Raw genomic sequence first — 72,089 nt, forward strand, 5'->3', positions numbered from 1 at the left:
ACCGAAATCAAAACACTCAAGAACCCCTAAAGCTCAGGATAAGATCGTGTTAGCAACCTCATTGTTAAAAATTTTCCCATCAACATTTTACTCTCATTACACAAATTTTCAATTTATGATTTAATTTTGGTTATTTCCCTGACTCATGGAAAAATGCCATAATAGTATCCATCTTAAAACCGCAAACTCTAGCCTAAATTTCCCTCAGAATTATAGACAAATAAGTCTGTAGAATTCTTTCTCAATAATATTTGAAAAAAAAAAGGAAAAACATCCTTTCTAGAATCAACTCACACTTAAATACCTATGATCCGATCCCAAATTATCAATTTGGCTTTAGAAACAAACACTCAACAAAACATCAATTACTAAAAGTTATTAATGATATCACTGACGGCCTACATAGAGATCGACGCTCTATTGGTCAATTACTACATTCTAAACACTGTTAAAACTACAGGATGCATTCGGCACCTTTCAGGGGATAAATGCTTGTTCACCTGCGGCACCCAATACGGAGCCGAAATGACACCTCTAAATAGGGTGAAAAACAGGCACCATTTAAAAAATAGACAGCCAGAGTGAAAAAAAGGAACCTTCGGAGAGAGAAATGGCATCCTTACTACAGATCCCCCCCTTCCCCGTATTGTAAGCGTTTTTGAATACAGTTGTGTATTTTTCTTATTTATTTAATTTTTTTTTTCAGTTTTGTTTTGATTTATGATATTCTACGTTTTGAACATTTTTCACATTGAACTCGGTACTGGAAATGATTAAAACATGTAATTACAGCATTTGATCATATAGAGTTTTCAACATAGTTAAGAAGTGCTAATTGCTTAAATTCGTCTGATCGTGCTCTAACTCAGTGTTTCTCAACCTCTTTTGACCCAAGGGTGCGGTAAAAGCAAATGAAAAACTTTGCGGACCGGTGAAATCTTTATAGTTTTCTTAAAAATTCATAAAATAAATAATATTAGTAATAATAACTCTGGGGCCGTTAAAAACATGTAATGTTAAAAATTAATAAAACAATAAATATCTACCCTTTTACTTGGTATCAAAGATTTGTCACAAATACGTTATAATTTAAAGACGAGTACGATTTAAATAATGTGAGAAATTATACATTTACTAAAACATGACGCATTCCGGAAATGAAGCATAGCTGTACTTACGAATTCTTTACATTGAAAAGCCAAAAATATTCAGGGATATTACAGTTACGGAAAAACAAAATCGTTTCATAAACGTTAATCAAGATTAACAAAATAAAATGCACATGAAGTTTTTCGACACTTAAAAAACGAAAAGAAATTTCTAACGCTATCGAGACATTAACCGCTAACAGGAAATGATTCTAACACTTGAATGAAAAAGCAAAAAAAAAAAAAAAAGAGCTAGACTGAGAGAGATTTTTTTTTCACTAGCTTTCTGTTATAATCTACGAAGCACAAGAATCATTTTTATTAAGGTTCTCACTTGTTGATTATTGACAACCATACTGCCGTTGGTTTTTTTTTTTTTTTTTTGGTGAATAATAAAAGCTGCTTATCGAGTTCTCAAGAAAATAAAGAGAGATATTTTTAGTAGCGTTTTGAATGATGGAAATTTCACGATAGTAACGATAAACTGAAACTAAGACAGTAACGGTAACTGAAAAGCAATAAATGCACTTTTAAAAACTTTTAACTATGTTTGAAAGCCCTAAAAGCTACAAAGTGATCAAAAGCTGTACTTACTTGTAATTAATCCTAGAAAAGTTGTGTTTTAATACAATAGTGTACTTCATTCAATGGGAAAGACACATAAACGCAATCATCATTTGTCCGCCATATTGAAGTGATTGAATGTATGTCTAAGACAAAAGCGCATGCGCAGCTAGTCTTTTTGCGATTGTATGCTGTTTTGGCTCCTCTTCTCTATTTCCTGGCTTGCGTTGCACCTTCAGCCACCATGCTTTCACCTTAGAGGGAATATATTCACTCATTTGGAACCCCTGGTTATAACAGTGAAGCCTTTGATAAGGTTTGACACAATGGACAGTTTTAAAATGATAAAAATGAATATTCCCAGATACCTAATCAACATCACAAATTCACATTTAAACAATAGAACCTTTTAAGTAAGAATCAGAAAAGCTCTATCCGGCAAATATAAAATTCTCGCCGGTTTCCCTCACTGGAGATACCTTGTAACTTCAACTATATAACATATTCAGCCATGGAAAGATTATAAGGACACGTTGAAAAATGAGGGTTTTGTATGAAAGTAATTATCAAATGCAAACAAAATCAAACATAATTTACTACTTGTAAATAGGAAGCATTAGAAACCTGTTAGTGTGAAATTAAATTACAATATAATTGTTAAACCATAAATTAACACAAATGTATTAGTTGAAACATGGAAAAATTATAACAACATTAAACAAACCTGTCTCGAAAAAAAAACTAATCTTCTACTAAATCACTTTTTTTTTTTTTTTCAATTATCCACATCATTAATCGTCCAGTCGTTGACTCAGAAAGTTCAGTTAAAGTTAATTCAGAAATGTTTTTACGCACCAATTCAATGGATGACGTCCGTTCGTCTAAATTTGCAAATTGTCTCCCATCCTTAGACACTTTTCTAGTTTAAAAGCCCCACAGATTCTTTATGGGGTTTAAATAAAGACTTCTTGTGGACCAGTCCAGAATTATCACTGAATTGGCCGCAAACCATGAATGCGATCCACAAAACACATGGCAACTTGCATTGCCTTGTTGAAACAAATAATCACCACCTGTGATAAGGAGTACTTCACAGGCAATAAATTTTCAGCTAATATATCAACATATGATTCTGAATTCAAGGGAGATCCTTGAGGAGATATAAGGGGCGGTGCTCCATTAGCTGCAAAACCTGCCCACATTCATCACAAAACCGCCTCCGAATTTTCGTTAAAAAAAAATGGTTTCGTTTTGAAAATCATGCCAGTAATGGTGAAAATCATCTGGTCTGTGCAAATAAAAGATTTTCATCAGAAAATACGACCTATTTCCATCGAACCCCAAAAGAAACATGTTTCTCAGCGAATTACAATCAAAGCTTCTTTTGAAGCTTTGTAAATGTTGAATGTGACCGTAATTTAGCAATACGCAACAATGGAATTCTTCTGTAAAACATTCGGCTAGTGCAAGGTACATTCATTTCATTTTTTTTTTTTTAAATTTGAGTAGAACTCTTTTTTTAGGCAAGTTCCATAAACAATAGCTCGTTTCTAGCGCTTAGTAAAAGTGGGGAGCTTGCCTGTACGTTTCATCCTGCCATATTCTTTTTGAATTCTTCAAAAAATTATAAATTACTCTTTTAGATCTGTTTACCTTCCTTGCAATTTCACGTCCACTCATTCTACATTTTTTTTGTAAGCAACAATTTGTTTTTTTCACATTCAGAGAGTAGTGTGCTGTTCAACCTGATAAAGAACGAGATAACGTGAACTATCTTCTTGCGTAACAGTTATGGGTTATTGTAAATAATCATATGATACGACTAAATATGCAAATGTTTGCTCCCAGTCTCAAAATAAATGTGCGTCCTTATATTTTTTTCCAAGTGGCAAACTATTAAAACCTTAAATATTCATGTATTTTAATAATTTTCAAAAGAAAATTTAAGCAAAGCTTGCTTGAAAATATTTCGTTTCATGTGTTTTTATCATGAAAATTTTTGCTTACTTTTTCAACCAAGTGGGGCCTAGAATTGGCGACTTTTTGCTTGTCCTTATATTTTTTTCCATGGCCGTAGGCTCACGGCATTCCTTCTAATAGTAACACCTTTATTTCTAGATTTTCGGATGATGCCACTCTAACTGCAATTTATCCCGAGCCCGAAATCGCCACCTTACTTCAAAGTTATGGTTTACAAGGTGGAGATTTGACGTCAAAACCGACAAAACAAAATTAACCTATATCAATAATGATTAAAGTCAAATACTACCATAACCCTATAAAATTATTCAATGATGAAATATTCTATTCAAATTCAGTAAAATATCTAGGGGAAAATCGAGATTCAAATTTTAATTTTTAACTTCGTGCTAGTACCAAACTTCCCGAATGCAAGAGGAAAATTGTTACTAATTACACCCTTCTTGTAAGTCCAAGACTGAGCATCGCTAATAAAAAAATTACTTCCTCTCACAAACAACAGACAAATGTCATGTCAAAGCATTGCGAACTTTCAAAACGAAATACTCAGATTTATTACTGAAGATCCCAGACATGTTAAAAGCATTACTCTACATTGGGATCTTGCAATTGACTCTGTCACAAAATTTATCAAATACCAGGCTACAAATTCTTCACAAATCTCAACCCTCACCAACGCTCCAATACTGCTAAACAAATTTATTTTGTCTCCAACAATACTGAATGCAAAAGCCATCAAATACGATTATTTTTAACTATGGCACAGTTAAAATTTTCCAACTTACGACTGCAGGGCGAACTGGAGGGCCCCACCCCTTCCAACCTCTTTGACTAATCAGAGAACAGTCTCCTAATCTGGATTAATTGATGTTCAAGGGACAGTCTTATAGTTCGATTTTTTTTTTTATTGTTTAAAATCAGCACCATTTATTATTGATAATGTTATTTTTTGTTCATTTTCAACGGCTAGTTTTTTGCACTAGCGATTGAATTACATATAAATTAATTAAAAAGAGTTTTCCCTAATGAATTAATTTATTAATATACTCTCTCTTACATGATGATACAAAAGAAAGGAACCCAAAATCCTGTAATCTGGTTCCCATTCGATGATGAGTGATGCTTCCTCTTTCAAAAAAAATCCGGCTGCCTATTCATTTAGCGGCATGCAAACTGACTCACACCACTGTCATTTTCACCTGAACAGCTCTTTTGGTAGGCCAGAAATGAGTTTCATTTTTGTAATGAAAACATTCGTTAGCCGTATGGCATAAAAGTTCTACTGTGAGATATCAAGAAAAAAGCACAAAATAAGAAGCATTTTATACCTAATGCATTAATATGAGAAAACAAACATGGGCTACTCTACGGGTGCAGTTATCAACGCTTACTGTATTATTCCAACAAAATATTTTTGAGTTTCGTTTTTGCATCGAAAAGAATCGCTCAAAGATTGCTCAAAAAGAAGCGTTCTTCAATGCAAATACGAGCAAAACTTTAATAATCAACCAACAATCCGTGCAGTTAAACGAATTTGAATGATATAAATAGCGGATGGATCATCCTGTTTCAGGCAGTTCCACTTTTAGTCCATATGGATGGTTTGAAAAACCCCTTTATTAGAAATACTTGCTCTTACACAAACAAAAAAGACTATTGTGACACTTTACTTTTTTCTGTAGTTCTAGTTCAGCAGCAAACGACACTCACACAAAGCGTAACTTCCGTGATGGGAAAGTCACGTGCGTTACGATCAAAACATGAAACACGACCGGATTGGCCAACACAGACTTTGTGGCGTTTGTGATCTCGCTAACCGCTTCCACACAGCCCTGCGACAAGTTGCTACAAAGTCGACCGTAGAAAACGATCGCAGTGTTTCCGAACGCTTGCGGTGGCACCGAGGTGGCCGATCCTTGTTTCCGAATGTACCCCTTATAACCAAGACGCCGGTTATCACTAGCATTCCATAGAAGTAAAAAAAAAAAAAAACATTACACATTTTAGGACAAGAACAAAGTTCATTTTTTAGCCTTGAATGGTGACTTTGAAATTAAATTCATTTCAGTTATCCATTTCAGTTACCTTATTGAATTGGCTAAAATTTAGAAATCACATGAGATCAAAAACAACAACTCAATGAGTAAAATCTCTTATGGTATCGTGAATGTAACTTTCTTTCTTTGCAATAAAGTTGAAGCGAAATGTTTTTTCTTATTTCACAAAGCCAGCATAGATGTCTTTAAAGTTTAAAAGAGTGTTTATCTACCTTTTCAGCATTTTGACGCCATACAAGATCTAGGAAACCTAAAATCTATTTGCTAATATTTTTTTTATAATCAATATTTTATTTTGTAATGATGAAAATCAAAAACGGAATTCAATGCATAAAATTAAAGCAAATAGTAGTTATTTTTAGTCCTTTAATTTAAAATAACTATCATTATTGCAATCGTGACCAAGTTGAAAAAGTTTTTTAAAGGTCCGCTTGTAACTTGATGAGTGGATACATACTACAAGTTATATAATTGCTTCGTGAAAAGTAAAATGCATTTTTTTTCCACCAGATATATACTGGACTTGATAATATACACTGATTTGAATTTATTTCCTTTGGGGATTATATACCGTAAGCAGGGTACATACTATGACGGTTTGAGGGTTTTTTTTTTTTTTTTTTTGAACCGGATAAAAATAATTGTTGTTGTTGTCGTGTGCCAGCTAGGCTGGCAATTTGGGGTGCGCTGCTTCATTTTTCCAACTGTACCGTAATTTGGTGTGAAGTCCGACTTCTACAGTACACACATGCCATAAGGACCCGTTTTAGGCAACCATTCACATCATAGCAACACATTCACACAAAGAAAGGACAAGGACAGGAGAGAGAAAGTACGTCCATGCCCGAGCCGGGATTCGAACCCGGACCTTCCTGTCACAGTCAGACTTCTCTGACCACTAGACAAGGCACACACACACACAAGCGGCGGATAAAAATAATTCACTCTGAGATATATTTAATGTTACATGTAACTACTTTTCGGATATGTAATAACGTATAAGCGCAAATTAACTATCAATTTACGATCTAGTTATAATAGTATTTGTCAGAAAGTTACCTCGCCAGGTGGGGTGACTTTTTGACAGGGTGAGTTGTCTATTTAATATAATGCAGAAAGAACACTAACAATGTAACACTGCAAAACTATTTCACCATCAGGAACAAGTAAAAAATTATATATGAATGTGCAACTTTTTTAAATTGCACTCTTATAATTTAAAATTTAAAAAATATATAAAATTCAATTTAAAACCAGGCTTTGGCAAGAACGATACCCATTGTTTCAAGCTTCGCATTTAATAACTTAGCATTTAACCTAACCTTTTTGAATTAACTGTGAGATAGATCTAGGGAAAAGCTCTGCAGCTGATTTGCTTAGGTGGGTTTATGCTGTACAAAACTTCAACCTCATAAAGTATGGCATCGGATTTAAAACGATATTTCCAACTTTTTTTCGGTTCAGAAAAATTAAATTACCGAGCACTTTTACGCTAAGAGTTAACACCAACTAACAATAAATTATGTTGATAACTAAAGACAGCATATTATAAAACTGAAAAATATGTTGTCAGATTCTTTAGTTATCTGACATTCCATTCTTAAGTTGCAAATGTTTCATTTGTATTGATTGTCCCTCAAAAAAAAAGTCATCTTTACCTGACAACTGATTGCATAAAAATTGTAAATCATCGAATCTATGACGATTCTTACCTGTCACAAAGTCACAACATCAAACTTTAAAATCTTGTTTCTGTCCGTATAACGTTAAAATGAAGTAATATATTTCATTTTTTTAAACTTCAAATAATCGAAGATAAACATAGCTATTAATATAATTCCGTATAGAAACCCCAGCAAGCAATTCGAACTTTGTACATTACAAAGTTTGTAGGTTTTCTCTTCAAATAAAAAATAGATTGCTTTTACTAAAACACTTTATCACACATGACAATTTGCAAAGAAATACAAACAATGACCGAATGCATAGCAGCACTTACCTGGGTCCAGACTCATTCTTTCCTAACCCCGTAGCAAGCAAAAATGTTTGCACAACTTGTAAACAAGTCAAAAAGCTCAAGTGTCACAAAGTAACTAACGGTATTACTATTTCTCGATCTTGATCTATGTTTCGCGGAAACGTAGGGATCTTGGAAGTCCTGGTAGAGAAACAAAGTTTTCCACTTTTTTCACAAATATAAAAATGAGTTACTATGTTACGGGTATATAAATTGGGGCAAGACAGTCATTGCATAACAATAACAAATTTAAAAACGGCATTTCCAAAAACTAATTCTATTCTATTCCAGAGTCACAACTGACTTCAACTGTATTTATGTCGAGGACTGCATACTAAGTGCCTTGCCTCCATTATTTTATATACCGATAGATGGCAGCACCATCACCGGATCGAACAGTTAATGAGAATTTTGAACTAGTCCAGGAGCTAATAGCTACCTAGTACTAGCACCCCCAGAGGTATCGTTTCGCTTGGAGGACATTGAGACCACGAGCATATTTAACGTCGCCCAGTCCCCTTTAATGACGACGGTGGGTCTTCGACCAGCGAGGATCGAACCCGAGGCCCTCCGGTCCCGAGTCCAATGCCTTACCGATCAGGCTACCACGGCCCCCAACAACTAAACTTTTTTTTTTTTTTGGAAGCATATACTTTTCTTCTTCTTTCTTTTCATTCGGTGCTTAATTGCACAGGTGGGGGCCGTGGTAGCCTGATCGGTAGGGCATTGGACTCGGGGCCGGAGGGGCTCGGGTTCGATCCCCGCTGGTCGAAGACCCACCGTCGTCATTAAAGGGGACTGGGCGACGTTAAATATGCTCGTGGTCTCAATGTCCTCCAAGTGAAACGATACCTCTGGGGGTGCTAGTACCAGGTAGCTATTAGCTCTTGGACTAGTTCTAAATTCTCATTAACTGTTCGATCCGGTGATGGTGCTGCCATCTATCGGTATATAAAATAATGGAGGCAAGGCACTAGTATGCAGACCTCGACATAAATACAGTTGTAGTCAGTTGTGACTCTTGAATAGAATAGAATAGAATAGAATTGCACAGGTTTGTTTTGATGAGGACTACAATCCGAGAGCTTTGCCTCCTTTACGCAAGATATATTTTATTACACATAGAAACAACGCATGAAGGAATTTACATCACAAAGAAGGGAAAGTACAACCGGAGCGAGGGTGGGAGTCGAACCCACCGCCTCAAGTGTGCCAATGTCAAGCAGTCACTCAGACCGCTCGGGAAGCATATTCTATTCTATTCTATTCTAGAGTCACAACTGACTACAACTGTATTTATGTCGAGGACTGCATACTAAGTGCCTTGCCTCCTCGGGAAGCATATACAGCATCGGGGCAATTTCAATGTTTGATTTTTAATTGATTGATTGATTGATTGAGGTAATTAAGTGGTTTCTGCCTATCCTACAAGAGGAGGCTTGTACCACGGCAGGAAAAAAGGGAAGAACTCGGGGGTGATGCACGGGAGAAAGGAAAGGCAAAAAAAAAAAAAAAAAAAAAAATTAAATTAAAGAACATTAATTCGAACTTTGACATCTTGAATTCAAATTATGTTTTTTGCAATCACGAGTGTGTGTGTGTATGTAGGCGTGTGTGTTTGTGTGTGGGGGGGTATGTTTGTTTGTGTGTGGGCGGTTTGTGTATGTGCGTGTAGGCATGTGTGTGTGTGTGTGGGTAGTTGTGTGTACGTGTGTTTGTGTGGGGGTTATGTGTATGTGTAGGTGTGTGTATGTGTTTGTGTGTCTGTATGTATGCGTGTGCGTAAGTGTACTTGTATGTGTGTGTGTAGGTGTAGGTGTAAGTGTAGGAAAGTAAGTGACGCAACCTGGAGACGGTTTCCGCTAGAGGAGCAGCATCGTGAGGCGATCGGCCGGTCGACGGTGGTGCTGCAGAGGGTGCTGGCGGGAAAATAAATCATAGCACATCAAAACAGTCAAGTGAGAACAATAAGCAATCGTTATTGCTCAATAAAAGAATAAATAAAAAATAAATTAAAAAAAAATTAATTTGAATTTTGACATTTGGAATTCAAATTATGTTTTTCGCAATCACGAGTGTGTGTGTATGTAGGCGTTAGGGCTCGACCGATGGCATTTTTTGGCCGATGGGCCGATGCCGATTGTTGGCCGATTGTTCAAGGATGGCCGATGGCCGATTGTTTTCCTCCAAATGGCCGATTGCCGATGGCCGATGGCCGATGCCGTTGGCCGATGGCAAAAAAAAAAATCAAACTGAAATAAATTGATAAGAGTGTCAGGGATTTAAAGGATCATTGATTCATTTCACTTTACTTCCTTTCTACAAATAAAGAATTGTAATCACAAAAAAAAAAAAAAAAATCAGATTTCGACCTAAATTTCTATTTTACGATTACCCAATCTATACTTCACAAGTTTTTTCGCCACATCTGTACATGCATATGTACCTAAGAACATATAGATGACTGAAATATCCATTTCGAAAGCTTCCTCAGCTAATTATCGCAAATTCTCTTGTGATGTCGTCATGCGCGTAAAATTGCGTCACTCAAAAACTTTATGAAATAGTAAATTGAAAACTCATACGTAAGTGTAGTATGTTTTAAAAGTTCTAGGACAAGTTTTATAAATCCTTACCCTGAATAGTTCACATTACCGAAGCACATCTATCTACAAAATAGTCAGCTTGAACGACTATGCACTTCTGCCAACGTTCATGTAACTTTTTTAAGTACTTCTGGAAGACATTTTTCGCAACCTCCTGTAAGGCCTCTTGCGCTGTTGCTTTAACTTCATCGTGGGAAAGAAGAGGATTTTCATGTTGAGGATGCACGGTTTGATTGGTCAATGCTTTGATATGACAAACCAATAAAATAACGTTTCGTCGGAGTTAGCTCCATGTGACTTTTAACTGTTCCCAGCAAAAAACATTTGCATGGACGCCGCTTTCATCCGCCAGGAGAAGATAAAGCTGCATCATAGAACGCAGCAAAAAATGGCTTCTAGGCGTGTTCCCAAAAGTTATATGAACACTGGCAGAAGTACATAATCTTTCAAGGTGACCTTTTGAATGTGGATGTGCTTCGGTAATGTAAACTATTCTGGGTAAGGTTTTATACAGCTTGTCCCCGAACTTTTGGATCGTACCACGTACAATCTGCATAGAGTGTAGTTATGCTTCTCCTTTTTTTTTGACTGCTGTATGATTAAAGAGAAAGAACAACAGCCAAAAAAGAAAAAAAAAAGAAAGAAAGAAAGAAAAAAAAGGAAGAAAAACAAAGAGACTGTTTAATAACCAATTGATTTTTTTTTTTTTTTTTTTTTTTGAATTGAACATTTAACTAAGATTTCAGTAAGATTGTAATAATGTATGGATTTAGGTACATTAAACATAGTTAAAAAACGTTAAATTATGTTGTTTAATCATTAAAAAAATATAAGAATAAAACCATGAAACCGTCAACAAATTACGCAATTAAAGTGGAAAAATTGCACGTAGACATTTTATGGTCATCAAATTAACCAAAAAAAAAAAAAAAGTTACACATAAATTATAATATCAAATCAAAATAGGAATATTTTTATACTTATTTAAAATTTATGAATAGAAAAGTTTGCATTTTTCATGAAAGCTATAACAGTGACATAAATTTTGCTGAAAAACTAAATAGCCATGAAAAGAGCGAGGTTCTTTAAACGCCGCTACAATAAACAAACTCAATAATTACACCAAGTTAATAACTGAATACATATACTACTTGATCTTATGTTTGCACACGTAATATTGAACAATTTGATTGTTTAATCTTTTATGAAGCTTTTCAAACAAGTTTAAATTAAGTTTTTCAATTTAACAATTTTCTGAAATTTAAAAAATTGCATAATAGAAAATCTTTGAAACTTTTCTATAAAAAACGAAAATATCTTATTCATTGATTTTATATAAATACATAAAAATAACTACTTACAACAGAAAAAAAAATCGATCGCTATTTTAATGATGCAAAAAAGATGGCGCATTACGAAATATAGGTGAAACAAGTATGAGAAATACGCAAAATGACATTTATTGACTAAAATAAATAATCGCTAAATATTTAAGAAATGCTTGAAACGACGAGGGAGGGTTAGAGGGGGTGTCACCCACTGATTTTGGAGTAACTCACACTTCGGCCTCATTTTTACTTCCTTTTACAAAAAAAAGGAAGTATTGTATTCGCGAAAAAAATTTCACTAAAAAATCAGCCTTAATTTCCATTTTGCTCACCCCTAAATGAATGTTTTTTTTTTTTTTTTTTTTTTTTTTTTTTTTTTTTTAACCCGACCACACGCGGATAAGTGCCTAAGAACGTATAGAACCCGAAATATTCATTTTGACAATCTCCGAGTTAATTACAGCGAATTTTCTCGTGACGTCCGTATATATATATGTATGTGCGTATGTATGTCGCATAACTCAAGAACGGTATGTCCTAGAAAGTTGAAATGTGGTACGTAGACTCCTGGTGGGGTATAGTTGTGCACCTCCCCTTTTGGTTGCAATCGGGTGTTTTTAAAGGGGGCTTTTGCCCCTTTTGGGGGGGGGGAATCATTGTTAATTTCGATGCAAACTCAAGTGGTGTTATAATTTGGCGGACACTTGGCGACCAAAAGACTGGCAAATTATCGTCAAGTTTTGTTACCAACTTGGCGACAAATTTGGCGATTTAAAAAATATATTTATTATTTTTTTAATCTGGTTTCAATTTGGCCACTGTTAGTGATATTTAGAGAGTTAACTATTGAATCACATTAAAATTGCCAATAATGGGGAAATAACATTAAGTTGGGGTAAAAAGAAGTCATGTGATGCACACTTTAGCTCGTTTTAGTACAGAACCGCTACCACCAACGCCTCGGAAGAGTTTCTGAATCTACTTCAGCACTTCTGAAAAAAAAATTCAAGTCCCTTTGATTTCCGAATTATGTCACTATTCAAAACGTCTTTAATCAATTTCTTACATTAATGCTTTAATGTCTTCCTAAACAATAGATAAAGTTTGAAAAAAAAAACTCTAATTTTATGAATGGTATTAGTTTTAAACAACTCAGAAATACAACTAGAGTTTAATTTCAGAAATTGAGGGAGTGGGAGGAGGGGCACGCAAGTGTTCTCGGAAATTAAAAAAATAGTCATAAAAAATAAAGTTCAAAATAATCATAAACTTTAAGCAAAAAAACCCTTTCAAAACTTGCATCCGAGTTTGTTTTGACGTGCAGTGGCGGATATAAAATATAGCAAATGTTGCAATTGCGCGAAAGGCCTCATAACCGCAGGGACACCGTAGGAGTTACAAAAATGCTTCTAATAAATGTTTTACAACTTCTATGATGGAGAAATAGGGCCCCAAAATGTATTTTGACGGGTCTCAAACTTTTAACTCCGCCGAAGCGATACAGAAAAGACTGCATTACTGTGATTCATATTACAAATATCGAAAAATTAAAAATTACCGTCGGTTCAACGGGAATCTAATAAAATGACACAAAAACCGGTTTCGCCATCTCATATTTGTTTCCATGGTCTCTAAATCGGTAATATATCACCAAATGATCGTCAGTCTGAGACGCTATATTAGTTTTGCATTGAAATAAGTAATTAATAGCCACAAAAAATGAGTAAACAGGCTTTTCAGAACACGCGATCGAAAACAAAAAGGGAAGTGCACAACTGGAACGTACATCCCACATGCGAAAATTTATCCTTCTACAGCTTACCATTTTTGAGTTATAACTTATGAGAGATACATACGTACATCCAGCTGCAAGAAACAAAGCAACAATTAACTTGTTTGGTACCTAAGAATGCATTATTAAAAACTCTTTCAGGGGTGACTGATAGGGGTGTCATACAGAAATTTAAGTAAACAATTGTGTATGAAAACTATAACTTCCTTTACTTTGTATTAAAAAGTAAAACAGCAAAGGTCCTTTTTTTTTTTTTTTTTTTTCAAAAACATCGGCCAATTCCATCGGCTTTTCGATGTTTTTTAAGGCCGATGGGCCGATGTTTCCTGCAAGTTAGCATCGGCTGTCGATGCCGATGCCGATGGCTAAATTGTTGAACCATCGGCGCCGATGCATCGGCCATGCCGATGCATCGGTCGAGTCCTAGTAGGCGTATGTGTTTGTGTCTGTGTGAAGGTATGAGTGTGTGGGTAGTTGTGTGTATGAGTGTTTGTGTGTGGGGGGGGAGGAATGTGTTTGTGTCTGTAGGCATATGTGTTTGTGTCTGTGTGCAGGCATGAGTGTGTGTATAGTTGTGTGTAGGTGTGTGTGTATGTGTAGGTGTCTGTATGTATGCGTGTGTGTATGTGTTTGTGTATGTGTGTAGGTGTATGTATGTGTGTAGGTGTATGTATGTGTGTATGTGTTTGTTTGTACGTGCGTGTATGTATGTGTGTAAGTGTAGGATATTGACGCAACCTGGAGATGGATTTCGCTAGAGGAGCAGCATCGTGTGGCGGCCGGTCGACGGTGATGCTGCAAAGGGTGCTGGCGAGAAAATAAAATCATAGCACATCAAAACAGTCAAATGAAAGCAATAAGCAATCGTGATTGCTCAAAAAAACCATCAAAAGTGATTAGAACAAGCGATAAGAGTGCAGAACGCACGAGTGGGAAATGTTTAATTTGATTTATGATAACACACATTGGGGTATATAGCTATTCTCAGCGGAGAAGCTTTTACTTCTAATAATACACAATCTTTGGTTTGGTTTATTGACAACATTTCGAGTTCGTGTACTTAGTCACACAGGACCCGTTTATGAACTCACATCCAATATGACAGATAGCACAATACAGGGACATAGTGTAGGACAGAACTAATAGCACAGAGAAGGAAATTACAACCAGGGCAACGGGCGGGAATCGAACCCACCACCTCGGGATTACTACAATGACGCGCCAACCTATGCGCTACCGAGGCCCCACATTCTTTTTTTCATATTTTATTTCCGGGATAATACACATGAAAGATGTACATTACGTCGGAATGAAAGAACACCCGTGCCTACAGACGGGTATCGTACCCGCGCCTCTCTGCATACAAAGCAGTTGGCGAAACCACACGGCCACCGAGGCCCCAAAATTCAATGCTTTTTGTCTAAATGATTTCTTGCAAACACAAGGCACAAGAACTTATTAAACTTACGAGTTTCCAGAAAAAAAAATCAAAACAAATATTAATTAAATAAAGCTCACATGATGTTAAGGCTAAAATAGAACAGTTGTAAAATAAACGCAACATACATTCCATCATCATTAAATTATTAATTTTCAATTTCCTAAGGTTAAAAAAAATTAAAAATTTCCAACTAAATTGGCTTTTATTTCTTAACACTCTATTATTTCTACGAGGCATTTATCGCAATAGCAATTTAATTGATGAAATAAATAAGCTGACAGCATTGTAAGGATAGGGTCTTTATTCTAAAATGTTTAAGATTTTCAAAATTACTCTAAATTCCAATATAGTTAATTTTCCATTTTCTTTGAGCTACATTTGGGAAGAAAGGAATTGCTAAGAATCATTTTGAGTAACTTTGAACCTTGTGGGTTAACATCATACCAGTTCATATTTTTATTAAGCAAAGGAAACTATACGACCCTATGCTGCATTCCACTGAGAATGTTATTATATCAGTTTTATATATTTTATTTTTCGAAATGAGTTGGTAATTCTTAACACAGCTGATTGTATCTTTATATTAATGACACACGAACTCCAAATTCGTATATTCGAGGCGAAATCGGAAACTACCGGGCCGATTTCGTTGGAATTTTTACAGTCTGTCTAGGTTAGGTACTGGGAAGCCGTTGCGAAAAAAAAAAAGAAGAAAAGAAAAAAGAATTGAGTAGTTCTTTTTCTTTCTTTTTTTTTCGAAATTTATTTTTTGAACCAAAAGGGATCTTTCTACATGAAATAATTATCACATCGTCTCAATTTTTATTTTCTTGTAAAGAGCGCAGTAAAAAATAAATTGTTAAAACATTTTCTACCTGCAGCGGTAGAAAAAAACGGAGATCCTCAATTTAAGTGGAAAAAGATATAAGTATTTAGAAGAAAGGAAAATCTATTTTTGATCCGACATTTGAAGTTGCCATTTTTTCTCAAACGTGAACAAATAAAACTCTCCAACTGTTTTTAGGTTTTTACGATGATGGAGGACTTTAAATTTTCACCTCTTGATATTTTTTTGCTACTTTACGTCTATTCATTTGTTTGTGCAGATTAGAGACGTTTGCTAAAAAGTTTATTTTGAATTTATGATTGAAATAAATGAACCAGGAAAAGAAGTTATTTGCAGTCTTAGTAAGGGAAAATCAATTTTAAATTCGACAGTTTAAATCATCTGGGCCAAATGTTGATTTTTTTTTTTTTTTTTTTTTTTTTTTGAGCAACCAAGAAAATTGCTTATTGTGTTTCACTTGACCGTTGAATGAAGTCTACATCCTTTAATTTTATTTTTCCATGCTTATAATTCAGGCGTCCATGTGCCTCGGAATCGAATTATTGATAAACGACCTTTTTCATGTTTATAATGCGGGCGTACATGAGCCTCTAGATCGAATTATTTATAAACGACCTTCTCGACTTTGCACGACTATTTTTACGCGAAAACAGTATCTGCACGCAACATCTAGCATCCAGCATCCAGCAACTAACTTAACTGGAAAACCACACGATCAAGGAAATTTGAAAAAAAAAAAAAATCCAAACTGGTTGCATTAGAAAGAGCATAATAAAACATGCTTATGAACATAATATTATGTGCCCTCGTGACCCCGTTATCGAAATATGAAGTCATGAAGTCTGCCGAAATTTTAAGTAAAATCACAAAGTTTGGACACTTTCGTTGAGGAATTGAAGGTGCGACGCGAATTTAACATCCGTATCTGAGAACACATCTCATTGCCTTTTCCGGTCATCGCCAAAGCTGAACGAAAGATGGTTAACGTTAGTTCTTTACTCAGGGGTGACTACCAAGAGGGAGGGAAGAGTCGGGGCACAGACTGCGCTATTGAAATGTTTAGTCTGTTGTTTTCAAGGGTGCTTTTCTCTCTTCTGGGGTGGGAGCTTTTGTTTTTGTGGGGTCTTATAATTGGGGAGGGGGGTAGCGCTATCGCTCTTGCGGGAAATAGGCCCTCATGCTTGTGTGTATTAAAGTTAAGAACCACTATCAAGCTTATGAAGTGAAAAGTACACTTTTTCCAAAGTAACGACAACTTTAAAACCAGATTCAACTTAAGTTTTACCTTTTTTTTTTGGTGATAAAAGCAGGTTTACCACTTAAAGGGGTCAGAAGGTGGCAATTTATACTTCTGGTATTAGAAAAAAGTATTTACATGGGCGCGTAGTGGTGTAGAATGGTTGGGCAGGGAACGCGGAAGAACGCCGTCAACCGAAATATTCGCTTTTTTATTCTAATTTCAATGCAGAAATAATGTGAATTGATTTTGAACCACCTTTTTTTTTTTTTTGGCAAGTCCCCTAAACCCTAGTGTGTGTGTATGAGTTCCCCCAAAACTTTTTCCAACTCTAGCAATGTGTATGTCGGTGTGTTTTGTTGCTTTTCGGTATAATACGCATTCAGTATAATTCTGCTGTGGAAAGGTAAAGCGCAGTATCTGCAAATTTTTCAGTTTTTTGCTTTTTTGTTATCTTCTGTACTTTAACTTTAGTGTACAAGCTTGATTATTTGGTTTCCACTGAAAATTAAGCTCGAAAAGAACGTCATATTCCAACGTTTCCTTTCATGGAACTCAAAACGCGTTTCTAAAATACCTCAAAAATTCATTTCTGCAGATACTGCGCTTTAACTTCCCATGGCAGAATTGACCCTTTCCCCTATAAAATTTTGAAGGAACAGACAGAATAAAAGTATATTTTAGCATTTTAGTCTGAAAAGCTAATTGTTTACTTTAGGCAATATAAATTTTTAAACAAACCTCTAATTTAGAAATTTTATTTTTAACAGATTATAATATTAAATGCAGACAAGAGCAATGGCAAAATAACAATGAAAGAAGCCTGTCGAAGGGAAAAAAATATGCTAATAAGTCTGACAAATATGATACGGATTAAAATAAAGTTTAAAATATAGAAAATTATGACACCAGGAACATTTCATGAACTTAAATCCTGTACAAAACGATCAACCTCCCGCGAATAACAAAATTACAAAAGTGTTTGAAATGGAAGTGGCTGAGTTTGTAATAACCCAGACTTGTACCGGGTAGAGTTTCCAATCCCGAAATCCCGATCCTGAATCCTGCGGGATCCCGTAGGATATTTAGCGGGATTGATCCCGCAACTTTTTTTCGATTTAAGCATTTTCCATCTTTTGCCGTTCATAAAACGACAGTTTTCACAAGCATCATCTGACGTTTGAATTTTCTTCCTCGTATATCTAAAAAGAGCAAAAAAAAACTTTTTTATGACTAACGATGGATTTAAGAACACAATAAAAATAAATTTTCTGAGAATGAATTGGTATTCTTATTTGAGTTTTCAGTTTTCATACGTTCAGCAATTGGGAAAAAGCGTAAAACTTAAGCATTTTCGAAAATCATCACTAAAATTTAAAATCCAGTAAATTACGCTTTTGAAAACAATAAAAAAGTGTATTACATATTCCAAATCCCACTGGAGTAGCCTGAATGCAATGTTGAAGCACTTCAGTAAGCTTTAGTAGTGCACTCAAAACCTTTAAACTACAAAAAATGCACTCCGAAGAAGAAAGCAATAAAAAATCTGACATTATTTATATATTCGGCACGACTTTTAAAGGGGCGACACCAGTGGCGGATCATGTGATTATGAGGCCCCAGGCGCAGCCTGATCCTAAGGCCCTCACAACAAAAACGATAGAGTCTTACTAATATTAACAATGCTGGAAATCATAACTTTTTAATTTTTTTGAATAAACGAACAAGCATTGGGGGGGGGGGGGGACAGTTACATTATTCTTTAAAAGGGAAAAAACGACATTTCTGACCAAAAAAAAACATTACAGTGAAAAATTTTGCCTCCTATATTTGTTCGTAATTTAGTCAGTACAGGGGGAGAGATCCTCCGAGCCCCGCTTTCTGGCATTTACAGGGGTCGGAGTGATGATTTCAAAAATTTTAGGACAACAGATAACAAGTTCTTTTTTTGAACTTAAACGTAATGTATAAGCTTGATTTTCGCATGGATGGCAAAACGTTTGAAATTCAATCTTGAAAATTACAATACAAGGCATTCAATCTTTTATTCTTTAACACAGTGATCAGTATGAAGTAAAAATAAATGTACATATTTCCAATTGCGTCTGTCAACTTGCTTTGTTGTTGTTGAAAAAATGTCCTTAAGAAGGAGGGATTAAAAGCAGAGTGCAAGGTGCAAGTCCAAAATTTATTGCATTTTTCTTTTTATCAGATAATCTGATACTTTTTGGTATTTCAGAATCATCAAAAATATCCCTGTAAATTCCAGATAAATCATTTAAAGATGCAAATGAATAATTGTTTTTTATGGCACAACTAAAACTATAAGAAAACCTCCGCTTACGAAATTTTATCTTGGAGTGAATTTGAAACAAAAGCTTTGGATTGCTTCATTATAACCAATATGTTTCCAGTAGAAGATAAAGAACATGGAATTTAAAATACAGCTTGATTTTTCAAGATACTTTTCAACCTCGTTGTCTCGCCGCATCAGCATGAGACAATACCTGTGAAAATAAAATGCTTTAAATTCATCCCTGATGGCACCATGTGCTAATTTTGCATCTATTTCTCTCTACTTTTTCAACCACAAGGAAAAGAATTTCGTTTCCCATGGCATTTAAATAAAACAAACTATTATTCACATTTTTAAAACAAAAAGTTAGTGACAAAATTTAAAAATTATATGTGCAAGAAATAATCCAACTTCCCTGAACAGAAGCACAAATAAAAGCAAATTGAGTCTTTGTATTGGAAGAGCAAGTAATGCTCAGACAACAACGCAAGATAAGTATTATAAAAATAAATATTACTTCCCACCTGGGAACAAACCATTTAACCTTTGTTCTAAATATGCTTTTTGAACCAAGTTCTTACATTTGGGTTCTTATTTTGTTGTATAGCTTTTTGTAGAAGAGGAATGACTGCAAGATTTAGAAAGTATAGATAAAACCTCCCTTCTCTAGAAAAAAAAGTAGCAGCAGCATAGGTTTTTCTCTTCCTTTAAAAAAAAAAAAATCTTAAGGTCTACGAAGTTTATCTTGTCTTTAAATACAGGCATATCAGCATGAAAAGTTTCATTTTTCTGCACAAGTATGGAATATAATGTGAACATTATAGAAATTTTAGGAATTTTAGGACAATTCCTAACCCTGGACATTTAGCAAAATCCCAGCTTTCCTCAGTTTACCAATGGAAGTATAATTCAGTAGTGCAATCAGAAAAAAGTCCAAGGAGGGCGAAGCACTTAGCAAAAAGAAGAGAGAGAAAACTTGTGATCAGATAAGGAAAGGGGGGGGGTCCGGGGGTTCTCCCCCTGAAAATTTTTGAAACTTGAAGGTTTAAAAACGCCATTTAAGACTTTCTTTGCTGATGTTTATGTACAAAAAGGTGCAGTTGTCTCAGCGGAAAGTGGTAGAAATTGAAGCCTTAAAAACGCGATTATAGGCTATTTTATTAACGTTAGGATGAAGTTAGGGTAAGGGATAGAGCCCAGGTAGTGCCCCCCCCCCTTTTTTTTAATAGCTCGAAATCAATTCTCTGCCTCTCTTCCCTTCCCAATTTCGAAACTGAACTTTCAAAAACAATATTGCAGACAAAATTTACATGATAAACAATTTTACGGGAAAGAGGTGCTGGGGCTCTTCCATGAAATTTTTTTTCAAAATTATGGACCTAAAAGCTTCAGCAACATTTTATATTCAGGGGCTATACCATTTAAATTTTCTCTAAGTGTAGTTTAAAAAACTTAATTTTTTTATGATATTAAAGAAAGCCTGTTCGGGGACCTTTGCTTGAGTATTTTCTGAGATTCAAAGAGTTCATCGGTTTTCGGAGTCCTGGGTGGTAATCCTAAGGCGTACGCTAAGAAGTGGAGTGATGAAGAGAAAAGTATAATAAGTTCGCGCGCGAGCATAGTTGCGAGCGCGCGCATCTATGACGAATCCAAGTGAAATTCTTACCCTCATATTTTTACTTTTCCTGAAATTATTTATACACTTCTGAAATTCAAAATTCGTAATTTAATTTCCTTTCATGTTTGAAAATCCAGATTCTTCAGAAGTTTTCAAGCAAATCTTAAAGCCTATGTTTTTTTGTTTTTTTATTATCATTAACATCATTTTTTTTTTTTTTTGAAGCAGTAAAACATACTTTTTAGTACATGGCAAATGTTGATATACACTCCTGAAAATAAAACTGAAACGCTTCAATAGTTGGGGAGAAACTAACCTGACAGCATTAAGAAAGCTACGCAGATCTTAATTATAGCATTACGACGCTGTTAGGTAAGGTTTGCCGCAACTACAGTTTTTATATAAAACGTTTGTCTTTAATAAGTAAATCAATCTTAATGAAGTTGAAATTGTAAAATATATTGCAAACAAATGGCACCAGTGAAAGAAAGAGAACACTCAAAATCAACTACTTTCGCAGCAGAGGTATTTAAAATTTTATAGTAATTTTATAAAGCGTTTTTGCAATGAATTGACAAATGGTTCTTTTCTCTGTAATGGAAATATAATTTGAAGAAGAATTAGCAGTATATATTTTTTTTAAAAGCACTTTGTACCTCTTTAATTGTAGTCTATTATATTTCAAAATTTATCATTTAACACCAAGATTGCAGCATAATTCTAAAAATTAAATAGTTATTAAAACATATTTAACTTATCTCGAAAGGAATGGTCTTGTCGTTGATTGAAGACCCAGAGCAAAAGCACGAGCACGAGTGAATCCGAACAGCGAATGACATAACTTCTTCGTTCTTCCTCCAAAAAAAAAAGAAAAAGAAAAAATTCCCGCCTTTTCCAAACTGCTTATTTAGTTAAATACGTCATAAAACTATCTTGTTACGGGTTGGTAGGTCACTGGTGGGAAAGTGGGAAATTTAGCAAAAAGTAAAGAAAGAGAACACAGGAAAACACAGCTGTGCGCTGTGCCCGGCGTGTGAAAACAACTTCGATCTGGACCCCCCACAGATCTGTCTCTTCTCCCTTCAGCATTCTAGATAAGGAAAGGCAATATAATTGTTAGTCAAGAAGAGTGACCATTCCAAGAGGTCGAGTTTTACAACCCATGTTGTAAATCCTGCTGCCTGCTCCCCTTATTTAGAAAAACACCGATTCGGGCATAATCGCACAAATGACGATTGGTATATTTTGAGGACTGATATAATACTGACACAAAAATGACGACTGGTTATCATTTGTTTGGGAAGAGGGGGGTCTCACCTCTCTCTACCCCCTTTCGACACTTCCTAGCTATATGGCTATTTAAAGCAAATATCTTCATGTGTATATCAATAGTGCTTTTTTAAAACAAGATGCATACTCCTTACTCAGACGAAGGCGACTTGTAAGTGGTCAAAGAACTCCTTGGAACGGGAAAAGTTTTCTGGCAAGTAGGCCCGGATGTATAAATTTTGGGACCCCCTGCAAAAACTCTGTATAGGGCCACTCCCCAGAGGCCAGCAGTGTGTACATTCGTACCGTTAATAAGAATTTAGTGTTATTTTTTTTATTTCATTTTTTTTTCAATTTCTTGGGACGTTGGGCCCTTTCAGGTCGTGTCCCCCCCCCCCCCTGCGCTGCGTAGTTTGCGGATCCTAGCCTGCTGGCAATACTAACTGTGCATTTTATCAGAATAATTTTGTCGATTGAACACAATTTTATGCAGAAATTGTGGGAAGAAAAAGGAAAATCCAAACTCCTTGGAAAATCCAAACAAAGGCACCTGAAGCCAGGGCCCCCTAAGACTCAGGGTGCCCTATTTGAAGCAATCATCCCGCGCCTAAACTTCATGATTAAATATCAATTTTCATGAGTTTTGAACATTTTCCACACAAAATTATGGCTTTCCACGACAAATTCTCAAAACAAAAAATGTTGGTTTTGAGGATAGGCCAGTTCGCAGCTCCGAGGCCCCCTGCTTTTCTGGAGGCCCCAGCTAGCGCCTCATGCGAATATGCGGTGATCCGCCACTGGGCGACACAAAGTTGTATGAAACACAATCTGACTCGCATGACAGTGTGGTAAGAAGTTAAGCTGATCAATTTTTTTTGAATTCCTCTTTAAAGTGAGAGGTAAAATTAGCGAAATTATCCGAACACTTTTACTGAGACTACGACTTGGTGAAATGGTGAAATTAAGCAGTATGCACCCCTTGCTTCAATAAATGAAATTCACTGATACAATGACCAATGTCAATGAAGCAACAAGGGAAATTATCAATGCAAGTTAAATTGGATACAGCAAAACACACATCCAAGGGGAATCGTTTTTGTCCGGAATTGGCAGTTTTTGAGCCAACATGAGGGGAAAAAAATCTATTTCAAAAGGTGGGTGATGAAGATAATGCGGATCTTTTTCTAAATGTCCACAATTATTTTAATTTTAGTAAAACCAATTGCAGTGGAGCCACAGCACGTGTTTCCATCAAGCGCATTATTTTTAGAGCAAAAATCCTTTACCATCCCATACGAGCGGTTACTAAACGATAATTGTCAATTAGGATCTGACTTTGTAATGCTTTACAATTGCTGTACGGATTTAAGAATACTATTAATAAAAGCCGTGGTGCACTAACCTGGAAATGCGTAAGACTTTGTAGTTTGGATAAAGCATAACTTGCAAAAGTTTTCCAGTATTTTTTAAAATGAATAAATATTACTAAATTAAAACTTATTTACTTATTAAAAATTATATAATTATCTATCTATATATATAAAAATCTCGTGTCACGATGTTTGTTCGGGGTAAACTCCGAAACTACTCAACCGATTTTTCTCAAATTTCATATCTATGTGTCATTTGGTCCAACTTAAAAGATAGGATAGTTTTTATAATTTTTTACTGCAAATTTCATATTAATTATGCAATAATAGTGTGAATTAATTGTTTAGTTCTAAAAATTCTTAATAGATGGCGGTGTAAGTTAAGTTAATCGATATAACTCTAACATCGTATGACTTACTGCTAAAAACACCATGATAAAAAAAACTCAGAGATGTTGCTTAGATTTTCCATATAACGTTTCGGGATATTACAGGTTATTATTTACTTCCTGAGAAAATCAACTATATTTTTCAAAACGTTTCCTTGAATTACTGCAAATTGCAGATTTCACACCGTTGTGGAAAGTATTTTTCTCCACCAGTATCAAGATTAACTAAACGTATTTAATAGGTGTATCGGTTTCGGAGTGATTGCGGTTTGTCCAGATTGACTCAACACCCAATGAGTGCGAAAAGTTATCTGGATCACGAAGCTTGGCAAGAGTTGCAGAGGGAACTTACATTCGAGCTACTTGCTTGAGAGTCTGTCTTCGCGTTGGCAATGCGTGTATTAATGCTTTGAGAGCTTTCTTAGAAAAGCAGGAAGGTTCCGGGCTATTATATTAATCCTGCGTTAGGCTTCTCTGCAGGTGCCAGAATCATAACTGCCTTTTTAACCAAGAAGACTACTGAATTCTTCAAAAATATTCCAGGTTTATTTCAGGAAAGTTAATGAATTTAAGCGGAAAACAATTATTTTCTTTATTTTGTTCCCCAGGAAATTTTTAATATCATTAATTCTTGCAAAGATACATTCGCAACAGAAAATTGCAGTGACAATTGCATCGTCAGGCATTGCTGCTACTTTTTTTAGATGACACACGAACAGCACATTCAGCTTTAAAGTTGCCTATTAGATATTCATAACAAACAAAACGCAATGTGTACAATAAAGAAAAAAAAGACGTGGTACGGCTGTAGTGTTGCAAGAGAGTGAAATTATAATTTGGAATAAGTGTACTATGGCTCATGAGTAAAAGCATTCCTTCGAAGCACATCATAGGATTATGCAAGATTTGAATGGCAACGATAAACTTTTAGGCGAAATTGTCTGAATACTGTCTGGGGACTTCCGGCAGACATTACCAGTTATTCCGATGAAATCAACGCATGTTTAAAAAAAACGTTTTTTATAGCGTAATGACGAGATAATGCGATTGGCCATGAACATGCGAGTATAAACGCAAAATAATCGAATCGCATAAGTATTTTCTAAGCAATTGCTGAGTATTGGAAACGGTGAAATTGAACTGTATCAAAATACGCAGTACAACAAATAGCCAGACAATTTCTACTCTGTCGTTGAGACGAAAAGTGAATTTATTGAGAGTTTATTTCAGGATAAATTTATTTTTTTAAATCATAATTGCCTCTGTAATCGCGTTATTTTGGCAGCAAAAAAAAAACGTTGATGCAAACGCAATTAACTTTTAGATACAACAGTTTTTGCCCGGTAATTCGAAGTCATTTCAATCATTTTATAGAATTGTGGAGGAGAACGAATCCGTAAAGTTTCCAACTGAATTTTAAATTATCTGGATGTACCAGGAATAACACCTTAGAATCTCCAATTAAAAACAATGGTCTCCAATTGGTTTAACAATTACTCTTCTCCATAATTCAAACCCATTTAGATTTTGCAAATTTACGCGTATAGTTATCAAAAAGGTCACCTGAAATTTTCTTTAAACAACAATTTTGACTGGAAAGTTTAAATGAGAAATCATCCTGCTGCCATGCACTCCATTAATATCGTCAGAATCTCCAATACAGTTTAGAAGGCTTCATTTTTCGCTTCGCTTAGCTTTCGCGATAACCATAAATAGAGCTCATGGCCAAACAATGTCGGTTTGAACTTGGAAAATAAGGGTTTCTCCCATGGGCAACTAAATGTCACCTGCTCCTTGTGGAAAAACCGTCAAATCTATTCGTGTTAGCAAAATACAGATTAACCAAAAATATTGTGAATTAATTATTACAAAGGTAATTTTCAATTTTATTAATTTAAAATAATCGAATCAATAGTTCGAAATAAATGTTATCTAACTTATTTATAAAATTCCATTTTTATAGCTTATCAATTTATTTAGTATATTTTGTGAGAAATCATTGATTAAAAACTAAAGTCAATGCTTAGATAAATAAAATGTACATACAAAATTGTATGTTGGTTAATGCTTAATTTTCACATTCTGGTACTTCAACATTCCGATATTCAAGTTAATTGCACGTTTGGCCGAAGTAAGTACTTACTAAATTTACTAAACATAAGTATAGTAAGTAATGCTTTTACCACAGAAAATTTAGTTAGTACTTACTAAATTTAATAAGTTCCTACTTCGGCCAAACACGACCATTCTCAATTCCCTTTGATTTAAAATCGACTAAACTATTTCCAGCTTTGTTAAAATCATTAATTTGATCGTACAAAAATAATAAGTAAAAAATTATTTCCATTCTCAGCCACAGCAACGCGCGCGCGGCTGGGTCAGTTAGTATATCTATATATATAAAAATCTCGTGTCACGATGTTTGTTCGGGGTAAACTCCGAAACTACTCAACCGATTTTTCTCAAATTTCATATCTATGTGTCATTTGGTCCAACTTAAAAGATAGGATAGTTTTTATAATTTTTTACTGCAAATTTCATATTAATTATGCAATAATAGTGTGAATTAATTGTTTAGTTCTAAAAATTCTTAATAGATGGCGGTGTAAGTTAATTAATCGATATAACTCTAACATCGTATGACTTACTGCTAAAAACACCATGATAAAAAAAACTCAGAGATGTTGCTTAGATTTTCCATATAACGTTTCGGGATATTACAGGTTATTATTTACTTCCTGAGAAAATCAACTATATTTTTCAAAACGTTTCCTTGAATTACTGCAAATTGCAGATTTCACACCGTTGTGGAAAGTATTTTTCTCCACCAGTATCAAGATTAACTAAACGTATTTAATAGGTGTATCGGTTTCGGAGTGATTGCGGTTTGTCCAGATTGACTCAACACCCAATGAGTGCGAAAAGTTATCTGGATCACGAAGCTTGGCAAGAGTTGCAGAGGAACTACATTCGAGCTACTTGCTTGAGAGTCTGTCTTCGCGTTGGCAATGCGTGTATTAATGCTTTGAGAGCTTTCTTAGAAAAGCAGGAAGGTTCCGGGCTATTATATTAATCCTGCGTTAGGCTTCTCTGCAGGTGCCAGAATCATAACTGCCTTTTTAACCAAGAAGACTACTGAATTCTTCAAAAATATTCCAGGTTTATTTCAGGAAAGTTAATGAATTTAAGCGGAAAACAATTATTTTCTTTATTTTGTTCCCCAGGAAATTTTTAATATCATTAATTCTTGCAAAGATACATTCGCAACAGAAAATTGCAGTGACAATTGCATCGTCAGGCATTGCTGCTACTTTTTTTAGATGGTACACGAACAGCACATTCAGCTTTAAAGTTGCCTATTAGATATTCATAACAAACAAAACGCAATGTGTACAATAAAGAAAAAAAAGACGTGGTACGGCTGTAGTGTTGCAAGAGAGTGAAATTATAATTTGGAATAAGTGTACTATGGCTCATGAGTAAAAGCATTCCTTCGAAGCACATCATAGGATTATGCAAGATTTGAATGGCAACGATAAACTTTTAGGCGAAATTGTCTGAATACTGTCTGGGGACTTCCGGCAGACATTACCAGTTATTCCGATGAAATCAACGCATGTTTAAAAAAAAAACGTTTTTTATAGCGTAATGACGAGATAATGCGATTGGCCATGAACATGCGAGTATAAACGCAAAATAATCGAATCGCACAAGTATTTTCTAAGCAATTTCTGAGTATTGGAAACGGTGAAATTGAACTGTATCAAAATATACAGTACAACAAATAGCCAGACAATTTCTACACTGCCGTTGAGACGAAAAGTGAACTAATTGAGAGTCTATTTCCAGATAAATTTAATTTTTAAAAAATCATAATTGCCTCTGTAATCGCGCTGGTTTTGTAGCAGTTTCGTTTTCGGTAAACATTCCCGAACAGACAGGAATATTTGTGGATCGTCAATTGTCGACTGTCAAATACATATCCTGATGCATGTCGCAAATTGTATTTATTGGTAGCACAAAGTCATTGGGAGTTGACACTTTCTAATGCAGGTTTACATAAGGAGAAACAGTATTCGTCAACTGTTTAAAACAATTTTGACGACATGCTATCCAACACAATCATTATTTTTTAAGGAGAAACTATATTACTTTCACGTTTGAAGACGTATTTCATAAAGTTTAACAAACACACAAATGTCCAAATCCAGATGTTACACCAGAGATGAATATGAAGCTTTAGTTTTAACTGAAGGTTTTAGCGTTTCAATTTCAAATTTGCCACTTAGTTATTATGATATGCCGTCACTTGATAGTTGGGCCACCGACTTAGCTAACACTGATTTGCAACGTATAAAAACAGAGCAATGACTCTGTCTTAGCTACAATTATTGCGAATAATGAGCCATTACTGACGGCTTTAAAAAAAAGCTCCCCATTGATGCTGAACAAGCCTATACAGTTGTCGATGAAAACAAAGCAGTAAACACTCCAAATGAATTTTTAAATTCAATGGATACACCAGGAATGCGTCTACACGATTTCCGGTTGAAAATTGGCTCAACAATTTATTCTTTTTCGCGATTTAAACCCACCTAAATTACGCAACGGTACACGTTTCTACATTAAAAGTCAACAATATTTGTCGGAAAAGTTTAAATGAGAAATGTTTGAGTTGCCACGTAATCCATTATTAGCGTCATAATTTTCAAACACATTTGCAAGGCTTCAATTTTTGATTCGTTTAGCTTTTGCAAAGACCATAAATAGATTTAAAGAACAAAAAATGTCTTCTTTCGGTTTGTACTTGAAACATAAATATTTCTCTTGTGGGCAACGAAATATTGCTTACTCACACGTGGAAAGTTATCATACTTTTCGTTTTAGCAAAAGACTGGTTGATCAAGAACATTGTGCACAACTTAGTGCTTAGACAGTTTTCAATTTTCAAATAATAGAAACAATAGTTCGAAGTCAATGTTATCTACTTCATTGAAAAAATCTAATTTTTATACGTTTTTAATTTAGTTAGTGTATTTTGTAAAGAAGTTATTGATTACAAACTATAGAGAAAGCTAATGTGAATAAAATGTAGTGTAGAATCTAAAAGTGTATGGTGGTTTACCCTTAGTTTCTACATTCGGTTATTTTACAATCAGTTTCGATATTTACTATCACTTTCAAGTTACTTTTTTTTTTTTTTTTTGCGGAAGTTATACTTACAAAATTTACTAAGCGTAAGTATAGTGCTTTTTCCATAGAAAATTTAGTTAGTACTTATTGAATTCAATAAGTACTAACTTTAGCCTGCACGGTAAAAAAAAAAAAAAAAAACAAAAAAAAACAAAAAAAAAAACAAATCTGAAACGTTACTGAGTAAAAATTTTCGATAATTGCTTGCAGTTGTGGCTAAGCTTTGGCTATGTTCGCATTACTGCTTATAGAAGTTCCTTAATAAATCATAAAGGTGCTAAGCTTTTTTTTGTATCCCTTCCTAAGTTTACACTAAAGTTCCAGAAACTCGACTAACTTCAAACGGGAAGATCTTCGAATTTTTCAAGAGGCTTCCGAGATGATTTCAGGAAGGTTATTAACTTTTATCGGAAAACTTTCCGGGTTTTGGCTTGACATGATACTGGCAGAAATTTATCACATCAGCTGCCCATAATTTTCCAGGAACATTTAGGAATCGTTTTTACATTGAATAACGCCCATTATCAATCTCATATTTTATAAAATCGGCTATACTATTTTAAGCTGTATTAAAAATATTTATTTGATTCTATCAAAATAATGAGTTCAAGTTTATTTTAATCTAACTTCTTTGCTACAGCAACGCGTGGCTGGGTCAGCTAGTAGTATTATATATAGACACACCAAACGCATAAAAAGGTTAACATAGAAGAATTTTGTCTCGATTTTTAACGATTCCACTGTTTGGACTGTTGTTATTTTATTTTAATTTCTTATTATTTTTTTTATTCACCTTGTAGTGGTAAGGATAACACGAGGGTGTCCCTTTAAGTCGGAGGTAGAACATCCATAATTTCAGGGGGTCCGGGGGTTTCTCCCCCCGAGAAATTTTTGAAAAAAAAAATCTGTATTTTGAGGCCTTATATTAGGTAATTGAAACAACGAAAATATGAAAAAAAATAGGCAAACAAAGTTTTTTAAAAGTTATACATTCTTTTTCCAATCAAGATCAAACAAAATAAAAATTGATTGCTCGACAAATCATGGAAATTAATGGACAGAGAGGAAAAACGAGAGAGGAGAAAAGAGAAGCACCCCGTCATTTGCTCATATCGACTTTTAGTGAAGTTTGTTTTTGATCACTCCACCAACCCCCCCCCCCCTTTTTTTTCATTAACTGCCCTACAGTATGAAAATTGTACAAAATAGTTTAAAAGAAATAGTGTAGACATGCAGAAAATAAGAACGGAAGGGTAATATTCTGGTCATTTGGACAATTCATACTTTATTTTCATGATGAGATACAAAATTGAAGAACTTTTCAAGTAATTTCAAAAACTTAAATAATTTTCAAAGACTCTCGAACAGTTGAAATTATTTGAAGCTCTTATAACTTTGTAAGACACACCCGTTTTAAGTTAATAAATGGAACGAAATATTTCTCAAAACAAACTTTTTTTTTCAATCACAAGTAGTGCAGAAAATGAAAAAGAGTATAGAGTAAGTGTTATTTTTTTTTCTCATATTTAAGGTATTAACAGTATGCCGTAGAAGTAAGAAAAAAAATTAAGAAAAAACAAGCAATAACAAAAGAACTTCCATGATACTGAATTCGGCATTAAATAAATGCAAGACATGAAACATATCAGTCACAAAAATGATCTTGAAAATTATGCTACAAAAACGCGAGAATCGTGATTTTTGCATTTTTTACGCAGGACGTATCAAGGAGCTGAATTTGGCACATCTTGGTAACAAGATACTCGCCTAATTGGAAACTAGGGGTCCAGCCTTTGGGGAGTCCCCGGCTCGAAATCAGTACAGTGTAAGTTTTATAAGAGTTTTAGGGGGGGAGGGCAGGGTCGTGTACAGAGGGGAGAAGGGACACCTGTTAGTCCGGGCCCGAGCTTAAATGGGGCCCAATATCTTTAAACCTAGGGTTCAAAATATAGGTAAACAATATGGAGGGGGCCCAAAAAAGGTTTTTGTAACAGCCCCAAAATTTCTGTGCACGCCCCTGGAGGAGGAAGTGCACAGAAGTCAGTTCGGCAGACTTGAAAAGTCTGCCGAACCAGACTTTACCAAAACTGACAAAGGGCCTGCCTTGACCCTGGACTGCCCTGAATTGAATTGGGAAAGAGAGCAGGAAGTCCTAATTAAAGGTCTAAATTTCAAGTGTGCCTTGCGGCTAATGAGAAATAGAATTGCTTTTTCTGTATTTCTTCAAAATGTTATAAATCTTGAATAGCAGCAAAATTAAGAATAAAAAAACCTTCATTATTCTCCTTTTCTGACATTAGGAATTAAAAAAAAAACCTTCTTCTGTTTTACGGTACAAAACATTTCGGGTTTCGGGGAGGGGGCCGGGCCCGTCAGGCCCCCCCTCTGGATACGGCCCTGGTAATCATTATTAGATGACAAGAAAAAATTGTAACTGTGAAAAATGAAAAAATGTTAATATTTTACTTTTAAGAATAAAATAAGAATTTAAAGAAATGTGTGGTTAAAGCAAAATTTGCCGCCAAGAAAATTTTGACTGTCTATCTTTCAGAAAAACTGATTCCCATAGTTGCATTACAAAAATCTCTCAGAAGCTAAGTTTTGACAATTTGCTCCTCAACTACATCCTGAGAAATATTCAGAGAGCAAACCGGTCTTCGTCTTTGCATTTGCCTGAAGGGAGAGGGGTTCGGTTCTCGTGACAGCTATCAACGCCTAATTACTCCCCTCTGTGTGAAGCTGTTTAGAGAGGGACCTTTATTCCTCCCCCCCTTTAAACCGAGTGAAATTCTGCGCCATCTACATTTGAAAGTTGGCAAATGAAGGTAGGAAAAACGGGCCTTAAAATAGTCCACTTACATCCAGGCCCGTCATAGGGGGGGGGGGAGGCAAAAAGTATGAAATCAATGCAAGTTCTAATAAAAATTATCAAAATCACCCTTACTTGTGTGCAACTACATTACTCTCTCTACGTGTGGTGATGGGAGGGGGGCAATTGCCCCCCTCCTGACCTCCTTAAATGACAGGTCTGCTTATATGCCGTTACTTCTCTGTCCGTCCATTTCTGATAGACACCTGGTTACAACTTATTGAATAAGTTATTGCAAAAAAAAAAAAAAAGGATAGGCGAAAAGAGGGCACATGTGAGCACGGGGCACATATGATTAATGGTATTGTAACGGATTCGGTGCGACTTCCACTTTCTTGAAATGAAGACACAGTTCTTGATAAAAACACAGGAGCTTTATTTACACTATGTACAGGAGAAATCGTTAACAACTGCTAAAATAATCATCAGCATTTAAGCAAATATCACTCAACACCGTAAACTCAACGGTTACACTCGTATTTACTTCCAAATACGAAAACAACACAGCGAAATGCCTCGCAATAAACAGAGCTAATACACACTCTCAGTACAAATTCTCAATCGAAACTAACTCTTTATCACGCAGGACGCTTTTATAAACATCGAAGAATTTTCCACAACATTCTTACCTCTTCTCGAAATGCGTAGATCGTTATCAAATTTTATCAATTAAAAGAAAAGAAAATAGGGGTTCGTATACTTTAGCCGAATGAAAAGGGGTTGTATATTCATTACGGGAAACTATTTACAGGTTTTGTAACATTGCCCCCTTCCTATGGACTGCACGTCCCGGGCAGTACAATCCCCAGAAAGGATGCCAAACTTCTATCACATGTTCACAAATATACACATTAAATAATAACCAATAATGCATAGGAAACACAATAATAACAAGAAATATTACTAAACATTCAAAGCAAAAAAATTATCTACAACTTTTATGTTATCAACCATGGTTGTTTACGTAATACTCATGAACTATGGCCATAGTATGGGGCTAACCGATCATTATGTACAACCCTAGGTTTTGAATTAGGTGATTTTTGGATCCTCACTATGACGTCATTTAGTCGGTTAAGGACTTTGTAGGGTCCATCCCAATGCGACTGCAATTTGGGTGACAGACCTTTCCGTCGGATGGGATTCCATAACCAAACCTTGTCGCCTTCGTTGAATTCATGTCCAGTAGACCTTGTGTCGTATCGGGTCGTCATCTTCTCCGCCGCGATGTTGATTCGCTCTCGTGCGAAGTTATGAACGTCTTCCAACCGGGCCTGGAGATCCTGGATGTACTCCTCAGGCGATGCAGGCGCATCCGGAGGACGACCGAAGACGAGATCACAAGGTAGCCGAAGCTCTCGTCCGAAGAGCATCTGAGATGGGGCATATCCGGTAGTCTCGTGGACAGCACTGCGGTAGGCCAGCAGGAACAAAGGTAGCTTCTTGTCCCAATCCTGTTGATTTCTGGATACCATAAGCGAGAGATTATTCAGGATTGTGCGGTTAAATCTCTCCACCATGCCGTCCGATTGTGGGTGTAGTGGTGTTGTCCTAGTTTTCTCAATTCCGAGAACTTGACAAAGGCCCTTAAACACAGCAGAGATGAAATTCCTCCCTTGATCGGAATGAATCTGCAAAGGTGTTCCGTATCTCGAGATCCAATGTTGGACTAGAGTCTCTGCTACGGTGGTAGCCTCTTGATCTGGAATGGGATATGCTTCCGGCCATTTGGTGAAGTAGTCGATGGAAACTAGAATGTATTTGTTCCCATCAGCAGTTCTTGGTAGAGGACCCAGGATGTCGATCCCAATTCGTTCGAAAGGAGCTCCAACGTTGTACAGATGTAGCTTCCCTCTGCTTCTCTTCTTCGGTCCTTTACGAGCAGCACAGGCGTCACAAGAATGGCACCACTTCTCCACGTCATCCTTCGCCTTGCTCCAGAAGAAGCGCTCCTGAACTTTATGGAGGGTTTTCAAGACACCAAAATGTCCTCCAGTCGCACTACTATGTATTTCTTTCAGAACATCTGAAATCCTTGATCGGGGAAGTAGTAACTGCCACCTAGATGTTTTGCCGTCATCAGATTCCCATTTTCGGTACAGTACGCCGTTCCGTAGATGGAGTGAATTCCATAAAGCCCAGAATCTTTTTGTTGCAGGACTAAAGATGGAAACGTCCTGCCAGCTAGGGCGCCGACTGTCACTTTCCATGAACTCCAAAATTGGTTTTATGTCGGGGTCTTCAAGTTGATCTTTTCGAACTTGGTCGTCACTCCATGGATCAGGTTCTGATGATATTGGAGTCACTGTCACCTGATAGGCGGTAGGGCTAGTCGTTCCATACTGTTTCTCGATTCGGGAACAATAGTGGCAGTTCTCAGGACAGGGTCTCCTTGATAAAGCGTCAGCATTACCGTGAGATAACCCTTTTCGGTGCTTGATCTCCATGTCATATTCCTGGAGCCGCTGTATCCACCTGGCTATCTCGCCTTCTGGATTCTTGAAGTTCAAAAGCCAAGTTAACGAGGCATGATCTGTCCGAAGCAAAAATTTTCGGCCGTAGAGGTAATGATGGAAGTGTTCTATAGCTTTCACTATGGCCAGTAACTCCTTTCTGGTGACGCAGTAATTTCGCTCCGACTTTGATAAGCATTTGCTCCAGTAAGCGATGACATGTTCATTTCCGTCAATTTCTTGGGATAAAACAGCTCCGATGCCCTCGTTGCTCGCATCAGTGTCCAGGATGAAGGATTTTTCAGGCTGAGGATAGGCGAGGATAGGCATTGATGTTAAAGCCTCCTTCAGTCGTAGAAATGCATCTTCGCATTCCTTGGACCATTCAAACTTTTGCTTGCTCTCCGTCAGCTTATGCAAAGGTCGTGCAATGTTGGAAAAACCCTTCACAAACTTCCTGTAGTACGTGCAGAGCCCCAGGAAACTTCGCAGCTGATGGATGTTTTCGGGACGACTCCAACTCTTGACCGCGGATACCTTTTCTGGATCGGTTTGTACTCCCTCAGAAGAGATGATGTGACCAAGGTAGTTCACTTCCCGGCTGAACAAATTACATTTGGACGGGCTTAACTTCAGATCGGCTTCCTTAAGCTTTTGCAGCACCTTCCTAAGATTTGACAGATGTTCTTCGAAACTGCGTCCCACGATGATGATATCGTCTAAGTAGACCAGACAGGATTCGTAGGAAAGTCCTCTTAAAACTGTCTCCATAAGACGCTCGAACGTAGCTGGTGCATTGCAGAGGCCGAAGGGCATCACTTTAAACTGCCATAAGCCTTGTCCAGTTGTAAACGCTGTCTTCTCTCGGTCATCAGGGTGTATCTCAACCTGCCAGTAGCCGCTCTTCATGTCCAAAGTCGAAAACCACTTTTGTCCGGAAAGAGTGTCCAAGGTGTCGTCTATCCGTGGAAGAGGGTAACTGTCTTTCTTGGTGATTTCATTCAGCCGTCGGTAATCGACACAAAATCTAGTGGAGCCATCTTTCTTTCGGACCAAGACGATGGGAGAGGCCCAAGGACTGGACGAGGGTTCGATGACATCATTCTCCTGCATTTCTTTCAGGAGGGTCTCAACTTCTTCCTTCTTGGCAAACGGTAGTCGTCTTGGATGCTGTTTAATAGGGGGGTTTTCTCCAGTGTAGATCCTATGCTGCGTTAAATTCGTCCGGCCCACATCCTCCGATGTAGATGAAAACAGATGCTTGAAGTCGTCCACCAATTGTTCCGCAGCAGTTCTTTGATCATTCGATAACGGCGCACTCCCAATTAACTTCGATGTCAAGGACTCAGAAGACACAGTCGCAGGGGAATTGTTTCTTCTAATGATGCAGTTCACTGGAGTACAAGTTGCCAACACTTCACCTTTTCGGACATTACTTGGCCTTTCACTCACGTTGGCGACTCTCACAGGAATTACATCCATAGAAAGGTCCACAAGCGTAGATGCTACCAGCACTCCTTTTAGGTTATTGTTTAGGTTGGGGTATTCAATGAGTCCAAATCGAAAACTATTGCTTTCTTCAATGGAGCCAGGTATTAATGATTCTGACCTTGAGGGAATCGATAAATCTGTTTGGGCTATTATTTGATGAGCGGATTTTACATCACTTTCTGCGGGGGAAAACGGCTATGTCTTCTCTTATCGAGTGCAGCTCATTAGTTTTGAAGTCGAGGTTGAAGTCATACTTCTTTAAAAAGTCCAATCCGAGAATGAAGGGGTCTGTGATAGCAGCAACTAATGCCGTATGATGGTAAGTGGCATTTCCAAATACAATTTCTAAGTTTACTTTACCTTCAATCTCGATCTTGTCACCTGTCACAGTTTGGAGGGAAACGCAGGGCGGCGTCCATAGAATGTTGAGTCGAAATTGACGAGCCACATCTGTTCTAATGATTGTAGCATTGGCTCCAGTGTCCATAATCAGTTCGCAGGGAAACCCGTTTACATATGCGTAAACAAACAGTCCATTACTGCCGCCACTCGTCGATGAAATCTGGAAAACTTTAAGATGGGGCTCATTCCAATTTGGCGACCTCCGCCCCGCGAGATTGCCATGGCTTAGTTTTCCTGGACCTGAGAGGGAGAGGTGCTCTTCCCTCTGGTTTCTTGGCGAGCTTCACAATTTCTTCGTAAGTGACCCTTGCCGCCGCATTTCCAGCACTTAAATGATTGTCCATTTTGGTCCTTGAGAGCCGAAATCCTTCTGAGGGTTCCTGCAATTTCTTTTATTTGCTTTTCCAGTTCAGCAAAGCGTGACGAAACCGAATCAGGCTCATCAGTTTTCACGCCGCGGATTGAATGGCGATCCTTGCGGGTTGCTTGCTGGGCGGCCTCCAACTTCATCGCATACACAACAGCAGAATTCTGGTCTTTGACATCCGCCATCCGTAGAGCTTTCTGGATTTCCGGATCTCGAACCCCGTCGATGTAGTAGTTGAGTGCCAGGTTGTCTCGAACATCTGCAGGACAGTCGCAAAAAGCAAGATGAGACAGTCTCTCGATATCCGCCGCAAGCTCTTCCAGGGTTTCCCCGGTTTTCTGGAAACGGGACTTCAACTGAAGTCGGCTGAAATCTTTCTGGCACTTCTCACCGAAGCGAAGCTCCAACGCAGCTGTGAGGGCGGCGAAATCCAGGCGCTGACTGTCCGGAAGGGTCTGAAGAATGTCCGCTGCGTCACCTCTCAGGGATGCTGCAAGATGGCAGGCCTTGGTAGCAGAGTCCCATCCGTTCGCTTCCGCCACTATCATGAACTGAGTTTTGTAAACCTGCCACGAAGTTTTCCCATCAAATGTGGCAAGTTTAATGGACGGTCGAGCAACCGATGTGGGAGCGCCAAACTGTACAGAGCTGCTTTCCGCGGTCGCCAATCTCCTTTCCATGTTTTTAATTTTCTCATCCACATGATTCTCAACTGTTGCGATACGGTTTTCTACTGTTTCAAATTTTTCATCAAAAGCATCAACTCGATGCTCTATCTCATTAAATTTATTTTCCATCACAGTCTTTACCGAAGTAAGGTCGTTTTTAATTTCCTCTTGGTTAGAAGCTAAATCATTTTTCAGCACCATTAAATCACTTTTCCATTTTTCTTGATTAGCCGCCAATTCATTTTTCAATTGTTCTTGATTAGCCGCCATATCATTTTTTAATTGTTCTTTATTAGCCGCCATATCATTTTTTAATTGTTCTTGATTAGCCGCCATATCACTCTTCAGAGAGTTGATTGCATCAAGCAGTTGTTTTAATTGTTCATCCATTGCGCGAGTAATCACCATAAAAATAAAGTCCAAATTTAAAAAGTCTTTATGAAAAAATGTCTAAAGTCACACTTACTGCAAGAAAGTCCTGAAGTAGCCCCACGTTGGGCGCCAAATTGTAACGGATTCGGTGCGACTTCCACTTTCTTGAAATGAAGACACAGTTCTTGATAAAAACACAGGAGCTTTATTTACACTATGTACAGGAGAAATCGTTAACAACTGCTAAAATAATCATCAGCAATTAAGCAAATATCACTCAACACCGTAAACTCAACGGTTACACTCGTATTTACTTCCAAATACGAAAACAACACAGCGAAATGCCTCGCTATAAACAGAGCTAATACACACTCTCAGTACAAATTCTCAATCGAAACTAACTCTTTATCACGCAGGACGCTTTTATAAACATCGAAGAATTTTCCACAACATTCTTACCTCTTCTCGAAATGCGTAGACCGTTATCAAATTTTTATCAATGAAAAGAAAAGAAAATAGGGGGTCGTATACTTTAGCCGAATGAAAAGGGGTTGTATATTCATTACGGGAAACTATTTACAGGTTTTGTAACAGTATGTTTTACTAAGATAAAGTCAAGCAAAATATCTAGAAAAATTCTCAAGCACCAGTCTTACTTCTAGGCCAAACTTTTCCAGCAATGAGCTTGTTTATGTTTCTGTAGTGACAACTTCTTTGTTTCAGCAGACTAATTTTATGGCTGTCTTCTTCAAGTAAAAAAAATAAATAAACTAATAAGCTAAACGTACATTATACGGACATTCAAGTAAATTTATGACAATGGTTTAATTTTTTAATTAAATTTGGAATCCTTAATTTTAAAAAAATATTTCTAAGGTAGATAACGGGCACTCGTGAACACAACATGTAGGGGCACATGTGAACAGTTTCAATATTCTCTACGTAATATAAATATTAGTGTAGGGTTGAAGTGTTAAACACGGTGTAAAGGTTTATAATTTATATTTTGCTACAATCAATTTGTAACGTTATTGTGAATTATTACTACATTATTATAAACATTTTTTTTAATGTTTTAAATTCTTTTGTTGCTAAATACTTGGGCAACAGATTTATATGATTTGGAAAAATGTGTGTGTGTTTTTTTTTTTTTTTTTTTTTATATATATATATATTGACAGTTACTGTACAATTTAAACTGACACAAACAACTGATACTTGGTTAAAAACCCTTCAAAATAATTGGTATATACGTATACGTTTTATATCAAAGAGTTTTTCGTTGAAATATGATGCCTGTCCTGTATTTTTCTATCGTGTTCATGTGTGCCCCAGACTTGTTCACATGTGGGGGAGGGTAGCCCAAAGCGGGTAGGTTGCCCATCGCCCAAAGCGGGTAGGCTTTCGTATGTCTCCTTATGGTGTGTAAGTGGCGATTCATACTTATGTCGTGTTTACATGAACACCCCGAGTTTTAATCAGTACCAGCGAAGCAGCAGTAAAGCGGCATGGCGCAATCAGGCTTAAAATAATACATTTCTAAATCACACATTCATAATGACACATTTCTTTTTTTAAAAAAATGAAGCTTTGTAACTTGTGATTAGTCGAAGACCAGCTTATTTTTTGATTGTCAATAACATTACGTTATTCTGACACAATCCACCAACAAACTACGACAGTCATTTCAATTGTTTCTTTTGTAAATTTAAGGTTATAATTAATGAAATAAAAAACGTACCGTCGGGCAAAGCGGATATAGGATTTAATCATATATTTACTTATAATTTCTTGACTCGTGTGCTGACTTAGATTTTCTATTTCAACAGGATAAGTACAACTTTAAAAATTTATTTTTTAGGATGGCTATTGATTAGGCTATTAATTTAATCAGTTATTTCTTTATATTTTTAAACAAATATGCTGACTTTAAATTGGATAAGTACAACTGTATTATATTTTTAGCACGCTTTTATTAGCTTCACCTGCATGTATGTATGAATGTATGTATCTTGTAACGGAATCTTGCAGCTCAAATTTCGCCCACTTCCTGCGATCGGATTCTTTTGAAATTTGGCACGCGACCTCAGACCCGATGACAATACAATATTCTATAATCAAATTAATTAATTAACTCTTTTAGTTGTAAGTTTCCTCCAATTTTAATCAATATTTTGGCATAAATCCAACAATGTGAAAAAGGAAAAATTTTAAAAAATATATTAAAAAATGCTCGCAAAAATTATTTAAAAATATCTACAAAAACCTTTAATTTTTCTGCATCATACAAAATTTGTTCCAATGTTCCAAGGTAATTAGAACATGAAATATAATTGTTTTTAACTAATTTAATGCCAAAATTTAGGTGAGCCTTCAATTGGAAATTCATTGCTGCTTGTTGAACAAAACTTTTATTCAAATGCATCTCAAATTTTCAAAGTAATATAAATATGATTTCCGCAAACATACATCGATGACTCACAGTAGCTTCCCATCGGGACTCGTTTTATGAATAATTTCGTCGCCTGATAATTCTCTAACATATGACTAAAAAACTGAAAAATAAAATAACAGTTTAAAAAACTAAAAAAACACGCTTTCGTAGCAAAATGAACTAAAAAGGGAAAAATAATCTTTGGATGATAGTAGTTGACCAATCACTTAATTTTAATGCAATATAAAAAAGCGTGGGGGGGGGGGGGTTCTTATCAGTTGTCTTGAATTTCTTCCATTTACTGTCCAAGCAAAAATGTAAATAGACAGCACCCCACGCTTTTTTGTATTACATTAAAATTAAGTGATTGGTCAATTACGATCATCCAAAGATTATTTTTCACTTTTTAGTTCATTTTGCTACGAAAGCGTGTTTTTCTTTTAGTTTTTTAAACTATTATTTTATATTATGGCATGTAGCTATCAACTATTTTAATCATTTATAACTTCATATTTTATAGGCAAATGTAGCAAACCACAATTAGCTAAGCTTACCCGTTTTGGGCTCCTTGGTAGGGCAAAGCGGGTTTTTCGAGTGTTAGTAATAATTGTTAGTAAATAAATATTGGGTTTGAAATAATACAAAAATCACTTTTTACTTTGAAGATCAAGAACCCTGCTAGGAAATAAAATCGAAATAGTTGCGATAAAAATCCAAAAACTACAATTTTCGAGCGTTCTTCGAAAACTTACCCGCTTTGGGCCACCCTCTCCTACCCGCCCCTCTATAGGAGCACATAAAAACAATTGAATATATACTTTTTTTTTAATTCCATAAAGTAAAGAAATATTTTTTTTAATTCAGAAAAAAATCCAAGGCACAAAGAAAAGACTATTCAATCATGGGGACACTTTTGTTCTGAAAAACTTATAATATTTTTTGAAATATTGAGAAATGAAAAAAAGTGTTCACACGTGTCCCCTTTCCCCTATATTGAAGTTGAAACCAGAATTGAAAGGGGGGATTAATTATCATTCACGCAATTTTAAATTACACTAGAAAGTTAAAATATATCTAAACAAACATGAATACTGCTATTAAACTTGTGTTTTGTTCATAAACTTTGCTCAGCGCAAATTTATGAGCGAAGAACAACTACCCTTTCCTTAATACACTATTATGTTGCCAATGTGAATATTATTTACTTGAAGAAGGCGTTGTTTTTCAAACTCTTAATCTATCTATAGTAACGTTGGTAATTTTTTAGTGATAACTTATGATTGTATGAATAAGTTTTGCTCTAACTAGTAAGCACTAAAAATATATTTAAAAGCAGTAGTGATGATGTTTGGAGGACAAACTCATTTTTCACTATACAGCACAATTTACAAGTACTTATGAATACACTTTGACTCACACGTATAGTGTAAAGCTTTGCTATCTAAAAAAATTCCCCAAAAAATCGAAACATATAAGGCTATTCTACGAAAAAGCCGTCATTTCCTCCCCCACGTGACCGCACATGTATTTCATTTAAAAAGTAATAATTTTAAAAGGTAATGATAAAATAAAATTTTGCTTATTTCCCTTTTAAATTACTATTCTGAACGAAACATATGAGCTGTTAGGTGCTGGACAAAGTATTTGTGCTTCCGTGGAATGACCCTATATTTTTTTCTGTCATAAAATAATTTCCTGATTTCTGGAATATCCTCAGTTCTGAGAGGAGGTTAAATAGAAAATTAAAGTTCCCTGTTAAACTAGAGTGTTTGCTAAAAGAAGTTGCACCGTACTGTAAAGTGGATGTGTCTCGAAGTACTTTCTAACAATAGAAAAAAAAAAAGAAACAAATATATACAAATTAGACAATGAATGTAAACGTATGAATGGAGAAAGGACGCAAACAAAAAAACATACCGAAGTTGATCGCAGAGGCAGATCTAGAGGGGGGCCAAGGGGGCCATGGCCCCTCCCAAAGCCTTGTGATTGAAGGAATTTTTTTAAGGAAAAAAAAAGAAAAAGAAATTAAGAGAAGATAACAAAATTTAACACATGTATTTTACTAAAAAAGAAGTATAGGCCGTAATTGAGAGATAACTTATATCTCTATCCTCAAAACAAAACTTTTATTTCCGAAATTTTTCTCCATCTTTTACATTATTTCTTGATTCCAACTACAGACACTTGGACGATCTCTAAATGCTGCGATTCTTAGAGTATACCTATTGTTCACAAGGCCAAAGAGAGCCTGAATTTTCGTTTTTATGGCTTTAATTTCGAAACTAGGGGGGAGAAACCCCTTTTCCCATGTCCTTTTACAAATGCCTTGAAATGTAGCAAAAAATTGCATTATAAGTCTTTTATTTGGAAAAAATGTCAATGGAAACTAGCTTATCCAGCCCTTATGAGTTAACTTGCTTAAAAGCAACTTAAATGAATTTTTTTGGGGCTTCAATTGCAAACAAGTTTTGATTGGACCCCCTCCCTCTCTAGTTTATATCGTGATGATAGCTTTGAAAAAAAGGTTTTTTGAAGGAGTTCACGAATCTTCCATCCCTTTCTAAAATATGTATAAATATAGTTAAAACTCGAATTTTTAGAGCCTCAAAGGCAAAATATTTCCTGGAAGGAAGGATTCTAATCACCTTCACACTTCCTTAAATATAAGCAAACATTACCTAAAGGTGCATTTTTAGGCTGGACAGCTGAAAAGCTAGAAGAGCACCCCTCCTCTTCTAACTTCTCAATGTATAATGACAGAATATTTTGTTTTCTAAGCTTTATTTTCAAAAAGTATTTTGGGGCCAGCGCCCGAAACCTGACCTTTCTCCGTACATCATCAAAAATAGACAAAATGCGTATTTAGTTTCCTAATTTTCAAAAATTACTCAGGAATTTAAATTTTGAAACATTTTCGAGGGAGATTCCTAAATCCACCCCCTCACCTAATGTCTCAATACCCTAAAAATTCAGTTTTTAAAACTTCATTTTAATAAAATTTCTTGGGAGTTATCAGGGCCCAATTTCCCAATAGGCAGAGCAGGCAGCTGCCTAGGGCGGCAAGCTTTTCAGGGGTGGCAAATTTGCTATTATAATACACATCTTTTGAATTAAATTGTTATTCTTGAAAGTAAAATATTAGCATTCTTTCATTTTCCACAGAGACAATTTTTTCTTGTAATTTTTTCTTGTAATAATGATTACTTTCACACATCTTATGAAAGTCAAATGTTTTTCAATCACGGTATTTGCCGAATCGTCAGCAAAATTTGCCGAATAAAAAAATTTTTTGTGAGATCACTGCGATCATTTCATCGGGGCGCCTCAGAATGTGAAAGGCCATCATTTCTTCATAAATTGGACAGTTTGAATCTGGGGATCACTTTTTTATGTTTTTTTGAGTCAAAGATATTTTGCTTCTTTTAGAAGGGAGGAGGTGGCAGATTTCAAATTTGCCTAGGAGCGGCATGGAGCTAAATTCGGTCTTGGGGAGTTTGTTCAAAAATTTCGATGGCCCCTCCCAAAACAATCGGCTGGATCCGCCACTGGTTGATCGACACATCTTTCTTCATACCTAAATAGCTGTCTTCAACATGTAGCTCCATTTCAAATTAGAAAAATAGGGAAGTTTTCGATTTTTCAATTTTATTTTTATATGATAGAGTAACATGTATGAACATCATAGGTGAAAAAAATTTTGCGATACGATAAGTAGTTTTTTTTAAAGTAATTTTTAAAGTTCAAGCGCTTGTGACGTCAAATGGCATAGGAAGTGACGTCATGCGCTCTTCCGATAGGGGAAAAGCCGAAGGACATGCATTCGACTTCGAAGACGAAACGTAAAAGGCTTATCTCCTCGCATTTAACTCCTCGCGTTTCTGGAACATTAAACCTCTCATCCTCTAGGAAATATTCGAATATCATCATTGATGTTACTTGAGGAAGATTATTTAGATTGTGCTTTAACGAATCCGGCCTCCATAGTGTGTTCAAAAGGATTATTGAATTTCTAAAAAATAAAAATATGAGCGCGCTCAAAATGTCCCTAGCGAAAACAAGAGATCTTCGGCGGAAGGCTGCCCATTAGTGCCCTGTGACGTAAGCTCGTGACGTTTCAGAACAGCGCACTTTTGCGCGTGGATTTTTAAAAATTCATTAAAAATCAATCACGCTGTTTTAAAATTCAGCGATGGTGAATTTTTTAGTTTTGAGGGTCAATTAACAATATCCAATAGCCAAAATATGAACATTTAATAGGTTGCAACTTCCCTATTGAGCTGATGACTAACTTCCTCTACAAAGCAGGCATATTCAAATTAGCACAGCATTTTGCGCTATATCGCATCGTTTCTCTCCATAACCAAAAACCACATAGTAAGCGATTATTCTTCACCTTTCGATGCCGAGCTTAACTTCAAGCAAGTACGGGAGCCCCTTTCAGATGCTATTTTTAAACTGAAATAGCCTTAATTATTTGTAAGAGCTTCACATAAACTTGAAAAGAAGCACAGAGCCCCCCCCCCCCCCCAGTCATTCAGAAATGAGGCAGCCAATTTCCTTTTTAAGTATAGAAAAAAAGAAAACGAAAACTTTCGCGGTCTTAAAATATTGAAATAGTAATAATAAATGAACAAATGGAATAAAGTGACAAAACATTTTTTTCAGCAGACTTTTAAAAGATAAAGCAATTTTTGAATATTATTCAGATTCGTCCACGACTCTGCATTATATGTTACCAAACTGAAGGTCGCCAAAATGTACGTTTCAAGCCTTTTTTGTCGAAAAAACAAGATTCATTGCATGAACAACATAAATTTACCTTTAATGTATCAAAGTCAGTCTCTAGCTTCTTCACGACTAATCGACGTTTATACAATTATCCATCCAAAATTATTTTGGAAGGCAAATCACTTCCCAATGAAAAGCACCCAAGATATTTGGGCTACATTTTGGATCCTGAGATACTTAGCAACAAGCATATAGACTATGTGATAAATAAAAGTAGAAAGAGACTTGACTTGCTGAAATACATCTCTGGAAGGGACTGGGGTGCAGATGCTGGTACTCTAAGTCTGACATACACCTCTTTGATCAAGCCTGTCTTAGAGTATGGCTCTCAAATTTATTTCAGTGCATCTCCTTACTAATTTGGCGAAACTGGACCGTGTACAGTCAAGCGCTGCTAGGATTATCACTGGCTATAGACATAGCTGCCCCACAGAAGTAGTTCTTTTCGAAAGTGATATCAAACCATTGAGTCTGAGAAGAAACCTAATACTTACAAAGTACTTTTGTAAACTTTACAGCTACGGAGTAAATAACCGCACATCTGCATATCTTATAAACTGGACAAACAGAGAGAGACTTAAAAGAGATAGTCCTTTCTCTCGAATGCAAACGATGAATCATTTGGATCAGGACGTAAAAGAACATGTTTTAAAGAAAGTCTTTAACCCTCTAGAGGGCTTACCTAAAGTCCATTTTAGATCAGAAATGGGGACTTATATTTTCAAAACTTAAGATCCGCCTGATTACCTACGTCAACTCGCATTGGCTCGCACCAGCTGCTGCAACTCAAATTTATACTGACGGCAGCAAAAATGACCGGAACTCATGTGGTAGTGGCATCTTTATAAAGGCTCTTAATTGACCTTATAAATTCAAAATTAGAAATCCAGACTTTTGTTCCGTTTTTAGATCCGAGTTAATTGCCATTGATGAAGCTCTCAGAATCATCAAGACGGTAACATCTTCTGCAGAAATATAGATTTTATCTGATTGCCGCAGTGCTATATCGAACATCTTAGCAACTGGACAAACGTTGGAGAAGAAGCATCTGTCTCAATCCTTAGAAGTGTTAAAGAACTCACCCAGCAACATGAGATATACCTCCAATGGATTCCATCCCACATTGGTCTCTTTGGCAATGACACAGCGGACCTCCTGGCCAAGGAAGGTTGTCTCGGAAAATTTAATGTCGAGAAGAACTTTGACCTCCTCAGAAATTAGCTTTAAAATGAAAACTTTGAACCAAGAACTATGGAAGACTCCTCCGACTCTCCCCTGGTACAATAGGCAGTCCCCAGGTGGTGCCCTTTCCATCAAGGCCGATAGAGTTGTCCAAACAACAATCAGTAGGCTTGCAAGTGGGCACATCAAGTGCTTTTCATTTCATTTAGGTGAGAAAATTTTTGCGACCTGTACTAAATGTAGATTAGTGCAGTCATCTCCAGATCATCTTTTGCATTGTGCGGGATTGAACAGAGAGGACATTTACTCCAGTCCTCTACTGGTGTATGACTTTTTGGGGACTCTTGGGCTCATGGAACTGCTCTAGCCTGCGGCTAGACCGGAGGAATAAGTCATCATCATCATCCATCATCATCATTGCATAGTATAAACCCATGCCAAGCCTCAGTTTAATAAAAAGAAATGAACAGATAAATAAGCTTGGTAGATGCATAGGGACCACCGAGATATTTATATTTCGTCTTCTTTGGTAAAAATATTATCTCATAACTCTGTATAGAAAAAATATATGAAATTTATTTTAAACAGAAAAAGGTCAAAATACAGTGAGCGAAATTTATAATGTTATAATAAGTAGTCACGCCAGTAGTTCTACGCGTTTAAATATGAGTTATGATGTTTACGGTCTAGGAAGATTGGGCGTCGCCAATTGGGCGCCGGGAATATTGGGCGTCGAGCATATTGGACGCCGGGCAGCTACAAGTTATCTCAGAAGAGAGCATATACGATTTAAGAACAAAGTATCCTTCAGTTTCCTTTCTTGGAACATTCTCGTAAAAATTAAGCGGTTACATACATCATTTGCGTTACTGAACTCATGCCCATTTGCCCATATGTTTAAGGGATGTTGGCTCAGTACTAACCTAATATTTAATTAATTGTTTGTTTTTCCGTGTAGTCAGTCATCTATTTATTTATTTTCTGGAATACATTCAAGTTCCTTGTTCAGGCGAAATAAAAAAAAACAAAAACATGTTCATAAAATGTTCTGCTTTAGGTTTTAAAATGAAATTTAAAAAAAAGAGAGAGAGAGAGAGAAGAAAAAGTGCCCTCTACTCATAGTTACCGGCGTTTATCCTTCGGTGAGCCTTTCGAATGCATGACGAATGAAGATATCTGTTGAAGAGAGTTGGCATCAGTCTCGGATCCAGCCGATTGTTTTGGGAGAGGCCCATCCAAAATTTTTGAACTAACTCGGAACTTCCCAGAAATTTTATTAAAATGAAGTTTTAAAAACTCAATTTTCGGTGTATCGAGACATTAGATGAGGTTATGGATTTAGGAATCTCCCTTGAAAATGCTTCAAAATTTAAATTGCCGAGTAAGTTTTGAAAATTAGGAAACTAAAAACGCATTTTGTCTATTTTTGATGATGTACCGAGAAAGGTCAGGTTTCAGATGCTGGCCCCAAAGTAGTTTTTGAAAATAAAGCTTAGAAACCAAAATATTCTGTCATTATGAATGCTCTTATAGCTCTTCAGCTGTCCATCCCAAGAATGCACCTTTAGGTAATGTTTGCTTACATTTAAGGAAGAGTGAAGGTGCTTAGAATCCTTCCTTCCAGTAAATATTTTGCATTTGAGTCTCTAAAAATTCGATTTTTAACTATATTTATACATATTTTAGAAAGGGATGGAAAATTCGTGAGCTCCTCCAAAAACCTCCTTTTAAAGCTATCATCACGGTATAAACTAGGGAGGGAGGGGGTCCTATCAAAGATCGTTTGTAATTGAAGCTAAAAAAAATTTCATTTAAGTTGCTTTTAAGCAAGTTAACTGATAAGGTCTGGATAAGCTAGTTTCCGTTCACATTTTTTCCAAATAAAAGACTTAAAATTCAATTTTTTGCTACACATCAAGGCATTTGTGAAAGGGCATGATGGGAAAAGCGGGTTCTCCCCCTAATTTCGAAATTAAAGCCATAAAAACGAAAATTTAGGCTCTCTTTGGTCTTATGAACAATAGGTATACTCTGAGAACAGCAGCATTTAGAGATCGTCCAAGTGTCTGTAGTTGGAATCAAGAAATAATGTAAAAGATTGCGAAAATTTTTGGAAATAAACGTTTTGTTTTGAGGGTAGGGATATAATTTATCTCCCAATTAAGGCCTATGCTTCTTTTTCAGTAAAACACGTGTGTTAAATTTTGTTATCTTCTCGTAATTTTTTTTTCTTTTTTTTTCTTAAAAAAATTCCAACAATCACAAGGCTTTGGGAGGGGCCATGGCCCCCATGGCCCCCCTCTAGATCCACCCCTGGTTGGCATTAAATCTGATTATTGTATATGATTAACTTCCTTTGTAATTTAAATTTTAAAAAAATCCTACAGATTAGCTAATCTGTTAAAAATTAAAGGACAAAAACTTCCAAAACTTTTATTTTGTCGCTTAAATAAAAATAGATCTAAAAAAAATAAAAGTCAAAAAATAAAAATGAAATTTGCGATAAAAAAAACTGCATTAAATATTTTCAAGCAAATTGAATCTTTATGCTTAACCACCATTTATAGAAAGTAAGGCTCGACCGATGGCAATTTTTGTCCGATGGTTCAAAGACGGCAGATCATTTTCTGTTTCAAATGGCCGACGGCCGATGGAAAAACCTAACTAAGGACGGCCGAAATATAGGTTAACATTTTTTAAAGAACAAAAAAGTATTCAGTACGTTTTAGAAACCGGTGACAAGTCATATTTAAAAAAAAAATAATGGATAAATAAATTTGATAGCAAAGGCCTCTGACATATTTATACTTCTTATTTATTTAATGAAAATGTTATGTCGAAAATCACAGCAAAATAGAGAAAAATACATGGGCCGCAGAAATATTTTTCTAACAGAAGAAAAGATAAAAGAGAAACAGAGGGATTGAAAGGATTGTAATGAAGAGTCACACCATTACTCTAAAAGCTCAAAGGTAAAAATGGAGCTAAAACAAAACGTTAACTAAAGATTTATTGTCTTTCAATAAATAAAAATATAAGGATTACTGAGTAAAAATGACAACAACGTGCAGAAAGTACAAATAAAGTATAAAATAAAGTTAAGAACTCAGTTTGTTTGGAAATCTTATCTTTAAAAACTTTTTTCTGTTTGTGACGTTTTTCCGCACTATAGGTGTCGTTGCTGTTCTGGGACGCATGTTTTCCGGTTTCCATATCTATTTACTCAGCTTCCTTCCAATTTTGTTCATTTGTCGTTCGGTCTACATTGTGTGGGCTTTTCGTTCTTCTTCTTTGCACTGATGAAGGGACTTGCATATGACAGCCCCGAATTAGCTGTTTTGCTGTGTTTTTAACTCTATTTTATTATTTTATTTGTACTTTATGCACGTTGTTGTCATTTTTACTCATTCCATAGTACAAAGTTTTTGACTGCTTTTTTACAATAAGGATTACTATCTAAAAATATAACTTTTAAATATTTTTGGGAAAGAAAAACTTTAGGAAATTTTCCCACAAAATAAATAAAAAAAAATTAAATAAAAACAAAAACTCCAACCGCTTAAAAACCAAAAAAACAAAAAATAAAAATGTATAAACCCAGTAGTTTAGAATGTATTAAGTACTACTGAATAACTGCACCGTTGAAATAGTTTTATAACCGTACACAGATAAGACAAATCATAAATTCAAAAGCAGAATAGAAGGATCAACAGTCGGAGCCCATTCCTTTCTGATTCAAGGAGCCCCGAAAAATTTGAATGGGCCCCGACTGTTGATCCTTCTATTCTGCTTTTGAATTTATGATTTGTCTTATCTGTGTACGGTTATAAAACTATTTCAACGGTGCAGTTATTCAGTAGTACTTAATACATTCTGAACTACTGGGCTTATACATTGTTATTTTTAGTTTTTGTGGTTTTTACGCAGTTGGGGTTTTTGTTTTTATTTAATAATTTTTTATTTTACACTTTTTAGTTAATTTTCATTGACTTACTTATTGTGATTCTAAGGCGGTACATTTCGCAATCTTGTCATTTCATTGAGAGTGTTTGTATCGTGAGGTTTATTAAGTAACTTGCGGTGGTCTAAACTACTGATAATTAGTCCCTCTAGGGACCTAACTCGACTTAAAGCTACATGTGCTTGACCTTAGGCAAAAATGTGCGAACTTATATCAACCACAGCACAGCTATATAAACAGCCTGTATAACTCATGATGACGCGAAATCGGAAACGTCGTCAATCGAATCTTTCTCGCAAAACTAAAAAAGCCTGTCAAGAAAGTACTCGGCGCGAAACTCAATCCCTTGAATCAAGGCAAAAACAAATGCAACATGTTAGAGATGAAAATCGAATTAGTAGACTTTCTTTCTTTTGGTGCTTATTGCACGGGTTTATTTTGATGAGGACTACAATCTGAGTGTCTTGCCTTTGTTACGCATAATATATTTTTTATTAAAGTACAGAATACATATAAAGAACACATGATAGAATTTACATCAGAAAGAGGGGAAAGTACATCCGGAGCGAGGGTGTCTTGACCCACCGCCTCAAGTGGGATAGAAGCAATCGCTTAGACCACTCGGATATTAAGACCCCGATTAGTAGACTTAGTAAACAAAATAATTCAGGCAGCGAAAACTACCTGCATATGTCGCACGCAGATAGCGTGCGACACAGTGTGCAACATCCAACGTGCGCCGATCTCGAACTGACAAAATATGGCAACTGGTTGCTCATATGGTGTATTTTGATTACTGTCATGTGTTTAGTGACATTCCCAAGGTTAAGACAAATCAACTGACGTAGGAATTACCAAAATTGGCCAAGGCGAATAGCCCCTAGAATGCTACATAAGAACAAACATTCATAGACTTATAAACACTTTACCCTACTCTGCGTCGCGCACGCGCAGTAGTCGGGTAAAAATAGCTCCGCAGCAAAGGAGGGCCCAGAGAAGCGGTTCTTGAATTCAGTCCTTGCCTTAGTGGCCCCAATCCTACCCTGAAATTACGGTTTTGGAACTTCAATCTTGAAAAATTGTTGCAGTTGAGTCTTAAGCCCCAACCTAGGGTGGTTCAAAAATACATGTGAAAAAAAAGTTTCCCCCAGATAGCAGGACATCCCTCAATATTTGTAGACATATGGATAGTAATATACTGGAAAAATTTTAACTTCCTATTTCAACTGAAAGAAGGTGCTCAACCCCCTCCCCCAAGCATCATAAGTATGGGGAGGGAGATTGAAAAAATACATTGAACTGATAAAACAATGCTACATATTATAATGTACACGAGTAATATGCATATACATAGCAAAAAAAAATTATTATTTACAAAAAAAAAAAAAAACCAGCTGAGGAAATTAAATGTTTTTGAATTTGTGACATTTTCTATGCTAAGCCTCATGTTAAATGAAGGGGTTATTGAGCACCCTCTTAAAGTTTGAGTAAAAAGTTAAAATGTTTACAGCAATACTATTAGTAAGTCTAAAAAAAATAGGGGGTGTCCTGGACTCTAGCTGAAAAAAAGTTTTTTTGAACAACCCTACCCCACCCCTTCCTCTGAAGTTAAAATCGATGGCCTGTAATAGAATTTTCAAGACCACAATTTAGGAGAAATTCCGGGACAAATTCCCGTAGAGCCAGCCCTCTCTACGCAACACTTCCGAAACTCGTCTAAAATTGCTTTTTGGAAATCATAGAAGATTCCCTGAATTCCTCGAATTCCTAACGCTTACTAAAAGATGGCCTAAAATCGCGTTGTAAACCTACAATTAGAAGGGAAAAAAAGTCAGGAGAGCGTCCTTAAATTCCCCATTTAACATCGATAAAATCCTTCTAAATTATTTTGGAGTTCAATACATCTTTGGATACCGTCTAAAATTGTGTTTTGAAGCTTCTATTTTGAAAGATTAATTCGTGAAAGTCACGTTGAACCCAATCCCTTCCTTTAACGTTGCCAAAACAGCTCACAATCGCGTTTTTGAAACTTCGATTTCGATCAATTCCGAGTCACAACTGACTACAACTGTATTTATGTCGAGGACTGCATACTAAGTGCCTTGCCTCCATTATTTTTTTATACCGATAGATGGCAACACCATCACCGGATCGAACAGTTAATGAAAATTTAGAACTAGACCAAGAGCTAATAGCTACCTGGTGCTAGCACCCCCAGAGATATCGTTTCACTTGGAGGACATTGAGTCCACGAGAATATTTAACGTAGCCCAGTCCCCTTTAATGACGACGGTGGATCTTCGACCATCGAGGTTCGAACTTAGGACCCTCCGGCCCCGAATCCGACACTCTACCGATCGGGCTACCACGGCCCTTTTGAAACTTCTATTTTGAAAAACTTCCTACGGAGGGAGAGTCCTACTAATATCATAGAAGATACTCAAAAACTGCGTTTTCAGAACTTCAATCTCCAAAAATTTTTTTGGACGAGCGCGGGGGCCTACAGGGGTGGATTGAGGCACAAGTTGCGCCATCAAAAGGGGGGGGGGGGGTGTTTAAGAAGTTTATTTTTTCTTCAGAACATGAATTTTTTAATTTTTGGAAGGAAAAAATATTTAAGATTATTCAGCAAGAAATAAATGCATAAATAATTCTTTTTTCACGTACTCTTTCCAAAATTTAATGATTGTGTCTCTTTTTCAGTAAAGGGAACATCAGAGATGGGATGGAGTTAGCGTCCGTTTCAAAGCTGGATCAGACGATTTGCCTTCTTTTTAATTTATTATAAACTAGCAGTACCCGCTACCCGCACGGCGATGCCCGTGCTAAGAAAATAAAGGAAGTCCGTTGTGCAAAAGAAATACACGCCCCCCCCCCCCCCCTTCTGATGTGAGATGATCATTTTTCTTCAACTAAAATGCGTACACATCTTTTCAAAAGACCTATTAAAGGCTCTTTGGAATTTAAAACTATTCGCCAAAATACACAAAAATATTAACAGCAGTTTCAAAACTCAAAGTAATCCTTCAGCTACATAGTCTTCGCTCTTTAAAAAAGGAGTGTTTAATGAAAACATTAAACACTCCTTTTTTAAAGAGCGAAGCATTTAAACAATCTTTAAAGAGCGACTCAAAAACGTTTTCATTGGTCCGATTCTGTCACGTGATTTTGTTTATGGAGACTCTTCCATATTCTTTCTTTCTAGCGCGTTCGTACCAATGTCTCTGTAGCGACAAGTAAACATGCTACCGTAACCCTGCCCTTTAACGAGTGAAGCAATTTTTCCCCCCTTCAATTTAAAGTGTTTCGCTTCAATAAACAATGGTATAATAAAAATATTATAATGAACAATCACAATTGAATAATATGACAAATCAAATTATTTGTTTAGATAAGTAACTATCTTCAACTATAAGAACAAAAACAAACGTTGAAGAAATAAAGAAAACAAAACCCAGTAGAAAAATCCTACAAAATCAAATTACGTACCTGAACATCCCAAAAAAGACATTTAAAAATATATTCGCAGATTACAAAAGCGTAGCATGGGCATGGTTCTTCGCAGCTATCGACACTGTCGGCCAGCGCCCTCTCGAAGAGTTAACTTACCCCGCCATCTATTAGGAATTCATAGGACTAAGCAATTAATTAAACATTTAGTTTGAAATTAAAAATATTTCGGTCAATTTGATTTAAAAAAAAAAAAAAAAGGCTATAGCCTTTCTCAGTAAATGGACTGTTCAACACAAAAAGAATTTTTCAATTCGAACCCGTTGTTCCTGAGATTAGCACGTTCAAGCAAACAAACACTTCAGCTTTATATTTTTAGTTAATTATATTATTAGTTAATCAATAAAAAATAAGACAATGATACGTATATATATATGCATATTCTTTTTTTAACACGCTTTTATTAGCTTCACTTGTATGTTTGTGAGTAACTCTGCTTTGGACTAAGAGCTAGTGGCTTATTACTATTGGTACATTCCACCACTTTATGAACGTTCGTAGTCGAGCGCGGGTCTTCGCTGACGTCCACTTCCGGGAATCATTGTGTTTGCGTTCTAATCCCGTCTACACCGAAATTAAATTTATAATCTTGCAACTCAATTTTCGCCCACTTTTTGTGATCGGATTCTTTTAAAATTTGGAATGCAACCTCGGACCCAATGACAATGCAATATTTTATAGTCAAATTAATTTATTAACGATGAGTTATTAGTTTATTCTAATTAACATGCTTTTATTAGCTTAACTTGTATGTTTGTGGGTACACTCTCAATTCAAAAGAGGGAAAAAATAACTCTTTAAAAGAGTGAAACGTATCGAGAAGAGACGTTTTACGAAAAAAAAAAGACTAAACATTTTCTTTATTGGAGTGAAAAGCAGAAACACTCCTTTTTTAAAGAGCGAAGCATTTAAACAATCTTTAAAGAGCGACTCAAAAACGTTTTCATTGGTCCGATTCTGTCACGTGATTTTGTTTATGGAGACTCTTCCATATTCTTTCTTTCTAGCGCGTTCGTACCAATGTCTCTGTAGCGAAATGACTTCAACAAATGAATTAAAACAATTTTTGTTGTCCAGAGGTGTTTTAGAAGCGGATGCACAATAACTTTATGGTAAGTGCAAAGATTTTTCTTTTTATTAAAACTTAGTATCTTGAGTTACATCGTTAAACCACCCACAACGTGATGCAAAATTACAGCGAACTTAAGTTTTGTTAAAACAGGTTATAACAAGTAAAATACCTTAGAATTTATGTAAATTTTAAGTTTTTGTTTTAAATTACTGAAACTTCCATCAAGTATTTTAGCAACAAAATAACATTTTTGTTTTGTTTAATAAACTTTTAATAAGTATATCACGTAAAGCTTAGTTTGTAAAATTCGACATTGCCTTTCACCCCCTGAATAGAAAATAAATTTTTTTTTCGAAGAAATTTCACAGATAATAAAATCATTTTAATGTTTTCAAAAACATTGAAACTGCAAAAGTGTTTCATTTGCAGTGAGTAATTTTATTACTAAACTTACAAAGGCATAGCTAGGCTTGCCAGACGTCCCGGTTTGACCGGGACAGTCCCGGATTTCAGGTAAAATCCCGCTGTCCCGGCCGGATTACTTTAGGTCGCGGAAAAAGATAAATTTGATTTGATGACCAAAAAAGTCTAAAAATAATTAATTGTGAAGGATTATTTTGGATAACACTGTTCGACAAAAAAAAAAAAAACCTTCAGAATGCTTCTGAAATTTCGTCGACTGATTCTTATTTAAAATGACCCCCTGAATCCGAATATGACCTCCGTTTCCCCCCTATACGTACCCACCAAGTTTTTTTTTTAAATTTTCCTAAGTTTTTTTTTTTTTTTTTTTTTTTTTTTTGAGGTGAAAGAAGCTTTATATTAACTGAACATAGTTTTGGTCTGCAAGAGAGGTTCAAAGTTCAAGATTATGGGCACCGATAGCAAAAAAAGGGACTTGGGGGGTATACACCCCCAAAATATTAGAAAAATCACGAAAAACGATCTTTTTATTCTGCTTTTTTAAAAAAGATGTTTGTAAAAAAAATTCGGAGCAGAATAAGAGTATAAGACTCCTTTCTATGACTCCTATGTTCAAAAAAAATTTCGCGTTGTAAAAAAAAATGGAAAAAAAACTGTCTTGTGAATGTCGCACGGTGTACGAGTTGAATCGCAGGTCTTGATTCAAAAAGACATTTTTCTGGCTGATTCTTATGTAAAATGACACCTTGTTTCCAAATATGAAAACCTTTCCCCCCATCTCGTTCCCCTTTTTAGAACCTCCTCCCCCCCTCCTCTGATTCAGAGCCATTTTTTTTTTAATTTGGAGGGGGAAACGAGCATTACAATAACCGTAAACATTATTCTGAGTGTCTAGAGATGTGCAAAGCTCAAAATCTTGTGTATATTAGCAAAAAATAAAATTTGCCGCCCCCCAATTAAAAAGGGGGGGGGGGTGATTTTCTACGAAAATCCGGTACATGTGAAAACGGAGATCATATTCGGATTCAGGGGGTGAATTTGTAGAAGGATCAGCTGGAATAACCTCAGAAGCATTTGAAATTTTTTTTGCTGCACAGTATGTTTGGAAGGGCCCCCACGTTTTCGTTTTTGCTACATATGCACAAGATTTTGAGCTTTGCTCATCTCTAGTCATTCATAATAATCTTTACGGTTATTGTAATGCTCTTTTCCCCCTCCAAATTAAAAAAAAAAAAAGGCTCTGAATCAGAGGAGGGGTGGGGGAGGGGGGAGGTTCTAGAAAAAGGGGCGATGGGGGGGAAGGTGGTCGTATTTGGAAACAAGGGGTCATTTCACATAAGAATCAGCCAGAAGAATGTCTTTTTGAATGAAGACCTGCGATTCAACTCGTATGCAACGTGCGACATCTTTTTTAAAAAAGCAGAATAAAAAGATCATTTTTCGTGATTTTTCCAATATTTTGGGATGGTATACTCCCCCTAAGTCCCCCTTTTTGCGATGATAGTCCCCCTTTTTGTACAGTTAATATTTCCTTTTCCTTTCACTCCTTTCACCTTTAAAAACAAATAATTGCTCTAAAACTAAAGAAAATTGAAAAAAAAGTTGGGGGGCCTTTAAAAAAATGGTATGTATAGGGGAAAACACAGATTATATTCGATTTCAGGGGTCATTTTACATAAGAATCAGCCGACGAAATGTCAGAAGCATTTTAAAGTTTTTTTTTTTTTTTTTTTTTTTTTGCCGCATAGTGTAATTATACTGTTATTCGAAACATAGACTTGTAAAATTAATATCAAATCAGCTTGTGAGGATTTTTACAACAACATTAAAACCAAATAAACAAGTTTCTAAAAGTAACTAACAAATATTAACAAGTAAGAAATAAAATGTTTACATTTATCTGCTTGTGTCTATTACTACCCCTGGTTTAGGCTCAAAATAAGTATTCATAGCATTGAGAATGAACTACCCTCTAAAACACGCTAAAAATCAGCTAGGCGTGTTTCTAATCCGAAGTTTCCAAAAATTTTGGGCTGACAACACATTCTAAAGCTGAAAAATTATTTAAAAAAAAAAACTTTTAGAATGTTTATTTTCAATAGTTTTTATTAGCATATTTTAAAAGTTTTTACAGGGAGGGAGAACATTTCATATATCTGGCAAGTCTAGGCATAGCAGAAATTTATTTAGATCGTAATGATGTAACATAAGCGCTGTGGTCTGCACCTGTGATACCCGAGAATTCCAAATTCAGATATCCCCCCCCCCCCAATTTAATTGCATATTAAAAAGAAACTAACACGAGAGATAGACAAAACATAACAACATAATTAAATAAAACTTTGGAAAAAAAAAGTAATCTAGTACTCGCCCGAGTATTAACTTACCTAGACTACATTTGGGAACAGGCACCAGTCGCACCGGTGCCACCACAAGTGGTTGAAACGGTTGGGGAGTCCCTAATTGAAAACGTAGTGAGGCTCGATCGTTTCCGAACGCTTGCGGTGGCACCAGTGTTTCCGAATGTAACCCTAGTACTCTCTCTGTATGGCAGTTTTTGTACTACAAATTAAAACAATGATCAGGATCGTGCTAAGGATTGCAAGTTGTTACCCAGTAAATTAGCCACATTTTGAATGTCATTGACAGTTTAATTTCAACAAATTTTAACTAACATTTTCCCTATAATGATGTACATTTATTTTTTCTGGCTGGAAATTTAGAAAAAATTTTCATTTGCCAATACTTTAACCAAATCAAAGTTTTTCTCACTGGATTTATGATTTTATTGTATTTGGCGAGGTTGCGAATACTTAGCACGGGCCCTGATTGAGTTTGATTATTGAAATATATTTTCATAGCAATTATATTAATTAATTTCTCTTAAGTATTTCTACTGTTCTATTATTTCCCTTATGTTGTTTAATTACTTTCAGGTTGATTTATTCAACTATCATCACAATAATGGAATCGTTTAAATGTTATAAATGCAATCGTGTTGGGGAAAAAATTATTTCTCAACTTAAACGTCACTTTCGCCAGGTTCATAATATGTCGTTAAATGGTAGGCTTGATAGATTTGAATTATATTTTTCTGTGCTCAAGGTGCTTGTACCAAAAGCTATTACTATTTCAAATCTCTTGCACGGCATTTACTGAAACATAAGTTTGATACTTATCGAGAAAGTATTTCAACTGACCCAACTACACAACAGTCATCAACATCAACAGTTCTTGAAACTGATCATAATATAGCTAATTTTGTCCCTCTTATTAATAATGCACAGAAATATTCGAATTGCCAATCTTGGGATTCACAAGAAATGATTCGTGAAACTGCAGCAAAAATAACATTAAATTTGCAAGGTCAGAGTAACCTTTCTTATACAACCGCAAATGCTAGCATTCAAAGGTGCACTATCTTGTCAGCTGCGTCACTAATAACATTGAAACAGGAAGTAGTTTCCTTTTTAGAAAATCAAAACATAAAAACTGATTCCAAAGAGTGCATTGATCTAATGCAAAAATTTGAGGAGTTATCTGACACATTCAATGGATAAAATGGATTGAAAACAAAGACACAACAGTTTGCATATTATAAAAAGAATTTTGGATTAGTGGAAACCAGAGAAATTTTTTAGGCACCAGAACTGACCTAGTATTTAATTCTTTGCTGAATCAATATGAAACAAAAAAGGTCTCAGTTACTTGCCAATATATTTCAATAATTGAAACGTTAAAGTGTATTATAAGAAATGATGTAATGTTTGATTTTATTTTTAATAAATCAGTAAAATCTTAAGATGAAATTCTAAGAAATTATTCAGATGGTGATATTTTTGCTGCACATCCTTTTTTTCAACGTTGCCCCGATGCATTGCAGATTCAACTATGTTATGATGATTTAGAAACATGCAACCCGTTGGATCAAAAACAAAAATTCATGAACTTGGAGCTTTTTACTTCACGATTTTGAACATATCATCGAAGTTCAATTCAACTTTGAAAAATATCCACTTACTATCCCTCTGTCATTCTCCAGATTTAAGAGAATTTAGATTTTCTTCAATTTTGAAGCCATTCATAGATGACATTAAAATCCTTGAATCTGATAATGGCATTGCGGTTGATATAAAAAGTCAGTCTGTAACTCTTCGTGCATCAATTGCAGCAGTTTCTGCAGACAGTTAAGCATGTCACTCTTTGTTCGGGTTTTTAAGTCCTTCTGCTAAACATTTTTGTCGCTTTTGTCTTGTAAATAGAAAGCAGCTGCAGTTCGAATTCAGAATAAATAACTTCACCCAGCGCAATAAAGCAATGCACAGTCAACATGTTCAGCAAAGTTTAAATAATAGTAATAATGCCTCTTCATCAGGAGTAATTGAGAATAGTATTTTGCACGAATCAAAGTTTTTTCATGTCGCTGAAAACTTTTGCTTCGATGCTATGCACGATTTGCGTGAAGGTGTTGCTCAAATGGAATTAAAGCTAATACTTAATCAAATTTTATTTGTTGATCCCATTAACACTTTAAATATAGAATTATTGAACAAGAGAATCCATTCTTTCAAATATGGCCTTGCTGGCCGAAAACATAAACCATCACCAAATTTAACTAAATCTTTCATTCAAAATATCAAAGACCACACTTTAAAGCAAAAATCAGGGCAAATGCTCATAAGGGCAATTCCATTCATCATTTTTGATAAAATCAAGACTAACAACTATTTGTATTTTCTACAGTTACTTCTAAGAATTATGGAAATAGTTTTTGCACCTGCTGTTACTCGAGGTATGGCCTGTTATCTGGAAGAGCTTATTATAGAGCATCATGAGAAATTCAAAGAAATATTTCCTTCCATAAATTTCATCAACAAACACCATCACATGTTGCATTATGCAGACTGCATGACTATGGATCTTTAGTTCGTATGTGGTGCATGCGGTATGAGGCAAAACACAATTTTTTTTAAGAAGCGGGCTAGTATAAATTGTAATTTTAAAAACATTGCTAAAAGTATGGCAACTGTCCATCAATTAGCAGTGTTCAGCCTGGAACGTTAATGGTGCAATGTCGTACTCTCAATTTACAGGCGAAGAAGAAATTGTGATATCCTCGAGTAAAAGTTGTGAATTATTATTAGAAGCTGGGTATGATGAAGATGATACAATAAGAGTTGCAAGAACTGCTATATATTGGGGAGCAGAGTACAGGAGAAATCTGTTTGCTTGAGTGAAGACAAATTCAGAGTCAAATTTAAATCCTGTGTTTGGCAAAATTGAGGAATTACTTTTATTAAATGAAAAACTCATTCTTCATCTTCAAATATGGGACACTACTTTTTTCATCCCCATTTGAATGCATTTTGCATAAGAAATCAAAATAAAAGCTCACTAATCGTTGTAGAAGAACTCCCACACTGGCACAGTTACAGTACATGGGTGCCGTATGGTGAAGATAAGCTGTATATGTTTATAAAACACGCGTTAATTTAGTTATTTGTTTTTTTATTTTTGTCATTTCAATTCTTTCATAATAGTTAACTAGTAAAAAAGAAAAGTACAAGCATCATATTCTGGGTTTCACATATTTGATACTAACTTTGTGGTCAAAAAATTATGAAGGAAATAGTTTTCTCACCGCCATTAGTTTTTTTGTTAAAAGTTCATGTAAATAAAACGTTGACAATGTTGTATTATTTTTAAAAGTAGAAATTGACTGTATAAATACTTGATAAAGATTATTAAGTGCTCTACTTATATTTACAGATGAAAACGTAGATTTAAATACGTTTGTCGATTTAAACGAGGAAGATTTAAAAAGTTTGAATGTAAAGTTAGGTGATTGTAAAAGACTGTTACGAATCATAAATGAAAAAAAGAAATGGAATGATGACAGTGACTGTATTGGATACTCAAGATGCCATGCAAAGGGAAGATGGAATTATGGATATTTCCTACATACCGGATGCAAGCAGTAACATGGTGCGGAGTGTAACAATGTTTGCACATGAATTTACCAGAAAGCATTCAAAATGTCTGATGCAAATAATGCAACAGAGTACTAAGATACATTCCATTATAAAATACGAACACACGCACAAATATTTCATTTAAGAATTACAAGTGTTAGCAATATTTAGTATCTAAATCTTATTTGAAAAAATAATAGTTTAAAAAACTAAAAAAACACGCTTTAGTAGCAAAATGAACTAAAAAGTTAAAAATAATCTTTGGATAACAAGTATATAAAGTATTTGACCAAACACTTAATTTTACTGTAATAGAAACGAGTTGATGTGTGCATCACATGACTTCCTTTTACACCAATTTAAAGTTATTTCCCCATTATTGGCAATTTTAATATGATTCAATAGTTAACTCTCTAACTATCACTAACAATGGCCAAATTGAAACCAGATTTAAAATAAAAAATGAAAAAAATATTTGTCGCCAAGTTGGCGACAAAACTTGGCGACCAAAAGCTTGGCGATATATTGCCAAGTGTTTGCATAAATTATAACACCACTTGAGTTTGCATAGAAATTAACATTGATTTCCCCCCAAAAGGTGTAAAAGACCCCCTTTGGAACATCTGAATGCAACCAAGAAAGAAGGTGCACAACTAAACCCCACTAGGAGTCTACATACCAAATTTCAACTTTCTAGGACATACCGTTCTTGAGTTATGCGACGTACATACGCACATACATACATACGTACATACGATACGGACGTCACGAGAAAAGTCGCTGTAATCATCTCGGGGAATGTCAAATTGGATATTTCGGGCGTCAATACGTTCTTAGGCACTTAACCGCGTGTGGTCGAGTTGAAAAAAAAACTCAACATTAATTCGGGGTGAGCAAAATGGAAATTAAGGCCGAATTTTGAGTTAAATTTTTTTCGCGAATACAATATTTCCTTTTTTGTAAAAGGAAGTAAAAAAGCGTGAGGGGCTTCTTATCAGTTGTCTTAAATTTCTTCCACTTGTTATCCATGCAAAAATGTAAATAGGCAGCCCCCCACGCTTTTTTATTTATTACAGTAGAAATAAGTGTTTGGTCAATTACTTTATATATTTGTCATCCACAGATTATATTTAACTTTTTAGTTCATTTTGCTATTAAAGCGTGTTTTTTCAAACTATAATTTTATTTACAAATCATTTTCAGCATCGTTTAGGATTTTCTCTGTAAAGTACCCTCGAGATTTGCCTCATGGCTGACTCGAACCTACATTCACTGGATCACAAACCCGCAGTTTCAGGTCGACCCACCGTGGCTACGCATATCCTGCGTTCCAAACATTTTATATGATAATATCAATTTTACCGTTTTCATACATTTTTTATTGCTGCTCCACTGCTATTAGTCAGAACGTAATGTTATATGGACTATAATAGATTTCTTCAATGAATGGACTATTCAACACAAAATAAACTTTTCAATTCGTACCAGTAGTTCCTGAGATTAGCGCGTTCAAACAAACAAACTCTACTTGTTTATATTATTAGTATAGATAGCCTTCCTTAATGAATGGACTATTCAACACAAAAATAACATTTCAATTCGTACCAGTAGTTCCTGAGATTAGCGCTTTCAAACAAACAAACTATACTGGTTTATATTATTAGTATAGATGATTTTTATTAAAATTTTCAGTGATGTTGGTTTTCGCTGATGGAAGCCGAACAGTCTGTTCTAAAGGTGTTTTAATTATTTTTCGTACATCATTTTTACTTTCTTCTATATCTGATATGCATAGAAGGATATTTGATTCGTTAAAATTCTCAAGTTCTGATTTTCGATGTGTGCTGAATAGCTTAATCCATTTTTGAGTATTTCCGAAAAATATCTGTCACAGAGTATCTGTATGTGATCCATCTTTTTTGGTTGTGCAAGTTCCAATTCGGAAAACTTCCAGGACTCCTCCCCCACTGTAACACCTGAATTACACCCTCTTTATCATCAAGAGTTACCAAAAACTGCGTTTCTAGAACTGAAATTTTGAAAAATTTGTAGGATACATCCCCTGATTCCCCCCTCTCTCCTTAACACAATCAAAGACAATCCTAAAATTGCGTTTTTGGAGCATCGATTTCGAAAAACTGCCGGGGGAATGACACCGAAATTTACCTTCCACTAATATTATTAAAATCTATTAAAACTGCGTTTTTAAAGCTACAAATCAAAAAATTTAAGTGGAGCGCCCCTTGCCCTAGATTTAGTTTTAAAGAATAATTTCGTGTTTAGATAAATTAGTGTTTAATTCAGGATTCAGTGGGTTGTCAGTTACGTTAGGAAGTAATTGTAGAAGGCCCCGACTTCAAAAGGTTTTTAAAAATTAAGAGATCGTATGTAATTAGTTAGGTGTTTAAAATAATTCATCGTATAAATTAAAATAAGTGTTTATTTTATAATTGGATGTTTAAGTAGTTTAGTTGATTTTTGTACTGGAATTGTAAAATAAATTTCATTTCTAGGTTTGGGTAGGAAATAGTATGTAAGTGTAATTGGTTATTTTTTGCTTTTTAGTTCCTAGGTGTTTTTTGAATGCGGATTTTTTTTATTTAAAAGTAATATTATTTTCTATTGTTTAAATTCCATTTAATTTTATTCCGTTTTAAATTTTTGTGTTTTAACTTTGGAAAAACAAAGAAAATACTTTTTATAGTTTCGATATAAAAAGTGCTTTAATTTATTTTTGCACGAAAGAAAGGTTGAATGAAATATATTTTGCAGCTAAACTGAAAATGTATTTTTAAAGTATCACTTAGTTAAAACTTCAAGATATCTTTCATATTTATAAACAAAGTATTAATAATGTTTTTATTATGATTAAAATGCAAATAGTGATGTTTTTACCCCTTTCTATTTAAACTGAATGCGTGGGATTTCAGTTCCTTTGCAATTTTTTTAAATGTCTTATATTCTTATTAAATATGTATTTCTGAAAGTGTTGTGAAAATTTTTTATCTTTTTCACCGTAATATGCAATAGTGAGCAAACCGGGAGAAAAAAACACTGGCCGCTCTTTTTTTTTTAAAATGAATTCGCAGATGCTAAATTAGCAGTTACTATTTATTTTTTGACATGTATTAATTTTTTTAAGGGGGGGGGGGATTTTTTTCGGGCGCAAAGTTTGTAAGCACCTACTACTCAAGTTTACGGTTAAAAAGTAACTAAATTCTCTTCAGTTCATAAAGTTGACACATCAGTTGACATCAACAAAGTATAATATGAACTAAAATATTTTGCCAATAAACCACCAGGTAAATCCACAGCTATCTAATTTCTATTTGGTACTAAAATCCATGCCACCTGACTAAAATAAAAAAAAAACCAATGCTGTATGCAGGATTTAACTTTGAAACTGTAATGGATTTCGTTGTCAAAGGAAGGAAATAAGAAACAAAACTAATACTAATTCAGCACTTAAATATTACATAACCAATAAACTATTTTAAATTTACATGCACTAAAAACAAATACAATTTAGCACTTTTTAGAGTAAAGTTGAAATCAGTCATTGTGTTGGTAAAATGGTAAGATGTAATAGAAAATGTTAAGCATCCCAAAATTCTAAAACAAGTACGAGAGCAAATCAAAAAGTCTTTGCGCCTATTTTTTATTTGCCAAAAAAAGATACCTACAGGTATTTACACATATGCGTAGTAAACTATGTCACTTACACTATTTCTCCCACATAGTCACCACACCGGTTCAGACGTTTGTCCCATCGCGGGACTAAGTTAGAGTAAGGCCCCTATAGTGGAGGAGCCGACGCATCCGCCATTTTGGAGCAAACTTGATCCAGTATTTCCTAGCGATAGCATTGCTGCTGGTGTTTACATTTCTTAAGCATGTGTTAAATTGAGTCAAATAAGTGGTTGTTCGGCTGTTAATTGTGCAAACAGTTCCAAAAAAAGGATTTCAGCTCTTCAGATGACCAGCAGATGTAAAAAGAAGAAAAGAAATGGATAATTAATAGCCCCCGAAGTGACTGGCAGCCTGGAAACGATGCCAACTGTTTCCAAAATTACCCAATGTTCACCTTCGCTCTCCGACTCTCTCGTTCCAAGTTTGGCGAATGATTGCCAATAAAGGTAGCTTTCCCTGTTGTACGCTTGCTCCAATATGGCGGATGCGTCGGCCTCTCCAGTTATAGGGGTTCTAAGTTACAGATCCCCCTGTGGCAGAACCACTGAACTGAATAGAACTCTGGAAGGATTACACCCCGCCGCCGCTCGTGGAGGAAATGAAGGCCAGCAACCCTAGAGGAAACGCCCCTACCCCACCCCAGCGGACACTCTTGACCATGGAGTCCTACGGAATTTTGCTCGACTTTAAATGCGGGCAGAACGTTTATTTTAATCTTTTCGAAAGTTACAAACGCAATAAGTGATTGAAAATTCTTCATTTTCTGAGCTACTAGGATTGATTTTTTTCTGTTGCCAACGATTTATTTTAAATTCTTTACAAAACGTAGTTCAATCTTGAAGATATTTTTGTCGCCAAGTTTTGTTTTTTCGTTTGCCGCGTCGCGAAGAGCGAAATTAAGTTTCGTTTTTCTTTTTTTGTTGAAAATGGACTATGAAAAACAATATTCCGTAACCTGTTACGACATAACGTATCGACTAAATATTTTTTAATGACATAACGGATGTACTTTTTTTTAATGACATAGGTATAACATTCTTTTCATATACGAATAAATACCATGAAAGTTGATTTTTTTTAAAATAAAATTGGTATTATCACGCATTTCGATTTATATATATTTTGATATATTTTTATCACGCATTTTGCAAATGATTTTCTAATAATTTTAATTATATTTTCTTACATTAATTTTTGGGATAAATTAATAGTTTAGTTATTAAAATTAATTTATGATTTTAAACTAATAAAAAATAATTAATAATAAAACAATAAAAACATATTTTTAATAATATCAATTAAATTTTTTTTTAATTTTAAGAATTATTTGAAGCAGAATTTAAAGGGATTGATTTCATTTCTTAAAAGCAATATGATCTTCAGTTTAAAATTTAAAAAAAACCTATAATTTTCATAGAAAACAAATTAAAAAATTAAATTTTAAATCAAACTTTAAAAAATTTCAATTAAATATACAATTTAAATCTGCGCACCTTTGTATATTTTCATTTTTAGCTTACTTTCCCAGTAAAAGTCAGAGAAAGAAGAAAATATCATCAAAGGCTTTCTGCAACTTAAAAAATACATTGCGAAAAACGAAAAAAAGAAGTCAAAAATAAATAAAATGGATAAATTAATATCGAAAAATTAAAAATTTCAAAGTAGGGTATTGAGATGGGGGAAAATGTCTGTCTGCTCTGTCCCCCCCCCTATTACTTTTGAGTAAACGGTCCAATTTGAACAATTTTTTTTTTGATCGAAAGAGGCCACCTCATTCCCACATTTTATTTTTTATTTGAACAATTTTTCGTTCAGTTTTGAACAGTTCAAAAAAAAAAAAAAAACTTCAAGGCAAATATAAATTTTGAACTTAGAGGCAACTTAGCTTCAATAAAACTTTGTAAGAAAGAGCTTTTGATGAGAAATAGATAATGTGTTTTGATTTGAACAATTTTCCGTTCCATTTTCAAACAGCTGTAAAACAAATTTTTCTTGAAAAAATAAAAACCTAAAAAAATGTTGGTGAGTGTTTCAGGGGGAATTAACTTTGCATAATTTTGGGAATTAACTTTGCATATATTTTCTTGTCATACGTGAAATGCTTCATGTTCTATTGTTAATATGATAACTACTTAAAACACACACATGAGTTATGAATTTCGATTTAAATCCACCTCAAGATGAAATCACCCAATTAAAAGTCCAAACTATCAAAGTGGTTACCGCTTACGTTTACCGGAAAAAAAACGTAAATCAATAATCCATTAAACAGCATTCATTATCTTTTTTTTTTAATACATGGGTATGAAATAAAATTTAGTTTAAACTATTTATTAACAAAAGCTTCAAACAATTCAACGTGTTTCTTCCGAAAACTTAGCAGGAAAAAATATCTACAAATCAAAATGATTCTCATACTCAGAGTAGCGGATTATGGAAGAGGGGGGGGGAGCAGACCCCCAAAAAAGGATAAATTAATTCATTTATTATTTTTAATTGACTTCTGTATAACATAATTTTTTTTTTTTTGCTTAAAAAGATCTTCTTTGATGGAATCAATAATTTTTTTAAAAAATATGTAGACGTTCTTAAAACAGCTGTTTCTATCAAGAAGCTATTTTCAAAATAATAGATTTCTTTTTCAGATCATAAAAATGCAAAATAAAAGAACTCACATGCTAGTTTCTTTGTAAAACAATTATATTAATAGAAACAGCAGGTAGTTTCAAAATGTCACCTCAACTGCATCATGGCTTTAAAAACAAATCTATATAACTGCTTTGAAATTCGCAAAAAAATAGTTTTTGCAGACCCGGATCTAAAAATTTTGGGCCCTCCCGCAAAAAAATCAGCAATGCCCATAATAGCCTACGGGATTGCTCACCTCCCCCTCCTCCTCCCCCTTAATAATGAAAAGAGTGATTGTTGTATATTTTTAACTGCTTTAAAATTTCTGCCTCCTAGATAGTTATGTGGGCTTTTTAAACCCGATTTTATGCACCTTGTAACAGGTATCTTTAATGTACCTTGTATCTTTAATGCACCTTGTAACAGGAGAATGGCCCTTTAAAAGGGATGTAGAACATGCATAATTTCAGGGGTTCCGGGGGTTTGTCCCCCGGGAAAATTTTTGAAAAAGAGATATAAAAATCTGTATTATGAGGCCTTATATGGTGGTAATTGAGACTACAAATATGAAGAAAAATAGCCAAACAAAACGTTTTAAAAGTTATGCACACAATAATAATTGAGTTCACAAAAACGCGAGAATCGTCTTTTTGCATTTTTTAGGCAGGAAGGAGCTGAATTAGGTGTAGCATGGTAATCAGACACTTGCCAAATCGGAAACTAGGGGCTCGACCCTTGAGGAGTACTGAAATTGGAGTACTGTAAGTTTTATAAGAGTTTTTGGGGGACGAGGGGAAGTCTACCAAACTGACTGAGCACCTGCCTTGGTCCTGGACGGCTCTGAATTGAATTGGGAAAGAGAGCAGGAAGCCCTAATAAGTGTCGAAATTTATGTATGCTTTGAGTTAATGAGAACTAATTGCTTATTCTGCATTTCTTCAAATTTTCACTCGTAGTTACCCAGTTAAGACTTTAAAAAAAAACTTTCTTCTGTTTTACGTTGCAAAACGATTCGGGGGAGGGGTCCGCCCCCCTCCCCGCCCCTGTGGATACGTCCCTAGTCTGCGGGTACGTAGATCCAGGTCAGAGTTTCTGAATTCTTCAATAAAACTTATGTATTATGATGTTATGATTTTCCTAATTACATGACATTTATGACATTTTACAGCTAAAATATAAATTAATTTATAAAAACTCAAATGAGGTATGGGTCTATTTAATAGCCTTGCCCTCGTGTTATAATCAGTATGACAATGTTCCTAATTAAAACCGTTCATTTTATAATATCTCAGTGATGTTATATTGGGTTTAGTATTTAATTCGTTTCAGGGGTGCCCATCCCCGCCCCCCAAGTTCAATGGCATAATTCCCCCCCCCCCCCCATTTTCTCAATCCTCTTTCCATTTTTTTAAATTTTTCACTTGTTTTTGCTCTTTTTTTATTGGATTTATTTTTTAAATTTATTTAATTTATTTAATTTTAAGTGCTATGGTGATTATTTTATCAGAAAAGTTCTGTGCTACGCCAATGACATACATACACACACACTAAATAAATAAATAAACAGAATGAAATAAAATAAAAAATTTAAAATAAAAATTATTCAATAAATTTAAGTTAAAAAAAATTAATCATTAAAAATTAATCAAATTCAAAAAAATAAATAAAAACATTAAAACAATCCCCCCCCCCCCCAAAAAAAATCAAACTTTTGATTGCGCAACTTGCGCCATTATCCCCTCCTGTGGGCACACCCTCGCTTGAAATGTTAAAGATGTTTTACGTCCACATTCAAAGCATATTGGTGTATAATATTTATGTACCTAAAAGTAGACGAAAAGGCTCTAAGTGATCCTAAAAGAAACATTTAAAAATAAAGTCATGAAAACTTTGTTATGAAACACTGTATGCGGGGGGGGGGGGGTGCGCTATTTAATTTCCAGACCCCTCCAATTTCTGTATCCGCCCCTGTCACAGATGGACCGTTTTCTCTGAGGTTTTAACATTTTGATGCTTGTATAAGAGCAGTTATATGCACTACAAGTTGGTATTGATTGTTATAAAAAAAAAGGATTCGATTTAAAATCCAACACTGGAACCACATTGAACAATGCAACAATGAACAACAAAAGAGCCCTCGCCAAACGGCATCTTCGCCAAATATCTGCCAAACTAGCGATAAAGTAGCCACGCTAGAAGCTGGAACCACACCCGAAACCCTCTCCATGAAGGCGGCGAACGGCTTCCCCCGGTTAAGGGGAAGTGAGCTATCCATAAATTCTAGTTCAGATCAGTGGGCAGAACTCTTCCGGCTGCCTGTGGAACCATGCACCGTCGGACCACGTTCTTATCTTCTTCGTCACATGCAGGGTCGGATTACCAAATAGGCAACTTAGGTGGGTGCCTAAGGACCCCAAGACTTTCAAGGGGCCCCAAGCGATCTTAAAGTTGAAAAAAGTTCTTTTTCCAAATTCCAACAAAAAATGTTTTAGGCCCCCAACTGTTTTTTTTTCTTCTTCTTCCTTTCTTTCCTAACCCGCTCTCTCCATTGCTATTGCTGCCAAACGGCTTAACACCCCAGAGGATCCCTCAAGACTCAGTGGTCAAGTACACAAGTGGTCAGCCTTTTGGTCCAGGCCGCCGGAGCCGGTTTCCTAGAATCAATGAGAAGAGATAAGAACTGGCATTTGGGAGCGTATGAGCGGATGGCCGTGTGAAAAAAAAATCGGACAAAAGAAAAATGCAGGTGTAAAATTAGGAGTAGTAATCAAATTTTATGACTAGGACCAATATGTAGATTGCTTTAGTTCCTCATTCTGGAAAATTAAATACGCTGGAAACACTTCCGATGTGGTCTTTATCAGATATTGGTCATAAATCTATTCCACAAGAATTTTTTCTATTCTGCAATCTAAACTGCATTACAGTAAGATAGTTGAAGTTCTGTACTTTACTTGCAAGCAAGCAAACTAATTTTTATTATGGCGAGCAAAAGAAAGAAAGATACATTGGGACACAAAATGCTAAAAAGATGAAGCAGGAAAGGTAGGATAATTTGTATGAAATACAGTCAACTCTCTTTAGATCGACCTTCCATTACTACAACCCTTCCGTTACAACGACCGACGCATGAAGAAGCATATATATAATTCTATTTTAACGTCCGTTAAAAAGTCCAAACTGAACCGCTCAGTCCAAGTATAACGTCCAAAATTAAGTTCGGACTATTTTGTGATACTCAAGACTATCAGTTAGAAAACTGATAATTAACAATTTTATAATCCTAAATTCTAAAGATTAAATGTTTCGATTGAACACGGAGTTACTTGATGATGAAGTGTTCAAAGAGTTGATGAGAATTGCACGTAGTATCAACAGTATGAAGTAATATCTTTTATTTATTTATTTATTATTATTAATATTATTATTTTTTTTTTTTTTTTTTTTTTGAAAAAGTCAAAAAACGGAAAGCAGCTACAATGTCTCAAAAAAGAATTAACTATGGTTCTGAAAACAATCTCATACAAAGCGGAAGGTAACCATGTTCTCTAAGTTACAAATTTCAGTCAATTATTTTCAGTGTACATTTCGCTAAATGTATTCGAGCAAATGTGAGATAGTATTCAAACCAAAAATTAAAAAATAGTTTTAAGTGCAATCATTTATTATTTTGTTAGTTTTTTGGTTTTCTTTTAAAATGAAGTATAATAAGTAAAAGTTACTCCAGTAATTCTAAAGAAATGGCTAAACATTTTCTCTGTATCTTGTAGTACATTTACGTTATAGTGACTTCTCGTAACAACTTCCAATTTACTTTGGACGACTAGAGTCGATATAACGAACATCGACCGTATTTTCAAAGTAAATTTTTTTCTTATTTCTCCCCCTCCCCTTCCACTCAGGTTCTTTTCCTTTTCAAGTTTGAGTCATAACGTTTTCTTTTCTGTCACAAGCTGGGAATAACTTTTTTTCTCCTTTTACATTTCGCTTCGTTTAGGTGAAATAATGGAAAAATAAGTAGAAGTAATTAACATAGAGCATTCATTTGAATTTTTTACGACTTAAATTCAAATTGTGCTTTTCGCAATCGCGAATTGCAATAGGACCCGACATGTTGGGTTTCTTGTTTCTACAAATGAAATGCAAATGGCTAAGAAATTTTTCCGATATCCACTGGAACACTTATCATAAAGATTAATTACAGCGTATAACGTTATGTATTTTACTTCTTATCAATCTTAAATGATGGGAATCAGTAATCTGGATATTTTGTATTTAGATGAAGTTTTGTTTTTTAAGCTCATCTATAATGGCGTTTTCCTGAACGAAACGTAATTTTACACCCTTATCTCTTTTAAAAGTTAAATCTGCTTAAGTTAAGCCTTGAATGAACGCAAACGATTTTCAACATGACGACGAAATTTTATCTTCTTAATAAATATTAAAAACAACGAGTTAGCTTATTCTCGTCGTCATGGCAGTCTGAAAAATCAGAGCAACATCAGCTTTGGTCAAGTGAGGATAATAAGTAATTCGTGATTGTTAAAAAAAAGTTAAAACATGAAGTCATACTTTGAATGAAATCATCTTGCTTAATTAGTTAGTGTTTGAAATCTACCACGTGTGTTTTGTCCGCCCTTAACGATTGTCCACAG

Source organism: Uloborus diversus, chromosome 3 (assembly GCF_026930045.1).
Source record: "Uloborus diversus isolate 005 chromosome 3, Udiv.v.3.1, whole genome shotgun sequence".
Classification (NCBI taxonomy): Eukaryota; Metazoa; Arthropoda; class Arachnida; order Araneae; family Uloboridae; genus Uloborus; species Uloborus diversus.